This window comes from Dermacentor variabilis, chromosome 7 (assembly GCF_050947875.1).
Source record: "Dermacentor variabilis isolate Ectoservices chromosome 7, ASM5094787v1, whole genome shotgun sequence".
Taxonomy (NCBI): domain Eukaryota; kingdom Metazoa; phylum Arthropoda; class Arachnida; order Ixodida; family Ixodidae; genus Dermacentor; species Dermacentor variabilis.
The window spans coordinates 112,839,497-112,911,585 of record NC_134574.1 but is presented as its reverse complement, the minus strand read 5'-3'; the positions used below and the strand labels follow the sequence as shown (position 1 = coordinate 112,911,585).

General features: G+C 45.1%; 1 long non-coding RNA gene across 2 annotated transcripts; it reads right to left on the bottom strand.

The window, feature by feature from the left end:
* Positions 1-15,069: 15,069 nt before the first annotated feature.
* LOC142587029 (uncharacterized) lies at positions 15,070-40,248 on the bottom strand. Of its 2 annotated transcripts, XR_012829340.1 has the most exons (4): positions 40,009-40,248; positions 25,972-26,108; positions 20,219-20,308; positions 15,070-15,391 (listed from the first exon to the last, which is right to left on the bottom strand). It is a non-coding gene; the product is annotated as an uncharacterized LOC142587029 (long non-coding RNA). The 2 variants fall into 2 exon arrangements; XR_012829339.1 differs by lacking the exons at positions 15,070-15,391; positions 20,219-20,308 and adding an exon at positions 25,811-25,906.
* Between the last annotated feature and the right edge of the window lie 31,841 nt (positions 40,249-72,089).

Genomic DNA, 72,089 nt, shown 5'->3' with positions numbered 1-72,089 from the left:
TCCGCTTTGTATGCTTGTCCCCACGGTCGTGCGGTCACGTGCATAGGTAGCGAAACTATGCCATTTTCTACCGTGTTCCACCACGTGATGATGCTCTGTAATCTGCTTGTTCTTCCTCAGTATTCGTGTAGCTCTGAATTATAACGCTAGTCATGTTTCCTTGTGCACGGCGCGCAAAATGGTGCGCTGCGTGAAACGACAGCAGCTCGCGCGCAACGCCACCAGCAGAAATGCGCATCGCCGAAAAAAACAGCGAGGAGAAAAAAAAGTGAAGGCGGGGTCCTTGACGTATGTGTCACGCGATCCTCGAGGTCCGGCATGGGAGAACGAAGGGAATGAATTTTGCTCCCGATGGCTAGACGGGGCGAGATGAGAGGGAGTCTCGCTATGCCGTGGAGCCCACCGGCTGAAATCAGGGGTTCGCGGTACTGACATATTTCCATTGCGGCTATTAACGAGCCGACATGAAAAAATTTTGCGGCAGAATGCTCCCTAGAGGACACGTAACAATTTCTAGCGTATAACGAAAATTTGCTATGGCGCCTGGTGAGAATGACTGGTGACACCAGTCATTTAGGCCAGAAGTCAAACATTTGCTTGCGCTACCTCCACAATATAGGGCTTTTCTCATCGATATTTGTGCAACAACTGCCACGTCTGCACAAACACTCACATGCCTCTTAAAAGCTGCTCTTCAGTTTATCACCTAGACGAAGCAACTTTCAAGCAAGATAATTGAGGGATTCGGTCATATTGTGAGTATAGGCAGCATTCGTATTGATTTTGACAAGATTCATGCGGCACTTCGCTTTCCTCGTATTATAAAGTCCCAATAGCTGTGCATGATTTTTGGCTCCACTTTACATTTTAGCCAATTTATGCGGGATGTTACCTCCATAGCTATTCCTTTGAAAGAATTACTTGACCATCCGGCTCCCTCTGTGTGGTCTCCAGAATGATGGTCTGCGTTGGACCAATTGAAGGCACATTCACATCTGAACCTGCGTTTCATCGATTTGACAAGGGTGCACATTGGCCGTTGTACACCGATATGAGTGGCCATGGCACTGTTGTTCTCCCCTTACAGCGAGGCGCGGGAAAAAGTCGTTGTATATATAAGCCGTGTTATTAACATCCTTCAAGCAGAACTATATCCCCACAAAGAAAAAAGTTTCTAGCTGAGATTTGGTTTGCACGGAAGTTGCGTCCTTATCTTCGCAGGTGCAACTTTTGCACGATTACACACGATAACGTCTAATGCTGGCTTTCAAAGTTCAACAAATTGTCAGGAAGTCTTGATTGCTCAATTCATTATCTTGAATCTTGTGACGTCGAGACCGTCTAAAGATGTTGTAAAATCACTAAGTCGTAGCCGCTCTTTCTGAGATGCTAACTTCTATATGCCCTCTCATCGGTTTCACAACCATCTACGACGCCTTTTCTACATTGATTTTATAGTCGCTTCTCTCGACCAGCTCACTTCAGAGAAGCGTGAATTTATCTGTCCTGAGCATGTGGCTGATTCTTGCTGTCGACGTAATGTAACCCGCTTTCGTAGAGCTTTGGGGCCACCTAATGCCCAGCTTCTCTAAAGCTAATGGAATTCAAGATGATATAGTTGGTGATGCACTGCCATATCGGCCGTCGTGAAGGTCAACGCTGGGTGGCTGTTCCATCTAGCTCTTAGGAGACTTAAATGGGCTAGTTGGTCGCTGGCTTGACTAAAGATGGTTATAACAGCGTCTTTCAGGACGGGACACATAAATAATACAGAGAGGACGATGACCTGTGCATTCTCTCTACGGCCCGTCCTCAAACGCGCCGTTGTATCCGTGTTCTACCGAGCTTACTTCGCGCTCGTATTCTTCAGGCCTTTCGTAACAATTTACCTGTCGCCTACGTTGGTTTCTAGAATACGTACCGCCGCAACAGAAATCGCTCTACTGTCCAGTCATGTCTGCTAGTGCCACGAGTTACGACATTTCTTGCGCATTTTGTCACCCACACAGCCGCCAAACATCAGCTCCGGTAGGACAGCTGCAAGTACTGCAGTGTCTCACGTAACCACTGGGGACAGCGACATGGATCCGTTTGAGCCGGCTCTCATGGCTCTCATTAGTGAACGGTAGATAGTGACAGCCGTCAACTACATGATGCGCTACACAAAACCAGTGTCTGTTAGTTCTCACTCTGCTTCGCAAGTCGTCTTCATCCTTGAAATGACAATCTTGTCTCAGTGCCACTCAGGTCCTGTTGTGGCACCATGGAAGGGCATTTCACTATAGACGAAATGCTTCCAGAGGAAGGTAAATCAAGCGCTCCGCTGGTAGAAGAAATGCTTTGCGCCTCGGACACCACCCATGAAACAACTTCTAGTTACAGTATCCTGACGATAATAGCGTTTTCTCCAACAATGACAACCTTGTCTGTTCAGGCCACATAGGGCGGAACAAAATTTTAGGCGTGGCCTTTGAATAAATGGCGTACATTTGGACTAACCTTTAGATACGGGGCTCATTAGTTCTCCCTACTCTTTACTGCTTGAAAATATCACGTGTTTTTACGGCTAAAAAAAAGAAAGAAAAATCAAGTGAAGTAGGGCCCCAGCAACGTAGTTCGTCAGAAATAACAACCCCCAGCCGAAACGGTCAGTACTGATGAACGTCATCGCATGATTATTTTTCAACCTGATAGGGCTGATCCGAGACATTTTCAGAGCGCCCGAAGCTTTCCTCATCGCCTGCGAGCCCCCGCCGACAGTGCGATGACTTTTCACTACGAGCCAAGCGGTGCGGGGAGAGGCGTTAACCCTGGCTGCGCTTTCGCCAGTGAACTTGAAAGGTCAGAATAAAAGTGCGCCGTGGAAATCTAGTATGCCAAGTTTTTCCATTCGGCACTTTCGCATAAACTCAGCCATTCAATGCATAACCAGTTATTCCCCATTCTACCTTGTTTGCGGCCGTTCGCCATTATGTTTTTTCAATGCTCTTTTCTGTCTCTGCATCCGCGAGTTCATCTCCAGCCTCCTGCGGAGAATATGTTTCTTGCTTCGTCAAATCTCGCTAGCGTGCCCTTTTCAACACCGAAGACACTTGACACGACCGCTAGAAACATTAGGGTGCTTCACAAAAGGAAGACACTTAGAAGACAACACCGGTGCCGCTTCCAACTGATTTAGCTTGGGCGGTGACCCATGAATATATATACACATACGCGCATCCGCAGGCATGAAAGATGGCGAGGTACATTGGCTAGCGCACTGCAAAGCTTGCAGTGCAAACCACGTTTTTATGAGATTCAGATTCTTGGCAGAAGCACAAATCAAACAGCACGTGACCTAATGAACGCGTATTGCATAAAAAAGAAATGTGCAAGTTGCATGAGCGATACATCTATGTTTCTCGTAAACGAGATTGTTTGACTGCTGGATAACAGAGTTTCGCGAATAGCCTGCGCATGCGTGCATGTGTATGTATATTCACGGGTCACCGTCCAAACTAAATCAATAGGAAGTGCCGTTTGGGCTGTCTTCTATGTGTCTTCCTTTTGTGTGCATATTTGTGTGCATGTCTTTTAGCAAGCAACAACTAGGTCAACAAGCAGTTCTGTTGCAACATGTTTCTCGTCTTAGAGAGTCGTTCTTGTGGTCATGCATGGATAATCACCTCGAAAAACTTATGCGCACATGCGTAACCTGCCAATCATGTGAAAAAATATCACGTACATATGCAATTCCAATGCAACCCGTCACTCTTCCGAAAGCGTGGAAAAGGCCGCTATCGACATTGTGCGACCTTTCACGCAAACCTCAGCCAACTCTCGTTTTGCCATTACAGTTATTGACTGTTACAGCAAGGGTCAGAGGTGGCTTTCGTACGTGATTTGACCACATCTTAGTGAGAAACTTCCTACTCAAATTTTTCGCCAGAGAAAGATATCCACGTGGCATCGTATTCGTTCATGGTCAACAATTTTATGTAGCGGATTTTCAAGAATTCTCACACAGTGCAGTATTTGCAAGCTAATGGTTTGGTCGAAAGATTTAAAAGCGTAGTAAATTCGTGCCTTCAGTTGGCCATGTTAGGAAGCCGTCATATAAGAACAGCGATGCTTGATTACCTGCAAACATATTGCTGTACTCCTGACGCCACTGCTTGTTTTGTGCCTGCTGTTTTTCTTCACCGACGCCAGCCTTGAACCACAATCGACATTGTGGGATTGCCTGATTAATCTTTCAGCAGGGACCCTTCAAAGGTCCTACAGCAGTTACGAGAGCACATGAAGCACAAGCCAATGATTTCGAAGAGTTGCACCGAAGAAAAAGTGCGGTGCCAAGGTACTCAATTTTGTCGTTGGTTATAAAGTGCGGGTTATGTTACCTGCCAGTTCACGGGAAGCTATCTCCCCAGTTTCCTGCGCCGATGAACATTATTGAAAAGCGCCGACCCACCTCTTACCTCTTGGAAGATGGTCGTGTTTGGATTGCTTCCAAATTAGCGGCCGTTCAGCGTGAAGCTATCAGAAAAATAAAGTTCGGTACCTACGTTGTCATAAACTTATCGCCAGCATCCGCTTATTGAATTATTGCAGCTGTAAATCATTCATCGTAGCCTGGCACATAAAACGCGAATAACTATAAAAATGCACCTCTGAACCCTGAACAACATGCGGCAGAGCGCACGCAACAAGCTTCGTTTCATTTGCCAGGAGACGAGGTGCGTGCGAGAAAAAGCATCCGTAACAAAAAGACACCGAATAAGCTGCAGGACTGCGTTAGGCAAAAATGGACAACCATTTATCTTTTTTTTTCATTTTTTTTTTGCAAGAGGCGATATGTTATATAAGCCGTCGCTACTCACTGCCGCGCCATTAAAAGGCGCGTGCTTGGAGCCACCTGAAAAAAAATAAATAAATAAAGATGCAATAAACGGTAAGGGACTGAATAATGCCTCCATTGATATCATATTGAGCATGATGGAGGATACGACAACCATGCGTTTCACATCGTCGTGTGCGTTGGCCGAAGGCGCACCCGCTAGCAAGTCGCCTGTTGCATCGGCGATGTCGGAGGGTACCGCGGCGACGACGTGCAGTCAGTTCGCTGTCAGTGAAATGATGCGCCGAAGTTGAAAACGGGCCTCTACTTGCATAAACCAAACTCTGGGATACTTGGGTGAAAAGCTGTGAAGCTGAACCTCTGCGGCGATGACAGCGGCCATAATGGTGGCGTCGCTTCCGTCGTTAGGAGTATGTGCAGTATTGTCCGTGGCTAGCATGAAAAAAAATGCAAGTGCTCTGGTTTAGCGGGAGCAAGGAATACACGTTTTGACAACTTCAGAACGGAGAGTCGACTGGCTTTATTGAAAAGTAAAAGTAGGTTTGCTCAGTGGCAGTGGTGGCGCTCCAGTCGGGCAGCCGCTTCGGTTCCAAGAAAGAGCAGGGGCAATGACCCCCACTGTGCGGATAACGAAGTGACGGACGGTCCCTCCACATTGTTATTGAGTTGCCCTTTGTAGAGGGAATGCATGAATTTGAGGAAAAAACAAGTAAGCGCAAATAATATGGTCGTCTTCACTGAGGAAAAGTACTCATGTCGCAGTGTGTGAGTTTATAGCCGTCAGAATCACTGAATCGTGCTGCCTTATTTTTACTTATTTACTGGCCCAGCAATTAGGAATAATGAAGAACATATGTCATTCATTTCTCAACGTTTGCTCAGCACAAATGCTGCGACGTGGACAGTCGATTCCTTTATGTTCTACGATGAATACATCAAATTACTACAGACGCGAGAGTTATCAGGGGGTATTATGCTACTGAAGAAACCCTGGCGAGGCTACAGGGCTCGTAATAGTAACTTTTTGAATTACCAACCTTTCAACAGCGCCTTAACATGCGACACCTTAGCATGGGAATTGTGCAATTGGAGGGCCGTGAATATTGTCACGTTGTAATGTGCGTCCAGAAACAGGCAACGCCAAAACTGATTTTAACTGTTAATTGGGCAACCCTGTACTCAGCAAAATAGGTAAAACTTAGTTCAATAATAGCGGCTGGCAGTCTTCGATAATCCAAGTCTAATCTGCCTCTCAGGTGTGACGGCTTTCCTTTACTTGTTGGAAGTTCCAGCAAAATCGCTGGTGCTCGGATTTCTTCCGGAAAGTACAACGCTATGCGCGTTACGCATTCAATCTCATTGCACATGGTTTCACAAGAACATATACAACACGCAGAATGGATGACAACTTTCAACTAAGAGTCAAACCATGCAGGCGTTTGTTGCGCTGAGCGATAAATTGTACACGTGGATTTAATTGGGCATGCACATGCTTATGCATGCTAGGTAACATCTATGCTTAATTCTATATTTTAAGATTGAAAGATTGCAGGTGAACTAAAGACCACAAGGAAGCTTTTTATCGATTGCGCTGCACTGACGAGACTCCAATCACTCCCGTTGTCTCGTCCGTATGCCAACTATGCAGATAATGAAAGGGTGAATAAAAAAACTGTTTAAACGCCATACCCTCATTCGTAGAAACGAGCCCCACCGTGTTCGTCTGGCGGCAGTGACGGACGATAACATACGGGACAATAGGGACTTGAATTGATTCCCCTCTGCCTGCTGTTGCGTACTCCAGGGTAGCGTACCGTACTGCTGCCGAGAAGTAGCGACGCCTGCCTATCGAAGCTCGACCGACATTACTTATTGGGTAGCGTGGCGTTGTCGGCGGGCTGCAGGCATCCGGTAGACCATGGCGACCGAGCAAGGGCCAGACGATTTGCTAATGCGAAACTTGCACGGTTTATTCAAAGGTAGTTGAAAGAAAATAAGAAAAGCATGAAATATGAAGTATGAAGTATAAGGTATATCAAAAGTACATTTCGGAGCCCCTTAAATAGGCTCTCTACAAGTGTGGGCGGGATCTTGCTTCCGTCGATGACACGTGACAGGCACCGAGAGAGCGCCCCTCCTCCTGCAATACCGAGCACGGGCAGGAAAAGTCGATCCTCTTTTCGACGTATCTGGGGAGAAGGTCGGGTAAATGACCTCTCCGGCGCCGTGGGGTCCGGCCAAGAGAGGGTAAGGGGATGACGTAGTACCCACGGTGCCACGACCATGAGAGGGGAAGGGGATGACGCAGCACCCATGGTGCCACGACCATTAGAGGGTAAGGGGATGACGTAGCACCCACGGTGCCACGACCATGAGAGGGGAAGGGGATGACGTAGCACCCACGGTGCCACGACCATGTAGAGGGTAAGGGGATGACGTATCGCCCTTGGCGTCCGGCCATCCCTAACACTGCCGCACAGTCCATTCTACATCGCAGCACCTAGCTGGTTGTGGGCTTGATTCTCAACGCTTACCAGGCCAACGTGCGCGGGGGGTATAACAAGGGACAAACAGGGAGGACAAAGGCTGTGGTGAAACCTGCTCTATTAAGAAACCAATACTTAGGCCAGTACATGGCATGCATAGCGCACTGTTTTACGCGCGAACTAACAATTGACGATGTTGAATACCACATATTAAGGACGGGCAAAATAGAAAGCTTACGTGCAAAACGAAATGGAGAGGTTCGAATCGAAAACCTTCGAATGGAAATAAGTCAGACGAAAGCAAAGCGCGCAAACATCGATCGACAAACACTACACAGGACAAGCGCTAACTTTCATTATAATATGTATTACCAACTAGCCCAAGCCTATACTCTTCTGGAAATAAGTCTGATAGCCAAACTCACCTTTTGCGAAGCGCTACAGTAATATTATTGAAACGCAATGTTATTAACGCTAACGGTTGTGGAACTTGACTTAAACACAATATAAATCTTTCACAAGTGTAGCGCCAGTGACGTAATTGCAATGCAATGTTCATGTAAATGTAGCGCATTGACGGAAATGTTTTCATGCAAATCCAGCGTCCGCTACAATGAAAAACAAATGTGTAATAAATCTGCTGGAAGCAACGCATATGTCCATGGTGTTTTGGGAATACACTGTTCGCAGGGTTAACATCTTCACATTAAGGAAGTTTTTGTTCTTAGCGCGTAGACATCACTACAACCACTTCCTTCATTTAGAAAACCCTTATAATTCACTGACAAAGACAAACAATTATGCAGATCCAACGATTCCGTTGGAATATATGTAACAGCTTTTTAGCAACTGATTGATGCAGACAGTATGAGGATGAAGATATCGAAAACCCCAAAGCCAAATATTTGGGGTTTCCAAATATTAAGTTCAGAATTCACTATATAGTGGGCATTAGAACAAAAGCTGGCATTCATAACAGTAACGAGATGGTGTGGCACTTGTCCTCTGCTAACAAAGCGTTCGCTGTTGCCTTGGACCGACGTTCGCCCAATGTATGCTCTAACTCGGTTACAGCACCGGATTATGTTTAACTTTGCCCTAATCGCTGTGTTGGGACCATGGTGGAACTATTTTTTCTTTGCCAGACATGGACCCATGTATAGTCTAATGCTAGTGATCTGCCCGCCAACAGCCTCTAATAACGCGCGCCGCAATGGCTGGGTAGTGGCCATGGCATTGCGCCGCAAGCGCGTGGTCCCGGGTGTGATTACGGGACAAAGCGGCCACGTTTCGATGGGGGCGAAATGCAAGAAACGGTCATATACTTCGTGTAGAGTGCACATTAAAAGGCCGCTCACTAGTCCGCATAGCGAGTTTTTGTTACACGCTGAAAGTGCTTACGTGCACTCAAGCGAGTGCTATTTCCTTTTTCTCTCGAATTTGCTGAGTAATAATAGCAGATATCGAACCATTGGAAGTGATGGGAGACCATGATTTCGAGAGGCGAAGCCACGGAACCACCTAATAATTGCCACGGTTCATCTTGTCTAGGTGGTCAAATCAAAACGCGCCAAGCGTATCGAGGCACCGGCTTGGCCGCGATAAACTCATAGGGGTCCATAAACTCATATGTAGCCTGTTGCTGCATTCGTCCAATGCGTCACTCGGCCTCTGGACACGGAAACGGACAGGGACGTGTTCGAACGTAAGATGCCGAGCTCTGTAATAGCGGTTTCAGCGGCCGCGTCTGCCCGTTGTAACAGGTATTCTGTCACACCACAGGGTTATGGGTATGTACTACGGAGTTTGTCATTAGGCAAAAAGTATAAAGCAGTGTTATTGCACTGTGACGTTACCGGGCAACCTTACCGGCTCGAAGGTTTCCGTGACCAGCTGCAAGAGCTCGGTGCACTGGAGGACGCGACCAGTATAGGACCCTTCCAAATTACGCATGTGTGGCTGATCAAGCTATGAAAGCCAGAGGTGAAGAAAGTGCTGGTTAACTCGGGTGGCTTGGAAGTAAAAGCGCGTTTCTGCGCCGTCATTCACCCTGTACAGGTAGACATCAGTGCGCCGGGTTTCATTCCACAAGACTGGGAAAGCATTGAAGAAGACCTTCGATCAGCATGGTGAAGTGGAAGAAGTACAACCAGAGGATTGGAAGCGAAAGGGTTTTGAGCAAGCCGAGTCCACCACGCGTATTGTGCGGATGACGCTCCAACAGAACTTAACACCAGACGCACTGCCCCATTTGTTCAAGAACTTTGCAGGCTCAACGCTCAACGTCGTTCCCAGGATAGATATAATTTGCGTTCGATGTCAACGCAAAGAGCACTATAGAAGAGGCTACAGAGTGGGCGTGCTTAGTGTCATGAATTCGGCAATGCAGCACATGCCTACGTGCGTACGTATGCAAAGGTTACCGGCAGCAGGTAACCTGACGACGAGGGTCTGAAATTGGTGGAAGAAGAGGTAACGGAGAATGTGAAAGGTGCCCTGGAAACGCACGTTTAACGCTAGTGATGTGAAAAAGGTGGCCACGCCATCCGCGTCGACACAGGACGACAAAGCAGGAAAGAAGCAGAGACAAAAATGAATGGAGAGGACACCGCCTGCACTCGGAACACGGTGTAGGAATAATTTTTCTTACACCGTGACTCGGAGCAACGGACCATGGGTATGATGCATTGATCGGGGAGATGGACGCAGAGCCACAGACGCGATTAGAGACGCCGGTTGAGACAGCCACTGAGGAGCCGGTCAGACCTTCCAAGTGACACCCAAGTGATTCTCCAGATGAGGAGACGCCAGCGGACAATGTTCAACGTCTGGAACCACAGTAGATGGTGGTCCTGTCAACGGGTGCCAAGAAAGGGAAGTACGCCCCAGCGCAACGGTGAGCGTCGCTCACCCGAAAAGCGCAGGCGACGCAGTGACCAATGCGACTGGCGTCGCCGATGCGCGTTCAAGCTGTCGGGCCTGCAGGGACACTCGGCTTGTGAGGGTTGCTATTTGCTGGGGCCTTACTGTTAATTTACCCTTACTATTTGAAATGATTCATGCTGGCACAACGGCCGGTTGCTGTATGTTCATTAAGGTTGGGGAATAGTTGAAGAAACAGTTCTAAGTTGTCAGAGTGGACGACTCGTGCAGTGGAATTTTGTATATTGCACCGTGCAATTCGGAATATTCTCTGTGTACGCACTAGCAAAAGTGAATGGCTGGCTAAGCTTCTTTCAAGAAATATCGCAGTGTGTGAAAAAAGACATGTTTGATAGTCTTAGGAGATTTGAATTGCGTTTTGAATTCGGACGATCGTTGGAGAGACAGATACTGCGCTGATAAGAACGTTGTCTTCCTGAGAGGGGCCATTGGAAGAGCCTTGTTGGAGGACATTGCACATTTCGCGGATGAAGGCAAAAATTGACATCATACTTTTTTTCAAGGCAATAGCCATTCAGGGTTAGAGAGAGCTTATATTTCACTCACTTCGGAAGCGCCAACCCATTGCCGGCATACCTTCGTCGTTATACTATCTACGTGGTTATATCGACGTCTTTCTGTCGTAATCATTTTATTGCAGTCATGCTGTTACCATTTAGTGGTACCTATGTTGCCCTTTTGAAACTACCGCCATCATTGCGTTGTCGTAAGACAGTGTGTGCCGTGCATGCGCTGTCGATACCGTCGTCAACCGCCGCGGTGGCTTAACTGCTATAGTGAGGCGGTGCTAAGAGCGAGATCGCTGGAGGAGATTACAGTCGCAGTGGCCGCAATACGATGGGGGTGAAATGCCAAAACATCCGTATCCCGGGAACTGGCGGTACGTTAAAGATCCCCTGTTCGTCAGAAATAATGCACTCCCCCACTGCTGCGTACCTCATAATGAAATCGTAATTTTGGCGAGTAAAACACCATAATCCAATTCAACACCGTCGTTAGCGTGCCATCGTTGTCGTTCCAACTTGGTCACTCATTTGCCGTATGGACGTCGTCCCTGCGTGGTCGTCATAGAGTCGTAGTTATGCCGTTGTGGTCATGAGCGACTCTAGGAAGCGAGTGCCATGTAAAGGGGGCCACTGCGAGGGGCAGGGTACGTTTCACATAATCGAAGCAAAGCAAGTATCAGGACAAGGACCTCAGGTGTTAAATAAGCGAGACTGCCGCAATTCAGTTTTTCACTACATTGCTTGAATGGTAATATAATTACGGTCTGCAGTCCTCGCGAAATTTGTTCTGCCATAATGTTTTTCCACAATGACAGGTGTTGACATCGTTTCGTTGCAGAAAAATATACATTTTGCTACTGCACCTTTACAAACCACCTGTAATTTACCTATTGTCAACTAAGCAATTAGGTTACTCACACGATGTAACAAATTGTGTACAAAACTAAAGGCCACATCCTTTTAAAATATAACCAGCAAGTAACCAGTGTTATAGATAAAATAACGATGCATACGTCAGGTGCGGTGCTACTCCTCGTAGTTGTGGCGAAAGCCTATGCAGCTCATGCTAAATAATGAATGCCTATGTTCCCACTAGAGGGCGACAAGATGTTAAGAATCTATCACCCCCGCGAGCGTAGCCTTGGTGCGAATAAGAGACAAGGCCGCTCATTCACTATATTAAACTCTCGATTGGCACAACACTACCACGAAAAAATTTGTGTCATAAGTACAACACAAAGTTACCTAGGATAAAACCACATTCATACCGTGTAATATTGATAGGCAGGGCGCGATCACAATGACACAGTATCGCTACGTGTTTTGTTGATTACGTCCGACAACGAAACGACAAATTAGGCTGTCGTAGTTAATACGGAAGCACAGATTTTCTGGGGCATTTCGACGGCCCCGACGACTTCGCACATCTAGAAGACGCGGCAATGAACGGAATGCAGAGCCCCGTGTTCACACTGTCATCAGCGCGAAGTTGGTGTTCGTGATCAGTGCTGCCGGAGAACGGCTATCTGCTAGGTTCTCCGGGAGAAGTCGATAGCGCTGGGTACGGCACCCTTAGTGACGGCCGGCGTGACACAGATGGTGGCACACGCTCGAGTCGACTTGCCCAACGAGCCATTTGCCTCAACTGACAAGGCAAACCTTCATGGTGATGCATGTACGTCCCATGAACAGTCATATTATGACGTGCGTTCGTTTGGCTAGTTCGCTTTACATAATTACACAGCGTGAAGTAGGACAGTGGGATACGGAAAGAACGAAGACAAGCGCTTACTGCGAACGGAAGTGTTATGTGCAAAAAAAGAACGACAATGTGACAAAATATGAGTACCAACATAGGCTGCAGTTCTTGCCGACGTTGTCACGAAATGCCATGTCCGTTTGCAATAAGGCCAGGGATGTCCTATTTATGCATGCGCATAATTCACGTGTATATACGCTGCTTCGACAATGATACGAGTGCGCTCGTCTATGTATGTAAAAAATTAGTTTGTTCGCTCGACTGGGGGGGGGGAGGGTGGTGAAACAGCACTCTTTGCAATGCAGGGCTAAAAACCTTGCATTCCCTTCCTGACATTGCTGACATGTTTCCGCAGTCAACCCTTTAAACAGCTGCTAGTCTGACCCACCTAGCATACTCACCAGCTTAAGGGAATTCTTTTCACGACCATCTGTATCAAAACAATAAAATTTCAATTGGCAGTAAGCGCTCGTCCTCTCTGTTTCGCTCTCTGTCGGTGCTGCTTGACGCGGCGCCGGGTAACATTCCTATTTCTATGAACACCAGGTGCTCTATAACGCAAAACTATCCCGAACTTTTCTATTCCAATGATGCAATTAGACCAATCCCACATCACCTGTCTCGCACGTTACGTCATGACAACCGCGATAGCTCCCCATCTGATATGACGTATACACACTGATTATGCATGATTTGACCGAACAAAAGAAAAATAGTTATTTCTTATTCGGCGGCGTTTCGCCATTAGCCCTCGTATATTGGTCAAAAGTTTTTGGGCTGCGCCTACTTCAACTGCCTGCCACGCGACGTCACAAACGCGCAAAATGCAAACACGTTAAAGTGACGTGTACGCGTTAAAGATGCGTTAATATGCTAAACAAACCTGAATTTTTTTTTGTGAATAGCCGCAGGCTGCCCCATTCCTAAAGGAATAAAAGATGGCTACCACCCATCAATCAGGCACTGGCTGCTCGCAACTGCCGGGGAGCATGGATTTATTTGCGTATTATAAAACTTTTTGAGTGGCCCTGCAACGTTTTCGAGCACCTTCGGCACGTTTGTGACCTCGTTCTGCCCATCCTTCTTTGCTGAGGATCCGTTTCAGCGTCATTATTAAGCTTCAGTTGCATGCTGCCACTATTTTCGACCAGTCAACGCAAGCTAAGTAAGGAAAAGTGGACCAATCGCAGACGCCAACATCATCCTCTTCATTTGGTTATTGAGTTTCAGTGCGATGACTGGGCCTCACCCAAACCCTCTCTACTTCCGCGTGCTCCTCGCCTCTTGCCAGCCAATTACATAAGACAAGCCGCTCAGTGTAGGCAATGTTATTCGTTTTTTAAGCAAGCAAAAAAGACCTCCTATGAACGAGGAGAACGTTTCATTGGTCGGTTCAGAAAACCCTTCGGGTGACCGCCCGATGCTTGCGGTGGCGATTGCGCAAATTTGACGTCAGGAGAATGAAATTAAATCATATTCGAATAGTTTTACGTTATAGAGCCCCAGGGCTCCTTGCTTGACTTGCCCGGGGACTGCCTCCTCACGTTCCACAAACCGGCGCTGCCACGCTGCGGTCAACCTTGCAGGCTCAGCAGCCTTCGTTTGCCTCCGAGCATGTCTCGCGCTTTCTTCTTCGTTTCTATGCCTTTTCTCACACGCTTACGGCTAGCAATTCGTTGAGGCTGCTGCTTGTCTGTTGTTGTTATTTGTGGCCTGCATCCTTCAACAACGTCCTCCTATACAGGTAAAACATATTGGTTGAATTCAATATGGATAATTACGTGAAGAAGGTATGGCCATAATGTGCGGTGAGAGCTTTCCAACAAAGTATATTTTAGTCGAACTTCTGCTCACCTAGTGATAGGTTTGAACTGCAGAACAGCACTAAACTTAAAAGCAGGAAAGCTCGAAAACTGCCATAGGGCGTTTCAAAAGGTCAAAAACGAAACTAATAAGAGAAGGAGTAACCGAGAATGACTTTCTTTATTTTGAACCCATAAGCAAATACATGTGAAGGCAGTTTTAATTTCGCAAAAAATGCCTAAACATATATTCTTGTCTACTCACAGGCCTAACCGCTGTTATACTATTCGACAGAGATTTCGTAACTTAAACGCCCATAAATAATTGCTGTTTCCACAGGCTAAGTTTTAGAATGGCAAACTGCTGGCCACGTCTGGAAAAAAACTTAGCCACTTTGAAATAATTTTTCAAACGTATAAATGATACATTATGTTCCTAAGCTTGCGTAATTCCTTCTATTTCTGTGTTCACATTTGTGTTAAATTATGTTGAAATTTAATGTGTTATTTTCAGGTACTGATTCTGTAACCCCCTCCCACAGGGGTCTCAATGCGGCCTGCAGTCTATGCTGATCAAATATGTAGATAACACAAAACAGAAGCACTTGCAATGGGACAGAGGTCACTCATGCCAGCAGTAGAATATAGACGTTACAAGGAAAATATAGCTTGCACAGCCATAAAAGTGAAGCATAGGAATGAGGAAGAGAGTATGACTTCACGACTGGTTTGATGAGCTGCCTAAATAATTTATTTTATGTTGCAGATGTTTCCGCGAAGGAGCTCCGAGATTTGGGACTTTAACCCACATCCACTTGGTTGCTTCTCCGGCGTTCAGGCGTCGTGGTAAGTCGAAGTCCAACGTTTTTCTTAAGTATATTTACATGTTATGTGGTTTTACTATGCTTGGGGAAGGAATATGCGCTGGCATTCAGATGTGTAGTTATACGTTAAATTTTGTTGCTGAGAATAGTCTAGGAAATGTTTTAGGCATTCCCCATCTGGTCCCTTTATTACCGATGTGTTTCTTAACCTCAGCTCAAACCAGACAGCAGGATCTGAAATCACAAACGAAGTAAGTACAGGTGAACAAAATGATTATTCAAACATTCTTGCTTATATCTCATGATCACCTCCACGAAGTATTCTTGTGTATGAGAGGATCGAAGTAATTTGTTTTACATCACGACCTCCTTTGGCGAGCTTCAGTATACAGTAGCTGCGGCGTCAGTTCAGGCCACTGATGCAGTGCGTAAAATTAATAATTTGGAGCATTTAAACGAGAAACATGACTGCCGCAAAAATGAACTTAAGGGTCTCATCTATCCAAGAGCCGATAGTTGCGTTCATTCCGCTATGTGCAGTTCATAAAAAAAAGGAAGTGATTTTTAAAAACTTTAAATTAATCATATTCGTCCTTGTGAAACTTAAATGGTCATTATATTGATAGGGTAACCTGGAATTCCACACGCCAAATCATGCCTTCAGATGCCTCTCCAGTTAAAATGTTCCGTACTTCTCAGGAAGTTCAGAACGCTATACTGAATTGACGGAAAAGCAGAAGTCAATCAACAAAGCGTTACTGTTATACAAGTCATAAACCAACCACTGATCAAACAGGCCTTTTCTCTGAGCTTGACGCTAAGAATAGGCAGCGCTTTATATCGACCTGCAGAAAGAAGAGAGAGCTCATATCATCTGTTTACATTGAATAAAGTTTTACTCTCTCTCTCTCTCATATCATCTGCTTCCCCTACCTCCTGCTTGCCACATTCTACGCGCTCATCCTATATTGCCTTCGACTACTTAGGTAACCAAGCAAGTAGCGGTTACGAAAATATGATTGTGCATAATTGAGTGCTCCCCAGAGAATTTCTTACTTTTCTAGTCTCTTTTCTGATGGGCTTTGTCTCATAATTTACTACACAGCTTCGTACTATTTTACTTCGTACTATTAGAGACCAATACCAAAAGCCGAATAAAGAAATACTAATATAATAGTTACGTTGTATACCACTATATTTATTGACTTTCCGAATATTATCTTGTCTACAATGCTACAAAACAGTAGGGATATTCTAATAAGGAACTTCTCGAATCAAATTCAATATAAACAATCGAGAAGATGTACCTGTGAATTTTCAGTTGAATAATAACTATTCCGATTTCAAACACAGTAAGACGTGAACATGATGGGGAGTTCTCCTAATAAAAGAATGCTCATATTGACAATATCAATATGGCTTACATACTGGTATATTCAATGCAAGTTATGTCGTTCCCAAATGAACGTCCGGTTCACTGAGAATCTTCTGAATGAAAAGCAAACTTTTTTAGTTACATCCTACACAAACCAAACGACAAACATTTAAAAAAATAAAAGAAGCACGCCACGATATCAATGCGGAATGAGCAGTGGGTTAGTCCCAAGAAAGCAAGTACGAGACTACAACGCCTCGCAGTGCTTGAATGTCTTGGAAACACCGTTCAAAAGAAGAAATAATAATTCGAGTTTGCTAAATCAAGAAAGCTAATTCGCATATAGATTGCCTACCTCTGAGGCAGTTATTTGGAGTGACTGAAAATTATGTTGATGAAGCGATCAGCCCGGTGCATTCACCGAAGAACTGGCCCAGATCGCACTAACCACTGCTGTGCTGCAGCAGAATCAATCGGTGCTGTGATGACTTGCATCATTATCTATCCATTGAGACAAAAGCAAGTCATAACTTGAAATAAAAAAATTAACACAATTTGAAATAATCCGATGTCAAACTACATACGAATCGAATAGCAACGACTAATCAATTCACTTTCATTGTTTCCTACATGATCAGACCCGTAATAAAATAATAATAATAATAATAATAATAATAAGGAATGGGCTAGCTGGTTATTTAGATGTGACAGTGTTAAAGTAAGCACGACGGAAATAACATAAAATGACAATACGCTGCGCTGACTTATGATTTATGTATTTTTGCGACATGACGAAATTACAATTGCGCTGGAAACCATTCTCAAAATGAAAAATACGACATGCATGAGGCGGTCTCGTTCAGTGATGAATGTGATATCGAAGCTTTTGTGGTCAAAGGGTTACAGACTGCCCCATTTACTTAGCAGTTATGAAACAAAGTCGCGTGCTTATACGCTTTTCTTTCAATTTGCGTATTGCATAGGTTCCAATGGCTTCGGTAATTTACTATGTCTTTTTTGCAACTTTCTCGTACTTGACCCATTAGTGCCTAACCGCGCTCCTTACAAAAGGCTCACAGATTTCTGTTGATTGCTTTCCCCCTTTGTAGTTTGTTTTAAAAGCCCCTCCCCCCTCCTTACATCAGCCTGTTTGTCGCCGTTCACCTTTCGAGACGGTATAGAAAAAATTCAAATGCAACCCCTGGGATTGGCTGATGATCGTTATTTTTTTTATGAACGCCGCTGTATCATGCCTATGAGGGGGAATGAAAGCAAAAGCTTTACATATCAGGCAATCAGAAAGTAACCAAGAAATGACCGGTAAATCGTTACTCGTTCTCTTAAACTGAAAGGTGGAGGCTAGTGTGAACATCTTTTTGTTGGCGCCCCCTCACTAAACCGGTTGTTAGGCCTATGTGTCATGACACATATGTGACACATATGGGACTAGGTGTGCTAACATAAAATGGAAACACGAAATAGCATGCAGTAAGAAACGCCATTCGTAGGTAGTGCCTTTTATCCCCAATGTGGCTCGTTTTATTCCATTGCCGTGTAGGAAAGTATACATAACACAATAGATAAATGTACGGCAAGCAGTTGGTGTACGCGGGAAGAGGGCGGATGCCGGCTCGAATGCTAGAAAATGAATAACAGTGTTCACAATGCTAGAAATGAACAATAATGCTAGAAAAAGAACAACTGCCAAATAATCCGCGATGAATGCAAGCCTATAAATTACCCATGCGAGGTAAACACTTTGTTTAGAAATAGTTTCTCGCACACTTTTGATAGCATATTTGAATAATTTAGGGTGAAGTATTAAGAGAAAGGTAAACGCCTAATGGTTATAATAGGGATGCTATTTAATGCGTGCACTCTGATAAGTAACATATTGTTGAACGAATGGGGGCAAACTGGTTTAAACTATTTCTGAAAGTGCTGTGAATTTCACGCGACCTATTTTAATGATTTGATCAGACTCGGCACAAGTGGAGTCTTTATTTTGAAACGTTGCTGTCCGCGTGCCACTTTATTCATGCTTCACGCCGAGGACGCGATGTCATCATTCAAGACACGTCCGAACCAATTACGAAGCCTCAGAAGAATGGAAAATGAAGTGGATGGTTAGAGAGAGCGGCCTCAGAGACGTGCGGTCATAACGAAACCGAGGCAGGGCACGATAGCTCATTCGAGCAAACTAAGTGGTGCACACTCGTCAAGAGGACAAAGGGAATGATAAAATTGAAGTAATGAAACGTTGTATAGCTAGCCCAGATTGTATCAGTCCTCGCGGTTCGGGCAAAACGCTACGCACGAGCGGAAGTTTCACCGGTTTCAGGGCATCTACCATTCAACAATGTAATGGCATGCCTACGGGAGAGCTATGGTATGGTATGGTATGATGAACTTTATTTAATGTCCTGAAGATCAACCCTTAGGTTGACGCAGGCGGCTCCCACGTCGGGACAGTAAGGTTTAACTTTACCGCCGTATCATGGGCCTTCTGGACGGCCTGTACTTGATCGAAAAGACCTCCACTGTGTAGGACTCGCTGCGCTTTGAGTGATAAACTAGCGAGGGAATCGGTTTCTGGACGGCCGCAACTAGGAATGTGACGCGCACGAATTCCGAATAGCAATTGCACAAGCCTAAGCTCGTGAGTCATCTTAAGCAAACTAGACGAAGCGGGCGGAATACCGAGCTGCTGTGCTGGCAGTCACCACAAAGCGAATCGAAACGTTGGTTGTCGCCGAAAGAAGAGGGGCGGGCTGTGGGTAGGGGGCAGCACAATAATACTTTTCTTAGTGATGATGAAATGTAGCACCTCCACGGGACACACCGGTGGCACGGTGTCGATTGGTTGCTAAAAGGCGCTTTTATCAAACGGTTGGTTCCCGCCAACCATGTACTATGGTGGTAATCAGTTGGCACTCGATTCCGCAGCCGTAAATGGCCGGTGGTGACTTTACAAGGGTTAACAAATACCAAGAAAATTAATGTGTGCGCCATGTTTATTGCACGAAGGTAAGATACTTGTATCTAAACCAGGGATCACGGGCATTATCCGTGCTAATGCATCGTTAGGTGGCGAGCCTGCGCATCTTTTTTGTACCTTTGACAAAACTAGTCGATTTGATGCAGCTTCCGCGATAATTAGCTGCTTATATGTAGCAAAATCAGTCAGAGCAGCGTGTGGTCTCTTTAGGTCACTTGGTCTGCGTGAGAGCACTGCTCCGTCCAAAATTATTCGGGCCTGTTTTGCTTGGCAAAATATCTACATAATATTGTGCCTGCATGTGTACATCATATACAGGTTACCGTATTTTTATTTGCAGAACGCAATATTGAATACTCGGTAAACGAAAATGCTAAGTGAATGCTCGCACCTGTTTCCATTTTGATAATATTGGCTATTGATATTGAGAGATCATCAATAATTTTACTTATGATTCCGCTTAGTGTACTGGACTTTTGAAATTGTTTCACTATACTATTTTTCACACGGCGCAAACAGATATATGCGGCCGTTTTTTATAAGTTGACGAAATATGCTTCCATTCATGTCATGCTTAATAAAGTTAGGAGATAACTTAGGATATATATTATTGGCGTTGATACCCACAGGAAAAATGACTGTGCGGTAGGGTACACCGAAATAACCTCGACAACATCTATAAACCTACCGTTCAAGTCCCGGTGGAAATTCATGAAAAACACTCCACATTCGTCGTTTTCGCTCTGGTATACCAATGTCTCATACGGGGTCAGAACTTCTAAAATTAAAATGAAAAAAGAAACAAGGTTAGCAATTTTTGCTAGAGAAAGAGCGCTTTTTTATCAACACCAACTATATATTTTGCATTAACATTGATGTTGATATCATGTCTACACATCTCCAGGTTTGTAAGCTTAAGCCAGTCAAAATAATACCATATATTATAATATTAACTTGCTCCATTAATACACCTTTTAATTTCAGTTAAGCATAATTACTTTCACTGGTAGTATGAAACACGTTTCACCATAGATATTTAAGCGAGAAAACAGAATAGAACTACTGAGCGATTCTGCAGGATATGCCCATAAGTTATTTAAAGAAAGCGGCCCTTTGTTGTTCGACCGAAGCGCAGGCTGTCATCCTACCGGCTGATTACGGCCAACACGCTTTCATTTCGGCTAAATGTTCTTAAGAGAAAGGTTCAGCTCGGGCCCAACTCCAACGCGGCCTATTCAAATACATGTAAAACGCAAAAATGTTTTTCTGAGATAACTCCTGGACCGATCTTAATGAAATTTGTTGCATTTGAGAGAGAAAGTTAAATTCTAGTGACTGTTTGAAGCGGAATTTTGATTTCGGGCACGAAATTATCTAAAACAATTTTCAAATATCTAACAGTTTGAAAAATATAGAAGCACGAAGTTTACACATTCATAGCTCTGCATCAAGTACAGATAGCGCGGTTCTGTAAACGGCCTCCATTAGATCATTCAGAGCAGACAAATTCTATATGTCATTTTACATCCTTCGTGAGTTTGTTACGCTGGCTAAAAGGGTTCTGCAAAAACTGTATTTTGATATTACTATATTTTTTATATTCATGTGTAACATATCAATTTTGCTCGCTTTAGATGAACTATTAGATCGATTTCACTGAACTGTATTATCGTTTTTCGTTGTTGAGTTACAGAGTTGTAAACTTGATAGTTTAGTCTTTCGAAAATTGTCCATTTTTGCCAATTTTTAATAAAACATTGACGACGTAACTCAACAATTCGAAACAAACAGCCACCAGACCTTAAGTTTTTCTTTTAAATCCAACAAACCTCGTCTAATTTGGTGCAGTGGTGGCCGAGAAAAACAAATTCTCCTTTTACATAAATTTACATAGGAGCCCGCGAGCTAAAGCTTCCTCTTAAGAAACTGTCACTGCTAGGACAACAAGCAGGAAGTTAAACCTAACTTGCGATCGTTTTCACGGGCAGGCGTGAACCTACAATAGTTGGTGGTTGCACTTATCGCAATGGCGACAAGAGGAAAGACAGCAGATGAACGTAGAGAAAATGCAACGGGGAAACTGTTTAAGTTTGAAAAAAATTTACATGTGCTAACTTCACTAATTCAAATTTTCTCCCCATGCGTTTTCTACAGCCGCCCTCTATGGTTGCATGCACATTGTCTCCTGCGCAAATAAGAAAATAACGTCATTCTCTCGATACCCTATTTAACGTTTAAACATGGACATTATTCCCTGATGACCGCCCAATTCAACATTTTCCAGGGTCAGTAGACCAAACTGCGTAACCTGTAGCCATCTGTCAAATTTATCTCGAAGGGAAACAATCGCATCAGCAGTTAATGAGTGTACTTCATTAGGATCTCAGCCCACCAGATAGTAGGCGGTCAACAAGCATGAGTCACACTTGTAAAAGGCTTTCTTGGACCCTATCGAATTTCACAGTGTTGTTATTTAGGATTCTGTACTGCGGAGATTAGTTTTAGGCCGTATTCCCTAGTCTCGGATCAAAGCAATATGAAAAAAGTAAATTTGTTGGACCATGGGGAAATGCAGATATAAGTGCGAAAAACCGTAACTGACCGTCCTGCTCTTCAGCTCGTAAGAACACGAAAGTTCATTGGCACAGTGGTTATAACACTAGCTCGATTACACTGGTGCGGCTCCGCACCATGGCGACTGCATTTAGATTGGGGGAATTCGAAAAAATTCACAGTTTCATACGAAACGTGAAGCGCCGATTGCGATAACATATTAGTAGATAGCTATACAAAGTAATGATAGTATATTTATGAGCTGAATGAACTTGTAAACATTCACCTACTAAACTAAATTACCAAGGATAGAATGTGTAAGCTTGGCTCAACGAGCACATAGAAACAGACACACGGTGTTGTATCTGTATGTCTTTTTCTGCGTCCCCTTCATTCGTGTTTGTGCATTCTATCATAGATTCAAATTAACTAGCCCGCCAACGTGTTCCCCTTTGGCCTAGCTGGTATTTACGGCATATAATATTGACCGCATATTGACCGTCCATGCTGTTTATGTGTTCTCTCCCTCTGTCGCCGACTTTATTTGCGGTCAATACGATATGCGCCAACGTGTTGTACCTTAATTAACAAGGAAGGTGTCAAACGCGCAAAGCTAAAAATGAACACATCTGGCTAGATGAGCACGGAGACTCGCTGTTCAAAGGCTGCAGAGACGAATCGCGGCAGCAGTAACAGTCGAATTGACCTTCGTGCATCTTTCACTTCAGCACAAACAAAACGTCGAAAGTACAGCGCATACCAAGCTACCGGCTCTAGGTGCACTCTACAAACATCGCAAATCGCTCTCAAGATGACGCCCGGCGGGCGCACACTTTGGCGACGTGGCAGATCGCTTTCAAGAAAGGAGGCCTCACTGCCGGACGATATCTACAATATCGACGAGTGGACACACCTCCTTCAAACACACGTGGGGTAAGCGACTATATCAGTAGAGGATGAAGAAGCACCCCGAGCGCTAGACAGCAAACTGCTGAACATGTGGCGCAAAAAGAGTAACCTGGAGAAAAGACTCAAGGTGCAAAGATGGAGCAGAATATCTTGCGCGAACTATACATACTCAAAACAAACAAATCAAAACATGTGCGGTTAAGCCCAACGAGCATAAGTATTAGAGCAAGTGCGATGATATGGAAGCCAATATGAGTATCTCCAAAACGTGGATACTTCTCAGACCTCTCATCGACCCTAGTAAATAAAACATGAAAGCTCGTACAAACCAGGTGAGAGCGAGGCATGGCTTCGTAGGCACAGATGACGAGCTCATTAGCGAGCTTCAAGAAACATATCTTGGAAAAGCAGAGAGCGAGGTGTTTTAGGACTACGAAGGACCTCGCAACCTAGATATCGATGCCCCATCATAACGACAGAGATTAGAGCAGAGCTTAATAACCTGAGGAAGAGATGGGCCCCGGTCTGGACGGGATAACGAGCACAGCTCTCAGGAATCTAGATGATAAGTCCATCATCGCACTAACCAAATACATGAACTAGGTGTGGGAGAAAGGAGAACTCCCAAAGGCATCGAAACAACCGGACGTAGTCTTTATTCCAAAGCCAGGCAAAGTACCCAGCTTAAACAACTTGCTATCAATCTCTCTCACCTCGTGTGTAGCGAAATTGATATGGGGCATGTTGTTCAAACGAGACTGACTAGGTATATGGCGGAGAATGATCTTTAGCAACATGAAATGGTTAGATTCAGGCAAGGGCTGAGTACACAATATGTCATGCTCAGACTTAAGCATGCCATCCTAGACCGATACGACTCAACTGACACCAGGACGATCCTAGGTGTCGACCTCACCAAGGCATTTGACAACGTTAGCCACAAGAATACCACTATCGTTAGCCACTATTTACAACAAAGAAAGGAGAGCTCACAGGGCTAAGGCTCTAGTAAATAAACTTAAAAACACACCGGTGCATAAAGTAGCGCATGTAGACGCGCTTGCTGCAGAGATGGGGCTGCGGTATTGACGGTGGTTTATGGCGATGGATGCGTTAAGATAGCGTGCTCCACGTGCTCGAGGGACTCCTGTACAGCCGAGGAGGTTGCAGGAGCACTCGCTCCTGCGGGTACAAAAGCGGCAGTCATACCACGCGATAGGAAATTACCTCTCCGAAATTTTAGCAAATGGAGAATCTCGGAAGAGGCCCTTCAAATTCTACTCAATCTCTCTCCTAAGGGGGACTTAACTTTTCTTTGGGTTCCTTCAGCGTGACCTTCAACTTGGAGGGAACACTGGATTGGCTGGTACTTTGTTGAAATGGCAGCGTTGGGCCAATGCTGGTAATAATTTCTGCCAGAATTGTGCCATATGTAGTACAATGTAGGTGAGCTGTCTGCAGTGTTTCTCTTTTACTAGGAGCCGCCATGTTGGTTTAGCGGCTATGGCATTGCGCGGGTAAGCAAGATGTCGTAGCTTAAAACAATAACTCAGGCGAAAAACCCAGCTCATTAAACAAACCGAGGTGGTCAAAATTATTCCATAGTCCTATTCTATGACGTGTCTAATAACGATATCTTGGGCTTGGCATGTAAAACCTCAGAATTCAAATTATATTTAATATTGTGGCACGTATTCCTGACTACACAACGAAAATATGCGCTGTTATCACCGTACAGTATCCTGAGCTTCTGCGATTCTGATTAGGTAGATTTTCACTTCATTTATCACAGTTAACTTTCTTTGGGAAGTGTTCTTTTTTTCCTTTTCTTTAATGCACCTGGTTTAGGCCAGCCAAGGCTTCTATTTTTTCAAAAAATCGAGGACGTACCTGCGCACCACAGAAGAGCAGGAATGTTGAAAAATTATACATGTAGACTAATTCCTCTAAGTACTAAATAGTCGACAAATTAACAGGCCTATACGAAATGTATGCGTCAATAGAACTATTAACCTAACAGTGGTGATAAAGATGCAGTCGGAAGCATCAATATCAGACAATAGCATAGACATATTCGCTAAAATGAAGTCCCAGCTACACAACGGCAACAAACAATGAGAGAAGAAAAGCCAATCAGAAATCACTTGCTTTTTTTGTTTTAAATAAACAAATAAGGATCTAAGGAAATTTTAAGTTCATCAAAACACAGCTAACCACAGGTGCCATCCCACCTGCGACCAGTTGTTTCTTTATCTGCTTAATTTTTTTGCCGTTTTATAGCTTTTACACACCACGCAAACAATTACCCTCTTGATTTCAGATTTGCCATTGCCTGTTGGCGTTATGCACTTGCGACTTACAAAAAAGACCCATCGGTTCCTTTTGTTCTAGCTTAACTGAAGTAACTCAAAACATCAAGGATAGTGTAATATTCATATTTTATAAAAGTTTTCTTCTACTCTGAAGGTGGCTATGCAATATAGACAGCTGTCTCTTACATTATTTCCGAAGTCTTTTCCTAAATAAGCTTAATGTGGCAGGGTTATCATAAAAATAATCACTATAGTACGATAATTTTATATAATTGAGGGCATGAAAATATTTGTGATTGGAATATTCAGTGACGTAAACCATCCATGAAACGCTCCTCTATTAGTCTAAAAGAGAAGTGGGTCACTTCGAATTATTATGTTTCGAGTTAGAGCTCTAAATAACAACTATATTCATTTTCAATCAGGATTTAGCTATGATAAGGTAAACATATGGGCCAAAGAGTGCACTAATTATCCAAGGACACCAAAGATCAACACATATTTACTTGCCTTCATTTGGAGCTGTCATTTCATGGTAAGGGAGGCTGGTGTCTTCACCAGCCCAATGATACGAGAACTCGACTGCAGTAGAAGTTTTATTCCTAGTCGCAAAAGAAATTCTTGTTATATATAAGGATAAAGTTTATCTTCTTCGTGAAAAACTTACGTATGTCCTTTAGATATGTGATATCTTGTGATGCAGGCACCGAGCTCGTGTACGTATTCAATCTTGTCCACCTTGCATGTATCGTTAGTTCTTTCAGTGCTTTGATATACCCAAATTTTTTCAGTTGTGTTAAGGAACTGAAAGTAAGTTCACAAGGAGCAAAGAAACAACATGCACTTCATATCATGAACTCTTTAAGGAAAAGTATCTTCAAGATTCTATCCTAAGTTCCTATCCAAATTTCCTTTCCAAAGATCTTATCCTATCCTCTCAAAGAGCTATCCTAAATTATTTGACGCAATTTCATTCCACAATCAAGTAAGAGTGTTCAAGATTGGTATGAAAGTCGAGCAAACAAAAATGACCAATCAATTGTGGAGCTGCATAAGGATATAGTGCGGGGACTAAAACAGGAAGCAAAAGAGCTTTGCACAGCCACGACAACAGTTTGTTGACCAGTTGTAATATTGTATTTCATGGCCTTGGAGGTGTTTCGGCATGTAGTCAAAGTTATGTTTAAAATTTGGTTAGTACGAAAAATCGCATGGTTGCTTCAGGATCATTATATAAACAGTTATGACGGCAATAATTATTTATTTAATTAAACGTTTTTTTTCCTAAAGGCGTTGTTAGGGTAGGAAGCCCTCAGTACAGGGATCTGCTGATCAACTTTCAGATTGTCCAGGTACTTCCGGATGTAGTCTGCCGGGTCGTGCTGGTAGTTCTAGGTTTTAGCGACGTGCCCCAAGCTCCACGAGGTAACCGCAAAATTAAAGCAAGTTACTTGTACGTGCCTTTATATATTGCAGTTGGTCGTCTTTCCCGAAGCAGGAGATTCAGCTGCAATAGGAAAATTCAGCGTTGTGCTTCATCTCCGTGGACGGTGTAGTCATTATAGACCTACATCTTGTTTGCAGATAACAGTAGGCGCTATGGATTTTCTACAGGCAGTAGAGCACCCTCGCCTGAGCTCCACCTAAGCTTGCCGCCGTCCCTTGTGCGCTCGGAAGGCTTCCTTTTTCAATATGAATGTGATGGGCCGAAACCATGATTTGTCTACGATGCACATGTTGGCGATGGACTACAGAATAATTTGCAACACCTAGGCTTCATGAACATGCACACAATGCACGTTAGACTGGGGCTTTCCATTTCGCTAATACTCAAGGAAATTTCAGTTTAACGTACGTGAAATAGAATAAAGGCGGTTTCGACTTTCTTACGGCGCATTCAGCTTTAATCGACTGCTCTGCCCTTTGCCCTTTACCCTTTGCTCGAACTTCCTCTACTCGCGCATATTCGTACCGAACTGCCGAACAACTTTAGTACGACCGTCTTCGTCCGCATGCCGCCTAAAGCCTTAACTGTCATCGATTTGTTATCATCTTTTCCTGTGGCCTATGGCGATTACGTCGCCACACCTGTTCCTGATGTCCTTTTGATGCGCAATATCACTGTGCCCCACTTCGTCGTCACCATCACTGATAACCGGACATGCCTCCCTGTCGTTTATTTTGGCCTGACAAAGGAAGTTCTACCCAAAGGCATATCGGCTGCAACGCTCCATGCTATCGATGATTACCATGTCACGACGTTTCCCGTAGGCGTCTGCTCAAGTTCTTCACCATGCCCAAAGGAGGCTATTTGTCCTGACGTAACATTTCGTCCCATGATTCCTGCGGACTTACTGCCTGAACAAGCAGCAGCTTTGTATCGCCGTTTGGTTTCCTACCTCGATATATTCCGCTACCACGATATATTTCCATTTCGCAACTACCGGAAAAACATTTCACTTTAGAGTACACGAAATAGAATATAGGCGAAAGCCTGCGCGTTCGCAGTGCATTAAGTAAGTTTGTTGGCCTTCTCATTCGAAAGCATTGCTAGTTCCTATTACTTGATTTCTGCCACCAAGGGTTGTTGGTTGGATTTAACTAATACGACAGGTTATAGGTAGGACAATTATTAGTGGCGTATAGCGCATAATGTTTGACAATGCGATTGGCATCGGCGCGAATCAATTGGCCTTCTCATCGTCGTTGGGGTGAATAGGAAACGAGAACTACCACGTACTATCAAGACGAGCCGCCTATCAGAGACGGTGCGTGCACGCTTACTCTATGCGAGACGACACGCCGTCGGCTAGTTTGCTCGCGATTACGCCAGCCGTTTAGCACTGGGCATCCACCGCAGTGGCGTAGTGGCCTTGGCGCCGAACTTCTAAGCCCAAGATTCCTGGATCAAATTCTGTCCGCGCGGCCGCATTCCGATGGGGTCCAAAATCAAATACGTACGTGTACCGAGCACTGGGTGCACGTGAAACGAGCACAGATGGTATAAATTAGGCGCAGTCTCCCACCGCGACTTGCCTGATACTCATGTTGTCAGCTTGTAGAGTTACGGTGAAGAACGACTCACTGTCAAAGCTCTGAGTTATAAATTTGCCTCTGCAATGGGTGATCTTATGCCACCCCCCCCAAAAAAAAACAACAAAAAGAAACAGGTAACACTGAAGCACACCGATAGCGGCGAGCGAAACCAGCCATCGTCGAAAACCTAATAAGCGGGTCAGGCAAGGGGATTTATATATTGATACATGCATATTGCGTGTTTCTTGTGGCAGATGCACGCGGACGCCCCGACGAAGACGACGAACGCTCTTAGGCTCTCGAGCTGTCCGCTGAACTGGCCAGTGCTGCAGTTACTTTTCGTAAATATACTTTGTAAATTGTCTCCAGTCTTAATGCTCCGTTCGCATAACATTTTGTTATAGGGTGCCGTTCCCCGTCCTCGCCACGGAGCTCCGCAACTGCCACACCGTGCTGCTTTCCTCCATGGCTCCCGGTGACGACACCTTGTCGCCTTCTACTCCTGCGACCCCGAAAACAACGTACGTTACGGTTACCAGTCCACGCGATCCTGGCATATTCTCCGGCCAAGATAATGTCGACGTTGAGGACTTGCTCAACCTGTAGGAGCGCGCTAGCTAAAACAACCACTGGGACTTACTATTGTGCTAGCCAATATCCTATTCTACTTGGGCGGAACTCCTCGTGTCTGGTTCCGGACACACGAGGACGAGACCTCGAGCTTGGATTATTTCAAGGAGAAGCTCGTCGACCTCTGGAAATCCCACCGGTCGGCAGCTGGCTGCTAGAAGAGAGCTTGCTGCCCGACTTCTGTCTTCTACTGAATCGCTTGTCTCGTACATACAAGACGTGCTCGCTCTTTGCCGGAAAGTCCACGAAAAAATGGCCGAGGTTGAGAAAGTCGGCCACGTACTCAAAGTGATCGCAGACGACGCCTTGAACTTGTTGGTCCTCAACAATATGGCGTTCACCGTCGACGTCATTGTCAATGAATTCCGCCACTTTGAGGTCGCTAAGAGCCACCTCGTCATTCCACAGTTCTCTCGGCGCCCTAACACGGCTGCGACGTCATCTTGGGTTGACCTCACCGCTTAACCATACTTAAATGAGCACGTCACACGTATTGTTCGTCACGCACACGAGGCTGCAAGTCCTGCGCCGTTCCATTTACGCTCAGTTGAACCCACCATTGATCAACCAGCCCCAACGATCTCTCTCATTCAGGCAGTTGTACGGCAAGAATTTGCAAACGTAGGTTTTCCTGCTGCCTGCTTCGTCTCCCGACCTGACGCCCAACCGGTGCTGACTGCTCCGCTTCACGGCAATCTGCATCCCACTCCCAAATACCGCAACCTTACTGAGTGGAGAACTCTGGACGACAAGCCCATTTGCTTCCGTTGCCTCCGCATTGGCCACGTTGCTCGCCACTGCCGCACCTCCTGGACGTCCCCGCATTCGAGCTTCTTTGCCCCGTCTCCTCGCCCTTATGCCTACACGGGCCGTAACTCGCCTTGCCATATGCCTTCTACCTCTGACGTATCTATGGATGTCAGTCGTCCTGCTCGCTCACCGTCACCTCAGCGCCATCGGGCCCCGTCGCCCCAGCCATGCCGCTACTCGTCGTCGACCAATTATGGACAATCCCGGAGGGAACACTACACCATGGAGCTCCGGGAGGTAGTGCTGCGTTATCTTCGTTGTGTCGAAATCCTCCGTTGACGGTCCCAACGAACCAGAACTCGCTTGATGCTCACGTCGACGATGTCCCGTTGACGGCGTTAACAGATACTGGAGCCCAGGTGAATTGTAACCTCCGTCGTCGACTGAGGAAATTTCTCACGCCTCCTACTACTGGATCCATACGCGTGGCCGACGGCAGCACTGTTGACGTCACTGGAATGTGTAATTCCCGTACACGTATCACCGGCCGCCACATTCCTGCTCTTTTTACAGTGCTGACCAATTGTCCCCATGATCTAATCGTCGGACTCGATTTTCTTACGACGCATTCAGCTTTGATCGAATCTTCTGCCAGTAACCTTTGTCTCGGATTTCCTCTACTCGCGCATATTCGTTCCGAACTGCCGAACCACTTTAGTACGACCGCCTTCGTCCGCCTGCCACCTAAAGCCTTGACTTTCGTCGATTTCCTATCACCTTTTCCTGTGCCCGAGGGTGATTACGTTGTCACACATGTTCCTGATGTCCTTTTGATGCGCCATATCACTGCTCTCCACGCCGTCGTCACACCGTCACCGATAACCGGACATGCCTCCCTGTCGTTAATTTTGGTTGACAAAGGAAGTTCTACCCAAAGGCATATCGATTGCAACGCTCCGTGCTATTGAAGATGATCACGTCACGACGTTTCCCGTATACGTCTGCTCAATTTCTTCACCATGCCCACAGGATGCTATTTGCCCTGATGTAACATTTCGTCCCATGATTGCTTCGGACTTACTGCCTGAACAAGCAACAGCTTTGTGTCGCGTTTTGGTTTCCTACCACGATATATTCGACCTCAGCAATCACCAATTGGGCAAGACTTCAATTGCTGAGCATCGCATAAATACTGGTGATGCCAGTCCTATTAATCACCGGCCATATTCAGTTTCTGTTTTTGAGCGTTAGGTTATTCAAGATGAAGTGAACAAGAGGCTTGCCAAAGGCTTGTTGAACTTTCGTCGAGCCCTTTGGCGTCGCCCGTGGTGCCTGTTGAAGAGAAAAATGGCACATGGCGTTTCTGCGTAGATTATCGTCATCTAAACTGCCTTACCAAGAAAGACGTCTACCCCTTGCCTTGCATTGGCGACGCCCTCGATTGTCTCCATGGTGCCAACTACTTGTCATCAATAGACCTGCGGTCTGGTCATTGACAGATTCCTGTGGATGAAAAAGCCCACGAGATGACCGAGTTCGTCATTCTTGATGGTCTATATCAATTCAAAGTTATGACATTCGGTCTATGCAACGTTCCAGCAACGTTCGAACATAGGATGAACTCTTTGCTTGAAGGGTTCAAATGGTCAACGTGCCTCTGCTGCCTAGACGATATTCTCGTATTTTCGCCTATCTTTGAGACACAGCTTGAGCGCTCATCAGCTGTTCTTCGTCTTCCGCGAGGCTGGGCGCCAACTAAATTCCTCGAAGTGTCACTTAGGTCGTCGGCAGATTGCAGTGATGGGTCACCTGATCAACGCTTCCGGTATTCAACCAGACCCGGAGAAAATTCGTGCTGTCACGTCTTCTCCTGTACCTCAGTCTGTCAAGGACGTCCGAAGTTTTGTAGGACTCTGCTCCTACTACCGACGCTTCGTAAAAAACTTCGCAGCGATTTCCTGACCTCTTGCTAATCTTCTGAAGAAGGACCTGCCGTTTATAGGGGGCCCCGCTTAAATGGCCGCGTTTACCAACCCCACCAACATTCTCACCACGCCACGTATACTGGCCCACTTTGACTCGTCCTCTCCTACAAAGGTGCGTGCCGATGCCAGTGGCCACGGTATCGGAGCCGTCTTAGCCCAGTGCAGACAGGGTCAAGATCGTGATATCGCCTACGCTAGCCGCCTCCTTACAGCAGCGTGGCGCAACTAGTCGATTACAGATCGTGAATTCCAGGCTCTCGTCTGGGCGGTTTCCAAATTCCGCCCGTACTTGTATGGCATACACCTCTCTAATCACGGACCACCACGCGCTCTGCGGGCTTTCCTCACTTAAGGATCCTACCAGCCGGCTTGGTCCTGGGCTCTGCGGCTGCAAGAATATTCCTATGCAGTAGGGTATAAATCGGGCCGATTACATCAAGACGCAGACTGTTTGTCATTCTATCCTGATTCTTCGTCTTCTGATTCGTCCCTTCACCTGTTTGTTCTCCGGGATGGCTTACTACACCAGCACTATGTACGCCCCGACGGTCTTGCCCTACTCCTCGTCATTCCTAAGCACCTCCGGTCAGCTGTTCTCCACGAACATCACGATTTACCAACGTCAGGTCACCTTGGCGTCTCCCGCACGTACGACTGGATCCGCCGACGCTTGTTTTGGCGAGGCCTTGCACGCTCCATTCGGAAATACGTTGCGGCGTGCAAAAAATGCCAGCGCCGAAAAACACAATCGACGCTCCCTGCCGGATGCCTTCAACAGCTCGACATTCCGTTGGCGCCGTTCTTTCACATTGGCTTTGGCTAACTTGGCCCGTTTCCGCTATCCACGTCTGCAAGAAGTGGGTCGCGGTGGCGGCAGATTACGCCACGCGCCACGCCATCACCAGAGTGCTTCTAACAAGCAGCGCCACAGATGTCTATTTTCTTTTACGCGACGCGATTATGCAGCATGGCGCTCCACACCAACTGCTCACGGACCATGGTCGGACATTTCTTTCTCAATTCATCACCGACATCCTGCAGTCCTGCTTCCCAAGCACAAGCTGACTACGTCTTACCATCTACAGACTAATGGTCTCACTGAGCGTCTGAATCGTACCTTAACAGACGTACTTGTAATGTACGTCTCGTCCGACCATACTGATTGGGACCTTGCCCTTCCTTATGTAACTTTTGCATATAACTCTTCGCGTCACGACACTGCCGGTTATTCCCCGTTCTTTCTGCTGTTCGGCCGAGCACCCAAATTGCCACTGGACGCATCCCTTCCATCCGCCGCTGCAGAGAACAGCGAGTATGCACTTGACGCCATCACAAGAGCATCCCAAGCGCGCGAAATTGCCCATGCTCGCGTCCTGACCCCTCAAGACAAGCAACGGCGCTTGTTCGATCACCAACACAGAGACGTCTACTTTTCACTTGAATCTCTGGTACTCCTGTGGTCCCCGACTCGTCATGTTGGCCTGTCAGAGAAACTCTTGCCTCGGTACACAGACCCATATCGAGTCAAGCGGGCCGTGACTCCAGTTACGTACCTATGAAATCGCCCCAGTCAGTACCAGTGCCTCATCTGCCCCAAATTCCACTGACGTTGTGCATGTCGCACGTCTCAAGCCATACTTTTCTTCTGTTATCACCGATACTTAGACGCCTCGGGACGGTGCTTCGGCTGCCGGGGGCAATGATACATGCATATTGCGTGTTTCTTGTGGCCAATGCACGCGGGCGCCCCACCGAAGACGACGAACGCCGTCTGGTTCTCGAGCTGTCGGCGGAACTGGGCAGCGTTGCAGTTACCTTTTGTAAATTTACTTTGTAAATAGTCTCCTGTCTCACTTTTTTGTTTGCGTAATAATATGACTCATAGCAGGTTCCATTGTATTCGATGGTGCCCGCGTGCCTTCTAGAAGGTACTGCACAATTTGCGTCACACATAAAGTCACATTGCAAAAGGTTCGGTGACAAAAGATACGAATAGCGATAATTTTTGAGAGACTTCCAATTCATGCAGGCTTGGCCTGCGCTGCCTGATAAGGTTTAGCATTTGTTAGCTGGTCTAAAACGTTCACCGGAGAAAGGTAAACACATGCACGTGTCAATATCACCGTTTGATCACGAAAGCTACTTGAAACAAATTTTGATTAGTGTTTTATTGGGCACTCATTTACAGAAGAGGCGCACACACTCGAGCTATACTGTTCGATTCATTACTATTTCATGTTAAAAAAACTGTAGTCCACTTATATGCCGCCGTGAGCAGGGATGAAAGTGACCGGCTCGGCTGGGTGATGGCGCCGGCGAGGAACTGGCCCTGCAGTGAAGCCAACTGTATAGGTCTGCGCTTTGTACGTTGATAGCCGCGGTCTTCCTATCCCTCCGGCGATTACGCACCGATGTCCGAAAAATTTGTCATTCGTCCGACGTCCAAGAGGAGGTCGCATTTTGTTATAACTTTCGAAAAGTCGTTCGCATCATTGGTGGGACGGCAGGACGCATAATCATGCCGCCTGTCGCTTGCTCCTGCGTGTGAAGCACGGCTGAAATCTCCCTTTCATTCAGGATTGCGTCAGTGACGAACTATATACAGTTTAGGTTACGTGCGAAAATCTGTGAACAGTTGTGGGCGCGTTTGTGGACATCCACACAGCAATTAACGCGGCTGTGACCGTGCAGACTGTTTATGTTTACCTCCGTTACCCTATTCGTCGACTAATTGGGTACACGTTGAAGTGCATCTGTTCGCTCCCCATACATTCAAGGCTAATCTTAATCAAGCCTTCGCACAGTGGGGAGAGAAATAGTAATGACCAGCTATAAACGATCCTACATACTCATAGCTAATACATGCCACGCAAATTAACATGTTTGGAGTGTGATTGAAGAGCCTGTATCGAAATATAATTTTCGCCTGACATCCCCGCGGCCCATTGCTTGAGACGGTATTTATCAACAGGAAATCTGTGAAAACTTGAACTTCTTACGTTTTTCAGCACAACCAACCTCGATGCAGCTCGTCGGCACACGGCGCTTCTTTCGCTGCACACCTTCGAACCGCACGCTCATCTGCGGAAACCCAGCGGCAACTGAGGCTGGTCCACCGGCAACTGAAGTGACCTCGCGAATATCACTCGCGGCGACAGTGTGGCTGCAACTTAGTGGTGTAGCGCCCTGATGGAGGTCTACACATTGGCCTACGTAATCGTGCGTAGCCGCATCCAAGGCAAATGCTGCTTGGCGAAGGAAAGAACTCCCAGGCGGCTACAGCGTATCTCGCGAGCGTGTTGAAGAGCGGCGCCTCTGGCACTGCAAGCGTTGGCCCTCGATGGCGGATGAGTTGAGAGCTACGGAAAATCATCGGCGTTAGTCAGGGCCAGTGAAACATTACAGAAAGTTAGCTCGGCGTTTCTTCTTTGTTTCCCCCAGAACAGCATATTAACACACTTGCTTAGCCGGAACGCTGTTCTTGCGGACAGCTATCCTTTGCCATTGAAGACAAAACTACGAAGGGAAAGTGCGCACAGCACCCTACGCTCCGAAGTATAATACTAATAGCGCTTGCTGAGACTGGATAATAGAAAAAAGAAAAGCATTTTTCTATTATAAAGTAAGATACATAAGGGCTTTCTCAGCGTTAAACTTGGTAGAATGTTTCATTCTCTCCTCTCTGTGCAGCGAAATGCGAAACCATTTCCTCTAGGAAGTAACGTAGTTAGCATCTGCTCCGAATAGCATTGTTAAAATTTTCCATGCTACTTGACGCATTCACACAGGTGTAACTTCCATTGACCCATGCATTTTTGGCGGCATTGTGACTGAAGATTGTCCACCATTATAGTTGTACGTTAACGAACGCTATAGTGTCTGTTCGCGCAACTTTCATACCAGTAGTGTAAGGATTGGTGGTTGTCTGGCTTCACAGTCATGTCCATATAGCGGAGTACTTATGTGTTGCGCACTTCGCTTTGTCGGTCCGGCCAGCCAAAGTAACTCCGCGCCATTTGGATACCCTCACCATCCGGGCTTAGGCTAACACTCGTCTCCGCTTAGGGTCATGCCTTCGCTCGTTTGTGTGCCCGTGTGGATGGGGAGTTGGTGCAAAACATCGCTGCCCAACTTAGTGTAGGGGCATTGCTTCCAGAGGCTTCCGGTGGCTAGGCGACAGACAACACAAACGAACGCGCATGGTAAAACAATTGAGAAAATGTGAAACGCTATTTGCTGGAGCTGGTGATGTTTTGAACTACATATCTCTTCCTGCTCCTAGATTGCCGAGTTCTGCGCAGCATTACTGAACATACAAACAAAATTTCATCACGTGGGGTATCACTAGTTGCTCAGTGGATACGTTCACATGTAGGAATCGTCAGAAATGATGAGGCTGATCCACTGGCTTCAACTTGCGCTAATAACAAGTCGGTTTCCTGTTAATTTTGTGGAGGCTTGATGACGCTCGTCTGCTGATTCGTCACCAACTACTGAAGCAGCATCCCGACCAGCGCGTCGCAAATTGAACGTTACGGACCCTCGGTCACGGTCAAGGGATGCCTCGTCGCGCTAGCGAGCAAGCACGACTAATCAAGTTGAGGGTTGGCTGTGTGAACCTGTGCGAACGTTTATACAGACAAGGACTTGTGGCCAGTCAATCGTGTGCGTCTTGCGGTTACTGGGAGATACTTCAGCACTTGGTATTGGAGTGTCCCGCCTTCAGTGCGCAGCGCATCGCGCTAGTGAGGGACTATCGTCTCCTTGGTCTGTGGTGTACGACACCCGACAAATATTTGTAGCACAGTGGTTGTGCGTCTCGAAGCTATCAAGCTCAACGCGCCCTACTGAATTTTCTAGATTTAACTAACTTAGGTTCACGTTTGTAGCTCAGGCACGGTTTTTTTTATTTAGCATTCTGTAGTAGAGTGACTTTCAGTGATACCACCCTACTGTGAGTCGCCTGTACTGGTGTTCTATATACTTGATTCTTTTACATTTGCCTTGCGCCCCTTCCTTTCCTCCCCTCTTTCTTGTCTTCCATTTCTGTGTTTCCGCCACCTCCTTTGTAAAAAGCAGGCAGTGGTTGTGCCCCTTCCAGGGGCAGTTGCCAGCCTGCTCCTCACTTTTCCTTTCCTGTCAAATATATACATATGTTTTCCTGCAGCTTTGAATTCGTTATATTTGAGGATGCATTTACATATTCGCTTTCTCTCCGTGACAATATTGCAGGAGATAATGATATCAGACGTATGTGGAGAGCGTTTACGGGTTCATGATTTTTTCTTTATTTCAAGTAAGACGAAAAGGAAAGCATTGAAATGCCTACAGAATGCACTAGTTATGCATACCCTTGCCTTATTTCTCCACCTAAAACAGCAGGACCATACTTGTCAAGCAATGTTCCCACAAGACCATAGATGCAATATATTTGAGTTCCTTCATCTTCATCTGCGAAGCTCCGGCTTATAAAATTTTCATCATCACATCGTCATCACATATTCTTCTTTCTATATAAGCGGCACTTGTGTTTGCTTGAGCACAATGCGCAAGCAACATATGCGCGGAATAATAAGCTTTTACTGAACAATACATAGAATGCGCTTCAGATCGATCTGTGGAAGAGAAGTCGGTATCGTTCAAAAGTAGGATTAACTCACTAATCTATTGCTATGTTGCCGTGTGAACTGTTCGAATGGCGTTCCGCTCTCCGTGGTTTATATCATCACTTTTCGCTCATGTAATGAAAAGAAGCGATTGTACGGCAGTGCTATATCGTCCGAGACCACGGAGAGATGCGCGGCTTATCAGAGCGCAACGTTAGAGTTCAATTAAGCATATGCAATTGCTAAACGTACTTTCTTTGGTGATACACAACCTTCTCTTTTACAGTGCAACCCTCGTAAGTTCTGGAGTACTGTTAGTGGTCCGAAAAATAAAAACAATGAACTCTGTAATAAACATGATTCAGCGATCGCAAGTGACAGGTGCTGTGAAGCCTTGCGGGACGTTTTTACAAATGCATTTTCTTCTGACAAGTGTAATGATTTACCAATACTAGTTCATCCTTGACTTCCTTGTATGGAACCTATCACCATGGATCAATTAGGGATTTTTTACAGTCATCGCAACATGCTTCAATGCCCTGCAATTGGAAGGTGAGGACGCTGGTTGCTGTGCATATGCCAGGTGTCTCATCTAGTCCTTCTAATTATGGACCCATAATTTGGACTAGTATCCCGCGTAGGCTTCTCAAACACGTTTCTATTCTATTCTAATCGTATTTTTCGAAGAAAATAACTTACTTCACAAAAGTCAGCTTGGTTTTAGAAACAACACTCATGCGAAACTCAACTACTTCTGTTTCCCAACAGTTAATTTTCGGCATCTGTCATTGGTTTTATTACCGACTGTATTTTCTATGATTTTTAGAAAGCCTTCGTCACCGTTTCTCACCGTTTGTTGTTAATAAAACTCAGTATGCTAAATATTGACTCGAATTTACTGCAGTGGGCTAAATGCTTCTTCTCCAACAGAACCCATCATGTAACTGCTAACGGCCATAATTGCGCCATTGTTCTGTCGCATCCTGTGTACTGCAAGGCACCGTCCTCGAAACTCTATTGTTTGTTATTTACTTTAAAGACTTCCCACCTGCATTATATCAACATTCAGGTTATTTGCCGATGATTGCGGCATCCATCGCGTAATAACTAACCCTCATGATTCTTCTCAACATCCGCCTGATCTTGACAGGCTTATTTCTTGGTGTTCACTCTGGTGAATGAAATTGAATGTTAATAAATGCACAATAATGAGAAATTCCCGAAGAACTGCTGACTACTATCACCTGTTTCTTCCATTACTAATTTCAGTTGTCATCTGCCAATACTTATATATACCCTGGTGTCCTCGTGGATAAATATTTATTAGGGAATACTAATAATAACTACGTCATTACCAATGTGAATCGCACTCTTGTTTTTTTTTGCCGGATAACTTTGCTTTGGCTCCTGCTTTCTAACAAACTTCTTTATGAAACTTTGGTCAGGTCGAAACTGGCGTACGCTTCTTCAGTATGGGATCTTCACTTCTCTGCACTTGTAAATACACTAGAAGCCATTCAAAATCGTTCAGCTGAGTTCATTGTTCATAATTATTCTCGCACCGCCGCAAGGACTTCAATAAGGGTTTCTATAGACCTTCCTAACCTTTCCATCTGAAGGAAGCAGGCCCGCCTATCTCTCTTTCGTAAACGCACATTGTTGTCGCCACCTTGTTCCTTTTCATGCCGCATCGACCATAAATTCAAAGTTCAGGCGCCGTTCTGCCAGACCTACATCTACTTCTGCTCCTAAATGCCGAAGACGTCATCCGAATGGAATCACCTCCCCACCTTCATCGCCAGCAACACTGAGCATGCATCATTCAAGACTGCCATTTTAAACTTGTGACACCATTCCTCTGTGTACCGCCGCAATGGCTCTGAGAGTACAGAAGTAAATAAATAAATAAATAAATAAATAAATAAATAAATAAATAAATAGGTATTGCAGGTTCGTGGGCTTAGCAAAACCAGCAGTATTTGCATTACTGAATGCACGGTCCTACCCATAATAGAAGTACACTTCTGTAAAATACTGTTTTGTGCTGGAAAGTGTAGGGGAGGTGCACAAAAACAAAAAATATGCAAAAAAGCGTATTGGTGGTACGAAAACAATAATGTAATATTGGACCCTGAATTCCACCTATTTTTTACCCTTTCATCAACTCTGCTACTAGAGGGGCCATACAAATTTTCATCCAGTTTAGCAACAGAACTTCCTCTGACAGAGGTAACGGCAGAGATATCAATTAATGTAATAATTTCTTTAAAGGAAACAATGTCGTAAACGAGAATAATGCCTACATTAACGTTACCGAAATGTTAATATTATGGACGATTACGTAGTCGAAGCTATGATATTTCTAAAGTTGAGAAAGACCTAGCGCAATCAAGCATGTTAATCGGAAGTGCTGCCTCTATCGTAGATGAGTAAGCTCATTCTCGCGACTAAAGGAATATCAGCTTCGAAACAAGCAATTTGCAAAAAATAGGTCAAGATATCGTGAAATTGCAAGAGGCTACACAAATGTCTATCATTATTACGTATTGCAGGTTCTACAATGTCATAGGCGGTTGTTCATTTGGAAGCGCTCGTTAAAATGGTGCTTAGTTGGACTGGCTATTCTATCAATGTGAGGAAAAGCCTGCCTGACACCATGGCACAAGACATACAGAAAAAAACGGAACTAATTTTTACCTTTAATATGTCCTTATATTCGTCCTTTTTCGGTTTCTTTTTAGAAGGCTTCTTTAACGTTGCCGCCGTTGTCTTCGTGTTATGCATACCTACACTATCTGTACTGTCATATTCGTCGTAATCTGTCTTGTAGCCTTCCACACTTGCCTTATCGCCGCCCTCAGTCGTCACTGATAGTGACAAATTAAGTATCGGAAGTAGTACATCGAGACGCATTGCTTCTATGTTGGCTGAGATTGAAGTCCGTTGTATATACCCACACTTCAATATATACTCGCATGTATTTCTTTTATGATAACTTTTTCTATCTTCACTTGCAAATGAAATTCTATAGGCTGTTTCAAAGGTCACTGTTTTGCTGTTTTGGCATTCACACCATTTTGTACATTTTTTTCAAGTTCTCAGTGTGAAACGTTTCCTTGAAGAATGTCACTGAAGTGCATAGCCCGCTACAATTCCCTTGCAATGCTAGGGGAATGCAAAAATAGGTATTTTCAAAGCACTTTTTGTTGCAACAAGAAGCTTTAAATTCCTGCTTCTTTTTGCTTTTACGGCGAGCGCGCATTAAGGTTAAAGAACGTTTGGTCGTCTGAGAGAAGTGTTCGATGCTTGCCGCGTCGTTTCTAAAAGCTTTAAGTCTATCCTACCTCTGTAATCATGCAGAACAACACACTCACATAATGCCCATTTCTGTACATTACAAAAAAGAGGCCTGCATGAAAAATATTTCCGCAAAGTGCAGTTAACATAGAAAGCCACGATATGCGAGGTGGCAGCGTGGTTTCATTTCCTAACTGCATGCTCACTAAAGGGAGACTCTTGATGCTTTAAGGAATTATTCCATTTCCTGTGTCGTATTTCATAAATTTTTGTCCCTGTTGCAAAAAGTATAACCTTGCCGGCGAAAGAAATCTTGAAATGTTGAACTGCAATGTCATGTGCTAAAGCATTGTCAGTGCACACAGAATCAAAAACAAATAGACCTACCTGTAGTGGCAATACTGCAAAAACTAGCAGGAAAGATGTCCTATAATAATTTATACTGTACTCTATGCGCTGTATTTAATTTTATTGGTCGCTCTCGGAAGGTGATTTGGTATTTCGAGGTATGTATATGATAGATATGTGTGATGCAGGTATCTGTGTCCAGTAAGAATATTATTAATCTAATAAAGATTGCAAAGACAAAACTTTCTGATGCTCTTTGAGGATACTAACGCAGCTCGCGAAAATAAAGTTAGAAACGCTTGTAAACATGGGGTGCTTAGTATGTGCTGACATCTCATGTAGGGGAGTGATCTGTTGCAGATCAGTCACGTGTGCTATTGTTAGTTTAGCAAGGCAAAGATATGCGTAGGTATAGCATGTCCTTTACTGAGACGACTGGCCACCACATTGCTTTACATGACGAAGAATTAGGTGTTGCGAAGAGATTCGCAAACTTGGACTCGTACGTCGGAGCCGATTTAAGTAAGGCAGGGGTAACGATATATAGCCAGGAGAAGCCTTTTGTGCTTCCGCTAACAAAAACTGGGAGGAGAACCAACATGACAATGAATTGTCATAGGGTTGCGTAAATGAGCATTCTATATATATTCTAATAATGTGGCAGCACATCACAAATGTTAAACACTTTTTGAGAAACAAGAAACCTATGAAACGACGAGTAGGTCAAACTGAGGTTAGCACTTTTTAGTGAGCAATTTCATTGCTGGTATAAATGGAAAGGGAGAATCATAAGGATATGAATGTACAAGCTGGAGAAAAACAGTGTAAATATAGCCTGTCAGATTCACTTTTCAAAGCCGTCAGTCGTACTAGAATCCTCGCGAGGCTGTAACTTTACTTGCCAGTTCGTCTTTTGACAGTTCGTGTATTACTTAATCTTGCACAACCTAATTTTTGTTTTTGTTATATAAACGTTTTTGCACGTGAAACAAAAGTTTGCCTTTGTGGTTGTTTGTACACATATTTCGAATTATATATCAGAGCACGCAAAAATTCGTATTTATATTTCTTTCTAACGTTATTTCTTTATTTTCTTTGTCTTAGACAGATACGGCTATACTGCGTGCAAAACGTATGGAGACGTGGACTCCTTTATTTTTACCAGGTGACCGCGTTTCACCATCTAACAAATGGTATCGTTGAGCGCAGGACGCGGCTGCATGTATCGGAAGTTTCTCGAATGGTATCGATGGTTCTATCTGCTGTCTGTTGTGATGGAACCTTGTGTAATCTGATTGCATGTGTGCGCGACGCTAATTGTGTAGTACCTTCTCGAAGCGGTTTCAGAAAGCTTCGGTGATTTATATAGAAAGACAACGCGCTTTACCCGCTGATCAAATTTTCGACGATCGCTGATTGTGCTAACCGCGAGCGTTGCTTTTCGAGCGTAGCTCGTTTTTAGAGCCCAGGTTCACTGAATAAATAGTTTTGTCATTTACAATTCAGCTGCTTTCTTCGCCGTCACTGCTACGTGACATCTGTTGCAGGTGTTTACGTTCATACAGCGAACGCCCCCAAAAGATGTGATCGAATTCCGAAACAGGTAGACAGCACCAACGTTGACCCAGACCATAGAGCAAGCCGCATACTACAAAACTTGCACTCGGAGCACGGGCATCTATCTAAGAAGAGTAGAAGGATTAAAACAAAGTAAACAGTAACCATTACAACAACGTCGCCATCAACGGTAGTATTTCAGCAACCCAGGGAGCCACCTGCCTTCTGCAGAGCTTCATTGGAGGATCCGGAGACCTGGCTCGAGACATTCGAGAGGGTGTCAGCCTACAACAAGTGGAACGCTGAAGACAAGCTGCGTCACATCTATTTATCATTGGAAGTCACTGCCAGGACTTGGTTCTAACTAGAGGGTCCTCGTTAAAGACATGGCACCTGTTCTGCAGCCAGTTCGTGAAAACTTTCGCAAGCATTGTCAGAAGTAAAAGGGCCGAACTTCTACTACAAGCACGAACGCAGCTCCCTAACGAGAACTTTACGGTATCCGCGGAAGAGTTTATTAATTTTTTCCGTAACACCCGCCCAGAAAAGTCTCAGAAAAAGAAAGTACGCCTTCTCATGCGTGGTGTAAAACAAGATCTCGTCGCCGAGTTGATGCGCTACCCGCCCAGGACCTTATCAAAATTCGCCAGAAGCAACGATGTTTCAGAAGACGTTACGGCTGCACACCAGGTAATTCAATCGCCCCTCAAAATCAGACTTTACAGAAGTTCAAGCCCTAAGTTCTAACGACTGCCGATAGACAATCATCAATGTTATGCGCGACGAACTATGGAAGATGTTCCCAGTGTAATATGATGATTTCTTACAAGACACTAGGCACAGGCTAGTTGCACCGGCAGTACACGAACGCTGATCGCGCGCACAGTCGTCACGAGAGCTGCCTTCTTCGTCCTCCTCTTCACTAAAATGGCCTCCGGGAGAGAAGAGGAGCCATCCAGGCGACTTTCGGCTTAGGTAGGATGTTGGGGTCATAGTATGGCTTAAGTCGGTTTACATGAACCGTGTCACACCCGCGATGCCTATGGTCGGGTGATGGTGTCGCAGGTACGGTCATTGACGTTACAGTCCCAAGTTAATTCAATTGCTGGCATAGTTGAAGATGGAATCCAGCATTCGCTGAGAGTTCCCGCAGTAGAGCAGGACTCGCCACAGTCTCAGCCTGAAGCGATGGCCTACGCTGCTGTCGCCCACCGTTCCGTTCCCCCTCCACGCCCGCGCCAGGGCCCGGTAACGCCGTACTTGCATCGTTCATGGCGGCCGCCCCCAGCAAGACAGCCCGTACCTTCGCGCAGCGTGCCAAGGAAGACTGATGTTCTGCGCGCCCCTGACCACCACCGCAATGATATCACTGCGGAGAAGCGGGCCACGTCTACTGCCGATGCCTATACCGTGAGATGGGCCTAAGAGGGTTCGCCATCAATGTGGCGCGTCCACAGCTTAGGAACGAGCTCGTGACATCGCCGACTACCTCGCCGCCACTCAGGGGAGCTCTCGACGACTGTCCCGTTCGCCGTCCCCAGGGCGCTTCTTCTCTCCGCAATGCCGACCACACACTAGCCAACCCAGCGATCATCTCAGAGACCATATCAGCAAAACTAAAAGCAGCAACCGATGGAGGTGCGCTTCGTCGACCTGATGAAGATTCTGCACTGCCGACGAAGACGCCAAAAAGACTACCTCGATGACATTTTAACGAAACGCCGCCATCCAGACGAACCCTAGAAGCAAAGAATACGCCCACAAAAGGAAAGTTGGGGACGCGATCTTCCAGGCACATGTCAACACCATGCAGCCTTGATTCGACGCCAAGTCCTAAATGCAACGCAAGCCAAAGAACCGCTGACCTTGACGTGCTTCTCGATAGTGGTAGCTGGGATGGAATGTCCGGAACCACTTATCCAAAGCTCCCTATATTGGTTGCAAGGCCCACCACTGGAGATGCGGACGCTGCAATCGTCGTGACAATTGGTTGGATTAATATGACAACTCACGTAGCTGGCAGCACTTCTTGCTGGCGCAAAAAGCACCGGCAGCCACACACTCCTAGTATCGTGTTTCAATCACTGGGCACTGTTCGTTGGCTGCAAGCCACCAGCATAACATTTGTTTCTTTCGCGGCAGGGTGGAACCAATAGTCGATAAATTCGACGCTTATCTCGCTCGATTGCCGAAAATGCACCTTGTGACTACCGTACAAGATTTGTGTATAAGATAGCAGTCTCAGAGAAGGAAATGGGTCACTCCAACCCATTTCCCTCTGCTTAGCTCTTCTTTTTCTCTCCCGCTAGGACACATAGGTCCTTTTTAGCGAAGTCCGACAAAGACGGCATAGGTACTGCATAAAAAGCTTCGTTGTAAAACCGACGCGCTTGGTGAGCACATCAGATATATCACGCTTGCGCACTGTGTTCACCGCTATCGTTGTGGTTTGAGTGTAACTTGCTTTTGTGGGCCCAGGTTCGTGCTATAAAAAGTTGCTTAACCTATTGACAGTTTTGCTGCTGCGTTTGTTCCCCATCACTATAGCTTGGAAATTTACAAGCTAATGCTGAGATCCAGGGAAGTAGACAAGAGTACAACTAGGATAGGACGTTTATGAAAAAATCGGCATTTTATGCTTTCTTGTGATGTATATGTCAAGTTTATATTGAGAGAATGGGGCACACTAGTCCTTTTGGCCCATTTCATTCGTTTCTGGTGAGTATATATAAGCACAATTTCAGGGTTTCCATTCGTGCTTAGAGCAGCTGCATTTTGACCGGGGGCCAACTGCTAAAATGATCAAGTTCTAAGGTGAACCTATGCACACTATCCTTCAAAATGTATGAAACGTCCCGCCCTATAGCCAGGGTTCTAATCGCGTCGTGGATTTTAGCGGGTAACACGCCGTAATATACCATCATTACATCATGCTGGCTAAGGCTCTGCGTTCTGTGCCTAACGTTGCTTGGTTTTTGAGCGCTTCGATGTTTTTTTCTTCTGTTCAGTGCTTTTCATTGACAATTTCTTTTCGCCAATATTTCGTCGTTTTCATTGACGGCAGTTTAGCGCCTCTTGATGTCACTAGTTTAAACGTGACACTGTAGTACTGCTTTTACGAATAAGTACTTTTGTTCCAAGTCAGCTTCAATTTTGTTCGTTTGCCCAGCCTCCAGGAACGTGTGCATCGGGCAAATTACCGCAATATTGCCGATTTGTCCACGAATCGCTCTCCTAGTCCGACGTACATTACATTAAAAAGTAATTGTAATTTGAACTCCATTACGTGTAAAATATGCCATGAAGCTTAACGTCCTCCACGCGCCCATATTCATTAGAGTGACACTCCGACGAGTAAAGTCTGCTCCCTACTTCTATTGGTGGTTGGGGTTTCAAGACCCCTCTCCATTCCAACTTATGATTGTCACTTTACCTAAGACAGGTATGACGAGGAGTGCTAGAATTCCTATGACAATATTTAAATGGTGCGGTGTTCGGCATAATATAGCCGGCTACTTGGTCCGAACCTTCAGAAAATTCTCCGGAAAGGTGAGAGGCACTTCCGGACAGATAGTTCAGGTCAATGGCTACTCAAATACCACATATAGCCTTGAGGTGTAAACAATTTGCACTTTAATGCTGAAGGCTCTTTCTCTCGGTCTAACATTCGGGGGTAAATGTGCAAACGTCTTCTCCCCAATTTCGATGAATACTGTGGCACTATGCCTCCATGGATGCCTTTTGAATATCACCATAATATCAGTGCACAATGCATCTATTTCAATTAATCTTTCGCTATCCGGAATATGAGGAAGTATAATAAGAGAATGTTTATTAAGTACTAGTGGCTGATAAGTTTCAAGACGATGTCAGGCAAGATCACCTGGCAGGCAGAACAATTTATTCGTTGATTATATTACATTGGGCCCTAGACAGGCGTACATAAATGGTAGAACTTCTCTTTCTGATTAAACGTCATCGGCTCTGTTTAGCTACCGAAGTGTCTTCATGGGACCTGGGAATAACTTGTTGAGGGAGTGTAGCTTTAGGCAAAAATATTTTTTTTGCTCACCTGCGCATTCAAGATGGTAGATTCCGTTAACAAAATTCTCACGTCTTGAACTCACAAAGCAAAATTCCTTCTTTGCGAAAGAGTGCCCCTCTACCGCAGGGTTGTCCTGTTAGAAGTTATGCAAAGTTCTGCAGGAAAGTGCCTTTTCATGCCTCCATACAGTTCAGAACATTCGTGGACATGTATAATGCTATTCTTGCCCAAACTATGTGTTTAATTATCATAGCTGTACCCTTCTTCATCACATGTGGAAGGATACGAGAAAGAAAAAAAAAATGTTTGAAACCCAAGATTTCATTCATGTGTTTATGCCGTGCCTTTTGGTCTCGGCACTCGTCCCGTAACGTTTGAGCGTACGATTGGCACCAGTCATTTCGGCCAGAAGGAGAAGGCTATTTTGTGATACGTACACGATACAGGGCTTTTCTCATTGACATTTGCGCAGCAACTGCCACGCCTGCACAAAGCACTCGCGTGCATCTTGAAAGCTGCTCTTCAGTTTAATACCAAGATGTCGCAATTCGCAAGCAAGACAATGCAGGGATTCGGTCATATGGTGAGCAAAGATAGAAATTGTCTTGATCTCGACAAGATTCATGTGGCATTTCGCTTTCCTCGTACTAAAACCTCCCAAGTGTTGTGCAAGTTTTCGCACAACCTAATACGAAGCCTCACTTCGTTTTTTCGCCAATTTATGCGGGACTTTACCTCCGTAGCTGTTCCTTTGAACTAGTTACTTGATTGTCATGGCTGCTCTGTGCGGTCTCCAGAATGATGGACTGCGCTGGACCAATTGGAGGGCACATTCACATTTGAACCATCCTTTCGTCGTTTTGACGAGCGTGCATCTTCGCCATCGTACACAGACACGAGTGGCCATTGTATTGTTGTTCTCCTCTTGCGGCGAGGCACGGGAAAAAGTCGTTGTATTTATAAGCCGTGTTATTCACATCGCTCGAACAGAACTATATCACCACAAAGAACAAAGTTTCTAGCTGAGATATGGGTCGCACGGAAGTTGCGTCCTTATCTTCGCGGGTACAACTTTTGCACGATTACATACCATCATGCCTAATGCTGGCTTCCTGGCAAGAAATTACCAACAATTATTGATTGCTTGATTCATTATCTCAAATTTTGTAACTTTGAGACCTTCTACAGATCGGGTAAAATCACGAAGTCATAGCTGCTATTTCTTAGATGCGAACTTCCATATGAACTCACAACGGTTTCACAACCATCTCCGATGTCTCTTCTACATTGCTTTTGTTGTCACCGCTCTTGTCCAGCTCCCTTCAGAGAACCGTGAATCTATCTGTCCCCAGGAAGTGACTGGTTCCTACTGTCGGCCTAATGTAACCCGCTTTTGGGGCCACCTAATGCCCAGCTTCTCAGCAGCTTAAGCAATTCAAGGTAGAATATTTGATGATGCACTGACATATCTGTCGTCCTGAAACTCAATGCTGTGTGGCCTTTCCATCTAGCTCTTAGGAGACTTAAATGGGCTAGTTGGCTGCTGGCTTGACTAAACATGGTTATAACGGCGTCTTTCAGGGCGGGACACACAATAAACAGAGGCCGATCAAATGTGCATTCTTTCTGTGGCCCGCGCTCCAACGCGCCGTTGTACCCATGTGATACCAAGCTGCCTTCGGGCCTTTCATGGCAATTTGCCTGTTGGCTACGTGGATTTCTAGATTACGTGCTATCTCATCAGAAGTCGCTTTACTGTCTGGCCGTGTCTACCAGTGCCCCGTGTTATGACACTTCCTGCGCATTTTGTCCCCGTCTCAGGCGGCGAACATCAGCTCTAGCAGGAGAGCGGCCGGCACTCCAGAGTCTCACGTAACCGTTGGGGAAGGTCACATGGATCCGTATGAGCCGGTTCCCATGGCTCTCCTTAGTGAAGCGTAGAAAGTGACAGCCGTCAATCACATGATGCGCTACACGGAACCATTATCTGATCCTTTTGACTTTGCTTTGGAAGCTATCTTCGTCCATGAAACAATAATCTTGTCACAGTGCCACTAGCGTGCTGCTTTGCATCATGGAATGACATATCCTTATAGACGAAATTCATGCAGAAGAATGTTGATGAAGCGCTCCGATGGTGAACGAAATGCTTCGCACCTCCGCCGCCAGCTATGAAACAACTTATTGTTACAGTCCCCTGACCATATTAGCACGTTCCCTAACAATGACAAACATGAATATCCAGGCATATCACATAGAGTGGGACAAAATTTTGAGCGTGGCCTCTGGTTAAATGGCGTACATTTGGACCAGCCTTCTGATAAGGGGCTCATTAATTGTCCCTGCTCTTTACAGCTTGAAAATATTAAGTATTGGCTCAGGTAAACAAAAAACAACAAAATTAATTGATGTAGGGCGCCAGCAAGGTAATTCATCACAAACAACAATCCTCAGCCGAAAAGGTCAGCATTGATCAACGTGACAGCCTGATTATGTTGCAGCCTGATATGACTGATGCGAGACATTTTCTGAGCGCGCGCAGCTTTCCTCATCCCCTCCGAGCCCCCGGTGACAGTGCGATGACTTTTGATTTGGAGCCACACGGTGCTGAGGGAGGCGTTAACCTTGGATGCTCTGTTGCCGGTCAACTTGAAACGGCAGAGCAAAGTGCGCCATGGCAATCTTTTCTATTCGACACTTTCGCTTATAACTCAGCCATTAAACGCATGACCGGCTACTCGCCATTCTACCTTGTTTGAGGCTGTTGGCTTTATCTTTTGTCGATGCTCTTTTCCGTCTCTGCATCGGTGAATTCATCTTCAGCCTCCTGCAAAGAATACCTTTTTCGCGCCAGCAATTCTCGCTAGCGGGCCTTTTTCAACACCGAAGCCAGTTGACACGACCGCAAGAATCATTAGGGTGCTTATGATTGCGTCTTTTTTTTCCCGGCCTCGTGATGAAGTTCTGCTGAGTAACACTCCTGGCTCGAGTGAAAATTTTGGTTCAGGTTTATCGGCCCCTACACGCACCAGGAGAAGACATATCCCGTCAATTATTGTGCGACTGCTGTTATTGCCCCAACTGACCATTTCTCATGTATTACCGAAGTTATCCACGTTGTTCCCATGAAGCATTATCGTTCTAGTGGCGTACCCCGGTCAGTCACTGTGGCTGTGGCCAAAATGACCGCTCTCACGTGCGCGAAATTATTGGGGTCACTCATTATGCACTTCTTCCATACCTGCATATTATCATAAACTTACGTGTGCCCTTCTTCCTTAGCGCCGGCGTATACGCACTCTCAACGGTTACTACCCCTGCGTTTCTTTACTATGTTTCTAAGACTAGGGCTCATTAAAATGTCAGTCGTAACTGCTAGGTCACAAGTCGTACATATTTATTCGTTTATTGTGTAGAGAGACGTGAACTGCACTTGCAGCATTCTTGCATTCCAGTAATCGTAGTTTGCGTTTCAGTAGATATTTTAATGCACCTATAACTGAAATCGCCGGTAAGCTTAACGCTCTAAGAACGGGCTGTTGACAGTAACTTCTTGCAGCAACTAGCAGCACTAATACATGTATTGATAACCGTGACAGTGTGTATGGGTGGTCTTTAGCGAGCAGATGATCGTAACATTACTGGTGAAATTGCGTTTACTCACTGAACCGAGAGGCGATAATTTCAATTTTCATTTCAAATCTTCAAGAAGTATATTATTTTCAATGTACCTAAATTTTCACATTGCGATGAACTTTCGATCAACGTCTGAGAATACCAAACAAGGTTGAGGACCCTTGGGAAGCTCATGTTGTCGGCAGTGTGCCTTAGTGAAAACATTTCGGTGCGTTAAAATACTAATGCCTTCTTGGAGTGCGACCTTTCTACACGTAAAACATATGACAATAGGAGCTTCAAATATACGGTCATACGCAGTTCTGTGAATACCAGTTTGCGGTATGAAACCGGATAGCCGTGAGCTTTTCAATCTCTTTCTTTCTCGCTTTCAGGAAGGTTTATAAACGCCTTTTTCTTGTTTTCCTATTTATGAATAAATTTGAATTGTGGTTCGCTCGACACTATGAATTATCTTACTCGAACATGTAATCTATATAGAACACAAGTTCTCTTGCGACAAGTTGCAAAGGCAAGAGCACACGGAGTATTGTTCATCGTGTCACTTTCGTCGCGAAGCCCCTTCTTCGAGGTGTCTCCCTCTAAGTCACATGGCGTTACCATTCACAGAAGCAGGAAACCGCCCTTAAACATGAGTAATGGGAGCAAATTACATGTTGTGCATAACCTGATGGATCTACACGCCAACCTGACCAAACGAATGAATGGCTTCTCGTTATCTGCGTCGACAGATTGCGAAAAGTGTTTGTTTTTCCACCAACTGCTGAATAGCGTAAGAGGTTGCGTTTTCATCGCACATATTTTCACTATCTTGTTTATATGATATTGCTAAGCTAACTGCCTGACTGACCCATCAGTCTGGCGTAAACCAATTGTCTCAATCGAGGGGCGCAGAACGGGTGCGCGCAGGGGAATAAAAGGTCGTTCATAACAGCTGTGTTTCTCATAGGTATCAGAATTATGCTTAGCACAACAGTCATGAGCTACGTAAATGGGCGTATGAGTCCAAGCTCTAACTTTAAAATTAAGCTGGTAAAGTGAGTTCGGCAACAGCTCTCGCACGTTGATGGCTGGCATAGTTACTGTGAAATATGAATGTCCGCGCAAATTCTAAATGCAAAACCTAAATGCAGCGAGACGTTTGACGCATTCCTCAATTTTTCCTCAAACGTAATGACTCCTAACTATAAAATCAACATTTTATAGTTGATCAACCGAGATACGAATAGTGATAAGATTCGAGAGATTTCCCAAACGTGCAGGCTTATCCTGCGCCGAACATCACGTTTAGCATTTGTTATCTGAAAAGCGGTCACCTCAGAAATACACACATGTATTAACATGAATACGCGTTAATACGGGCGCATTTGGGCGCCTAGTGCTCTCAGATAAAACTTTATTTTGTGTTTTAGTAGTGGGCGCTCATTTATAGAGGAGACGCACATGCGACATATTTTGTTCCATCGCTTACAATTTTGCTTTGAAAACAAACTATAGTGGAGTTCGGCACCAACGTTTGCTGCCATAAAAATGATCACCTGGGCTGGGTGACGGCACTGGCGAGGAACCGCCCCTGCAGTCGCACTGCCTGTGTAGGCCTCGGCAGTCTGTGTTGATGGCTGAGGTGGTCCTACCACTCAGACCATTAGCCATTCGCGTAGTAGAAATTGGTCGTTGATACGACGCCCTATACAAGGTCGCATCTTGTTATAACTTTACAGAAATCGTTCGTATTGTTGTTGGGAAGACAATATGACGCCGAATCATACCACCTTTCTCATGCATCTGTGGGTAGAGCATCGATGAAATCGCGCTTTAATTCATGATAGTTGGAATCATGACCTATGTATAGTTTATTTCACGAGCGAAAATCCAATAGCAGGCATAGCTGCGGCTGTAACATCCACAAAGCAATGAACGCGGCTTCGACCCTGCATACCGATTATGTGAACCTTCACTAGGTTATCTGTTCTACTAGTGTGACATGGTTTAGAGTGCATGTGTTCGCTCCACCTACATTCAAGGCTAATCGCATTTAACTTTCCCGCAGTCGAGTAGGAAAATTAGTAATGGCCAGCTTTAAACGATCCTACTTACACTTGTTGGCTAATGCAGGCCACGCAAAATAACACAGAAACTTGACCGTTTCAAAATCTTGGGAGCATAACTGATGACCTTGCTTCGGAATGTACTTTTTCCCTGACACCTCGGCGGCACATTGAATGAGACAGTTTTCATCAACAAGACATTTGTGGAAACACGAGCTTCCTACGTCGTGCAGCGCAACGAACCGCGATGCAGATCGTCGGCCGTACTGCTCTTGTTTCGCTGTAAACCTGTGAACTGCACGCTCACCTGCGGAAACCCAGCGGCAACTGAGATAGGTGCGCGGGCTGCTGAAATGGCCCTGCGAAAGTAATTCCAGAGGACAGTGTCACCGCATCGTAGTGATGTAGTTCTACGATGGACTTTTATACATCGGTCTATATTTGCATACGTCGCCTCATCCAAGGCGAATGAGCCTTGGTGAAAGAAAGAGCATCCGGGCGGCTACCACGCATCTCACAAAGCTCGCATGATGCCTGCATCTCACAATGCCTGCACCGCTTGTCGCACTGCAGCCATTGCCGCTGGGTAGCGCATCAGGTGAAAGCAACGGGAAGGCACCAGCGTTATTCAGCGTCAGTATACAACTCCGTAGGTCAAATACCAAATGATCGGAAAGTTTGCAAGATCGTTCCTGTCTACAAATCTGATAAAAAAGATTATGCACTACATTATCGACCCATACCATTTACAAGTAACCTGTGCAAAATTATGGAACGTGTCCTTTATTCTTATGTCATCGCATTTCTCGAAAGAAATTATTTCCTTTTCATTCATCCCACCATGATATTCAAAAGAACTTCTCGTGCTACAATAACTGGCGATTTTCCTTCTTGAGTTGCATGCTACCCAAGACGGCAACACACAAACGGACGCCATTTTCCCAGATTACACAAAAGCGTTTAATGAAGTCGCACATCAACGAATGCTAATAAACTTAACCCTGTGGAACCTGGACCACAACGTTCTGGTATCGATCGAGCAATCCTGGTTTAAGCGATGTCAATGTGGTTTTGTTAGTAATCGTGCCTCTGACCTTATTCCTGAACCATCTGGTGTACTCAAGGGTTCTGTGCTCAGCCTTCTCCTATTTCTAAAATATATGAACGGCTTGCCTCATCATATATCATGCCAAACCTGAACGTTCGCTTATGATTGCGCAATTTATCGATGAGCCTGTAATAAATGCGAAGCAGTAAACCTTCAGCATTGTCTGGACCTTGTCCGGGACTGGTGCAGCCGGAGGATTACGACCTTTAACTCGAGTACATGTAAACCGCTTTGCTTTACCCGCTAAATGTGTCATGTTACGTTCTCGAATGCAGTTGCTTACTAAGGTACACAACCTGTAACATAATTCCAAAACTTAGGCGCTACTTTGTCCAAGGATACATCATGGCATGCGGTGATTGTTACAATCATCCTGTAATCAGCAAATTGAATTCTCGGATTTCTGAAACGTCCCTTTCGTCGTGCGCCAAAACATGTTAGCTTACTAGCCTATACATGAATAACCCTCTCGAAACTAGAGTATGCGCCGGTCATATGGTCTCCGCATCAAGCATGTCTGGTAGATGAGCTTGAAGCGCTACAAAATCATGCTTCCAGATTCATTCATTCATCTCATTCTCCCGAAGTCAGTGTTACCAGCTTCAAAGCGCAGTCGGGGTTGCGAACATTATCTTTCTTCTGTCGCATAGCAACACATAGCAACATAGCCACAAGCTTTTCTATTCATAACCTAATCATCCGTCTGCATACATATCTCATAGCAGTCGTCATCGACTGCAAGTTTCTCGCAAACGTGTAAGAACCGTAAATTTTTCAGCATGCTTCTTTTCTTCTCCTGCAGCCGAAGACTGGACCGGCATTCCTCACAATAGCGTCGCTATCATTTGCCTATGATATATTTCTCCAAATGCAGCTGAGTGCATGTTGGTACAATTTGCAGTGTTTAATCGTTTTTTTTATGTATACCCACCCCTTATGGAATTTCTCCTGGTGGGGTCTTTAAGGTTACTAAATGAAATCAAGTGGGCCCAGTGGCCTGTCTATGCACACGAATTCCATCCTGATACATCAGTAAAAATAACGTAAGGCACGCGCCGTGTAAATAGAGACAATACTATTGCCTAGTTTGTATGTTCAGCATAACTTGTAGCGCAAAAATAACAGAATGACAAACTCAAGCTAAAGAATGTTGCCACCATCTACGCTGCCACCATCTACGGTGTTAACACCTGCTCGGAGGACACCGAGGGAGAGCTACGGAATCGTAGAAACGTCAACTTTAAATTGTAGAGCTATTAGGAGGTTATTTAAATAGGTTTAAATTATTCAGACGGCATTAGATGTTGGATGAATTGTTGGCGGAATGTTGGCGGATTAGTTGGCGTCGTTGCTTTTGTGTTACGCATAACTACACTCTCTGTAGTGTCGTATTCGTCGTAGTCTATGTTGTAGCCGCCAGCCGTGGTCACTGATACAGAGAAATGAAGCATCGAAAACAATAGATAAAAACGCATTGCTTCTTTGCTGACTGAAATTGAAGCCGTCGCAGCCCTGAGCACATCCATACATACTGGCATGGATTCTTTTTGATCATTTATTCCATATACACAATGAGGCGAACTTTCAGATGATGTTTCGCACATCAGTATTTTAATGTTTCTATATTGACGTCTTTTCCTTCGAAGTTCTCTTATTGTTTCTTAATGTCAAACATCTCTTTGCAGAATGTCACTGAAACGCATACCCCGCTACAATGTCATTGCAATGCAAGTAGTATGCACAAAAAAAGGGAATAAATGTTTTAAGTAACTTTTTTCTGCGCCAAGAATTTTTTTCCCAATAATTTTTTTTCTGCTTTAAAGAGAGCAGGTATTTTGCGCAATGTTTTCTCGTCTGCGAGAAGTGTTCAATACTGGCCGTGCGGCTTTTGAATGCTTTACATCCCTCCTAGCGCTGTAACCGCGCATAATAACAGACTCACGCAATGCCCATTTCTGTGTACTTCTTACTATTTATGAGCTTTAAAACATAGAAACAAATATTGGCTGTGGCTTAGCTCTGCTATGCCAGGATATGCGTAGCGAAAGCTAAGGCATAGAATGGTTAGCCTTGATTAACCTTGATTGCAAGTCCAGGTTAGATGGTTGTCGAGCTATGTTACGTCGTTTAGCCAGTCGTTCGGCGAGCTGTTCATCTGTTTCCTGGCCGATTCGTTTCCTCTTCATCTCGTTCCGATATCGATGCCAGGCTTCCTGCACTTATCAGGATAGTCGCCATGCATACTGCCTCCTCAACTGTGGTTGCGGCGCACGCGAGCTCTCCTTTTCAATCCTCGGACATGTTATCAGGCATGCGACGCAGCTGGCTAAGCGAGCGGAGGCGAGCACAATGGCGAGGAACGTGATGTTACGTCATGCCAAACGGCGTGTGCGGAAAGGCGCGGCGCTGCGCAGGTGGCGGAAGACCTCTGACTCGGTGCTACTAGTGGCGCATGCGTAGTAGTGACTAGGGAGCGAGAGAGAGAGAAATATTCGCGGCAAGGCGCACGTTATGACGTCGTGTGCCACCTCGGAGAACCGCCACGGCGAAATCGCAAGTTCCCGGTCAGTAGAGTTTTCGCTTTAAAAGAGGGCTAAATCGAAAGCATGTCAGCAAATTGCAGCTAACAAATGAAGCCGCGATCTGAGAGCGGGCTGTGTGGCCTAGTTTGCTGACTGCCTGGTCAATACAGGGAGAATCTTGATTGTTGAAGGGAGTGTTGCATCTCCTCGGTCGCATTTCGCAAGCTCTTGCCCCTGCTACAAAAAAACTCAACCTTTCAAATACAACCTCTGACAAAAATACAGCCTTGCACTGGAATGTCATGCGAAGACGCGTTGAGATTACCCACCGATACAACAACGAATTGATCTACATATTGGCAAAACCAAAAACCGCACCAAGATGCCCTGCAATAATTTATACTGTTTTCTGGGCGGTGTATTGGTTACCCCCCTTCTGAAGTTTATTTGGTATTTGAAGGAACCCAGTTAAAGAATACACCAGACTTGTTTGGTGTGTTCTGGTGTTTCTTAGTGTAAACACCAGCACGGTTTGGTGTTACCTGATGTGCCCACCAGATTGGCCTGGTGTGTTCTGGTGAGCACACGAAAGTGTCTTGGTGTGTTTCGGGTGCACACCACAGCGGCTTTGTGTGTTCTGGTGTGCACATGAGAGTGGTCTGGTGTGCACAACACACTACAGTGTAGCGTTTCTAGTTGCGCACATCGCTGTAGGGTGCATGCTGTCCGGCGTACATGCTAGTATGTTGTGACCAAAACTTAGCTTTTGCACATACAGGTGCCTTGGCTTATAGTTTCTTCTGGTTTGTGTACGATAAAGGTTGTCCAAATGTTAAATTGGCTGCTTTCAAGTAAGCACAGCCATAACATTGAAATTTACTTCATTTAATTGTTTCAACAAACTCTAGCGCGGAATGGAATTGCAAGAACAGGGGGAACAGGATACAAATTAAGCGAAAATAAAGATCGAAAACAGGAAGAAAGGAAGATGCAATGCAAGTTCAGTGCATAACGCATGCAAGATCAAAGAATTCAGCATGGTTACATTTAACGAAGCAACATTACCGGGTAAAGTATTCCACACTTCTGTAGTTTGGACAAAAACACCATTTAAATGCCTTGGAGTGGTGATGAGGAGACAGAGTTCTTCAAGATAGTGTAAAGCGGATGTTAGTGCACCAGTTGTGATGAAGCTGCTAGGTAAAGTAAAGTATAGAGAGGTAGTCATAGCATGGAAAAACTTGCATGAGTCCATGTGGTATTAGAAATAGTGATAAGCTGAAGATTTCAAATATGGGCACCGTTACAATGGGAACCATTGCAGGAGAGCTCGGCGTTTCCCTTTTGACAGAAAACATTATCTGAATTATGACATTGTATATACGAACCCAAAAGTTTCAATGACCCCTAAGTTAGGGACTTGCTTGCAGCACTTCAGGATACATAAGAAAATTGCTTTAAAAATTATATATATATATATGTATATATATATATATATATATATCGCCCTGGCCGCAATCACTGCTGTAGAAGTTAGTTGCGTTGGGAGTTTTGCCGTCGGCGCTTCCTGTGAGCCTTTCCGCCGGTCTGCTAAATGTACTGACGACGACATTAGGGCACTGATCACCCTGAATCTCACTCCTGCCGACACTGAAAAGCTGTGCATCCTGCTACTTTCCTACAAGCATATATTCGACCTGAAGAATCGTCCATTAGGGCAGACGTCACTTGTCAGACATCGTATACATACAGGCGATAATCCATCCATCCTTCAGAGACCCTACCGTGTGTCAGCTTCGGAGCGTCACGCCATCAAAACGGAAGTGAACAAGATGCTAGCGAAAGACATCATAGAGCTATATTCAAGTCTCTGGTCGCCCCTGTTGTGCTGGTCAAAGAAAAGGACGGCTCATGGAGATTCTGCGTCGACTGCCGTCACCTCAACCGCATCCGGAAGAAGGACGTCTACCCACTACCTCGTATCGATGACGCGCTCGATTGCCTATATAGTACACAGTATTTTTCGTCTATCGATCTGCGGTCCGGATATTGGTAAATCGCTGTCGATGATCTAGATCGTGAAAAGACCGCCTTTATAACGTCTGATGGTCTTTAGCACTTCAAAGTTATGCCTTTTGGGCTATGCAACGCTCCGGCGACCTTTGAGTGTATGATTGACTCATTATTCCAAGGATTCAAGCGGTCGACTGGTCTCTGCTACCTAGATGATGTTATTGCGTTCTCGTCCTCATTAAGCACACGGACGGACGGAAAAAAACTTAAATAGGAACAGTTCCTGCGAGGTTGCCAGCCCGGGCCCAGGCCACCCGGGCATCATGTGCGGTGAGGCATGGCCTTTACACTGCTACCCGGGCCCGCTGGATAGCCCATAATTGGTCGTGTTGTTCCGAGCTCGTCACAGCGCTTAGCCATCGCTCCTCGAGAAGGTCCGGTTCTATCTTATCCTCTGCATATTGACACGTGTACTTATCTTTATCGGGCAACCACGTTTCGCCGCTTAACAACTGTAATCCCACAGCGAAGGACGCGCCTGCATGTATCCGACGTTTCTGGAAAGTTATTGACGCTTCTATCCGCGTGTCCGTTGTCGCTGAACCTTGTGTTATCAGATTTCATCGCGTTACACGAATGGTGTAGAACTTTATGGAAGACACGCGGGTCCCATCAGTTATTCTGGAACATTCGACGACTGATCTATAAAAGCCGACGCGCTTGACCCGCTGATCAGTTTTCCGACGATCGCCGACCGTGTTCGCCGTTATCGTTGTGCTATAAATGTAGCCTGTTTTTGTGGGCACAGGTTCGCCCAATAAAAGCTAGTTTTGTATTCCACCGTATTGCTTCTTTCTTCACCGTCACTACCACGTGACAATATATTGATCTGATCTGTGTGCAGTTCCACAAGATGTGTGCCCTGTCTTCATGCTCGTGTTTGCAGAGCTTGCAGCTCGCGTCTGGGTATTGTGTTGAATTTATTCTGTTTAAGTGTACTGGGTTTCCGAACGTTCCGTTTTGTAACCTTCTCCAATCGGTTTCTTGTGACCTGTCGAGTTGTTTGTGGGGTTATGGGTATGCTTCTCTTTGTTTCGTTTAGTGTGTCAGTATGTCACGGTATGTGACCAGTCTGCCCTTGTCGTCCTTTATGCCAAGTACAGCTGAAAGGCGCGAAATTCAGCACAGACATTGAGCGCCTTTCAGCTGTACTTGCCATTTTTCGCAAGGCTGCTCTACAGCTCAACTCCAAGAAGTGTAATTTTGGCCATCGTGAGATTACTATTGTTGGACATGTCGTCACTGCAGCTGGCATCCGAGCAGACCCAGAAAAAATTCGCGCCGTGAATGAGTTCTCTGTTCCACGGTCCGCAAGATATGTCCAAAGTTTCGTGGGCCTTCGCTCTTACTTCCGCCGTTTTTTTAAACATTTTGCCACTATAGCACGCCCTCTCACAGATCTTCTGAAGAAAAGTGTGCCGTTTTCATGGGGATCCTCTTGGGCCACCGCCTTTTCTCGCCTTACCACCATGCTCATCACCTTACCGATTCTAGGACACTTCGCTACTTCAGCCCCTACAGAGGCGCGCACCGATGCCAGCGGCCACGGAATCGGTGCGGTCTTGGCACAAGTTCAACACGGCCACGGACGTGTCGTCGCGTACGCTAGCCGTCTTTTGTCACCTGCGGAGCGGAACTAATCTATTACCGAGCGCGAATGTTTGGCCGTTGTGTGAGCAGTGGCGAAAATTCGCCCCTATTTTTACGGCAGGCCATTTTATATTGTGACGGACCACCACGCCCTCTCGTGACTTTCGTCCTTAAAAGATCCCACAGGGAGGCTTGGACGATGGGCTTTGTGGCTACAAGAGTATTCCTATTCGGTGGTGTATAGGTCTGGTTGCCTCCACAAGGACGCAGACTGCTTGTCCCGTTACCCTGCACACACGCCCGCCAACGCCGACATGAACGCTTCCACAAGTATTCTTTCCGTTTGCCAGCTTTTGGACATGGCGAACGAGCAACGACATGAAACTGCTTTGAGGACCCTCATTGATCGAATGGACTCGGCTCCTACTGATTCATCGTTCCAGTGGTTCGCTCTCAGCGACGGGATATCGTAACGACGCAGTTTTCATCTTGATGGCCCTTCCCTTCTCCTTGTCGTTCTTCAACACTTCCGCTCAACCGTGCTTTAGGAGCTTCAGTATCATCATCATCATCATCAGCCTGGTTACGCCCACTGCAGGGCAAACGCCTCTCCCATACTTCTCCAACAACCCCGGTCATGTACTAATTGTGGCCATGCCGTGCCTGGAAACTTCTTAATCTCATCCGCCCACCTAACTTTCTGCCGCCCCCTGCTACGCTTCCCTTCCCTTGGGATCCAGTCCGTAACCCTTAATGACCATCGGTTATCTTCCCTCCTCATTACATGTCCTGCCCATGCCCATTTCTTTTTCTTGATTTAAACTAAGATGTCATTAACTCGCGTTTGTTCCCTCACCCAATCTGCTCTTGTCTTATCTCTTAACGTTACACCTGTCAATCTTCTTTCCATAGCTCGTTGCGCCGTCCTCAATTTGAGTAGAACCCTTTTCGTAAGCCTCCAGGTTTCTGCCCCGTGGGTGAGTACTGGTAAGACACTGCTATTATATACTTTTCTCTTGAGGGATAATGGCAACCTGCTGTTCATTATCTGAGAATGCCTGCCAAACGCACCCCAGCCCATCTTATTCTTCTGATTATTTCCGTCTCATGATCCGGATCCGCCTTCACTACCTGCCCTAAGCAGATCTATTGCCTTATGACTTCACATTAGGCCTCACTGCCTAATGTAAGTTCCTGTTCTCTTCCGAGACTGTTAAGCGTTACTTTAGTTTAGACCCACTCGTCTGCTTTGCCTCTCCAGGTCAGTGAGCATGCATTGCAATTGGTCCCGTGAGTTACTAAGCAAGGCAATATCATCCGCGAATCGCAAGTTACTAAGTTACCTCCTCTACGCTGTGAATAGCATTGGAGATATCGTATCTCCCTACCTAACGCCTTTCTTTATTGGGATTTTGTCGCTTGCTTTATGGAGGACTACGCTGGCTGTGGAGCCGCTATAGATATCTTTCAGTATTTTTACATACGGCTCGTCTACACCCTGATTGCGTAATGCCTCCATGACTGCTGAGGTTTCGACAGAATTAAACGCTTTCTCGTAATCAATGAAAGCTATATATAAGAGTTGGTTATATTCCGCACATTTCTCTATCACCTGATTGATAGTGTGAATATGATCTATTGTTGAGTAGCCTTTACGGAATCCTGCCTGGTCCTTTGCTTGACAGAAGTCTAAGGTGTTCCTTAGACTTAGAACACCTTAGAATCAGGAACGAGCTTCATGACGCCCCAACTTCCGGACACCTTGCCTTTACTCGCACTTACGACCGCGTGCGCAGCCGCTTCTAATGACCCGGCCTCGCACGCTACGTACGGCGCTATGTAACTGTTTGCAAGCCCTGCCAACATCGCAAAACGCCAGCAACGCTTCCTGCTGGGTACTTGCAGCCGATCGACATTCCACCTGAGTCGTTCTTTCGCGTGGGTTCGGATCTCCTTGGCCCTTTGCCCGAGTCCAGTTCCGGCAACAGTTGGATCGCTGTCGCTACTGATTACACGACGCGCTATGCCATCACTCGAGAACTTCCCACGAGCTTCGCTACCGACGTCGCAGATTTCCTACTCCGGGATATCATTTAGTACATGGCGCCCCGCAATGGTTCCTTACTGACTGCGGCCGCACTTTCCTCTTCCAAGTTATGTCCTATGTACTATGCTCATGTTCTACCAAACATAAACTGGCCACTTCCAATGATCCCCAGCCCAACGGCCTTACTGAGCGACTTAATCGGACTATTACTGATATGTTACCGAAATACGTTTCACTCGACCACAAGGACTGGGATGTGGCGCTGCCCTACGTTCGCCTACAATTCATTACGCCACGATTCTGCTGGGCATTCCTCCTTTTACTTACTCTTCGGTCGTGACCCAGTATTACCATTGGACTCTTCCCTCCCCTTGATACAAGATTCGAGGACCGAATAAGCCCGCAACGCCATCGCCCACGCTGACCATGCGCGCCAGCTTGCCTGTAGTCTTCTGTTGGCATCGCAGGAATCTCAACGACGCGCTTACAATCGCCGACATCGTGACACATATTTTTCACCAAGCTTTCTCGTGCTATTTTGGTCCCCTTACCGCCGAGTGGGGCTCTTCGACAATTTCCGTCCCTGCTACAACGGCCCTTACCGTGTTCTACAGCAAGTGACCAATGTTACTTACGAGATAATCCCCGAGACCCCAGTAACGCCACCCGGTTACACATCACCTGACGTCGTACACGTCTCTCGGCTTAAGCCGTACTATGCCCTTACCGACGGCCCCGTCTGAAGCACCAGGACGGCGCTTTTTCTGCCGGGGGTCGTGTTACGGTGAGAGAGGGGACAAGGTGGTCGATGGGAAAAGACCCCGAAGTGACAACAGCCTCTCGGGATTCTCGGCTACTGTTTATATATGCCGTGTAAGTACATCTTGTAAGTAGTTCTATACCCGTGACATTAACTATATATATATATATATATATATATATATATATATATATATATATATATATATATATATATATATATATATATATATATATATGACGTATGTATTTCTAGGGTGTGTCAATTTGTAATTAAATTTTATTACTTAGATCCCCTACATTATAACCTTTGCGCCAAGAACGGGAACTACTTAGGTCAGTGTTTTCTTTGGCACAAGCAGTAGCTCCACGGGAAATAATTAAATAATGGCAGACAAACAGCGCTATGCATATTATGCTTGCTTTATCCGAGTGTCCCGCTTCCACGTGGTTGGCTAATATGAAGCTTTGGAAAACAAGTAGCTTCAAAATATATTAGTGTAATGACTAATCAGTGCGTACCAAACCTACACTTCATAGGAAGGCACAAAACAAAGTGGTTATGATGAATAGAATTTTCTGCCTGTAGCTTTCGTAATATAACTTTCAAGTGATGTGCTGAAAGCGGGTGCTCATACCTAACATTCATGCTTCATAATGCTTGTTTTTACTTACGTTATCTTACATAAAACATTAGGCGCGGAGCAGATCAGAATTCTCCAAAGTGAACGGGAGAATGGGCTGATATTTATAAAACACAAATACTGTGCTTACAGATGACTTGGCAAGTGTGTAACTTATAAAACCACACATGTAAGCACAGTAAATCTGTCATTTTAGCAGTGGTGTGACAAAGGAGGTTATTTCCTAGTGCACAGATTGATCATGCCACGTTCTGTACCAATGTCCAGACAAATGTATACAAACATCCCACATACACAATAATTTAGTGGCAAAGCCAACTGCCAAACTAACAAGATTGTGTGCAATCATATTCTTTCATCACAGTCTTAAACAATATTTTGCTTCATAGCTTACAAACTACATACAATAGAAGAATAAGATTTTCTGTATTCATATTGATACTTGTGTGAAGTGACTATACGTGGTACAATATATAATACTCCTTGTTTCATGTCAAAACATTGCGACGCATACTGTTCAATAGTATCGCAAAGTGTATTTTAACTCGAAAAGCCTGCAGTGCACCCGTGAAAATATTGTACTTGGGACAAATGACATGGAGAAATGACATACACCACTTTAGATGAGTAGACAAGTACATCTTCCTTCAACATACTGCAACGCCCTGTGCATTCAGGACATGCTGAGATACCGACACATCATAATAAGTCACCTACTGGAACAAGTTTACATATTTTGCTTTATAGATCCATGTGCAGAGCTCGATTGCTAAGATCTTGTAAAATGACATTCACTGCAATTCTCAAGGAATAAAGAGCCGGATTAATTTAACCACATTACAGACATTTTAACTTCAAGCAAGAACACCTTCAAAAACACACTCATTGAAGAGGCAAACAAGACACAATATTAAACATTCACAAAGCAACGTCATGGAAACGCATTGTGGTTTGTATCGCAGATGCAGGTAAGTCACAAAGATAATGAATAAACAAAGAACGCTGCATGGCCCCGGCTGCGTCGATCCACTGGAATACGCTGCAGTAGTCGGCTGCAAACACATCGTACACCGCCGCACATTTGTGGCACGCAACACATGTGATACATGCAGACGGCAGAGAAAAGATTCGTGGGGCGCGCGCACTCTAAACACACAAGGCGCGCACGAGAGGACCGCAACCGAGAGGACCGTATTGCATTTTTTATGCAATACTCTTATGCTTTTGTACTTTTGTATTGCAACTTGTGCTCGCTTTCTGGAGGAACTGTGCAGTACAGGTGCACATGCAGTGTAAATATTTTAATTATTCGTTCCAGCAAAATAAATGCGGAATTGATAGCCTTTTCTCCTGTGGGCTCCCTTCTGTCCCATGTCTCGCACTCGAAAGTTAAACACGAAAACACACCAACTTTCTCAGTTACTTGTCAGTCAATGCTGATAAATTCGAAATATTGTGTTGAGCTAGGACATTCTGACCATTTGTGTCACTTCCAGTAACTATTTGGTACTACTGTTCTGACTCCTTATAGATCATTATAACATGTATGTACTTCTGCATTTATTGTTTATGTAATGATAGCATCAAAGCACAAGCCAAGAGTTGTTGAGTTACAAGCTGCATTTTGCCTTTCAGCAATGGTTTAGAGGGTGATGAGATGCGGGTAGAGGGAGAGCTCTTACGGTTGGCTCGCACAAACATTACTTTTTTCTGCACTTACCAAAGCTGAAATCGTCTACTTGGCTTCACTGAAACTTCTTATGTGTTCCTTGTTTTCGATTTAATTGTTTTCACACAAAGGTCAGCCATATAATTTTCTGTGTAACGCCTTCACTTATGCCACTGGACGTACCTGCTCTTTCCGGTTACATTTGTCGCAAAGTTAGACTTCGTTTTGTTACTAGTACTTAATGACATAAAACTTATAATGGACCAACTTTATTACATGGAAACAAATTTTTATTGCGAAAAATTTGTAGTGATGCGTAGAATTACTTGTCTTACTGAGGTTGTGCTGTATCTCTGACAAGCATTTTAAGGGTGCGACTGGCTGTTAACTGGCGGTGGCTTCTACAAGACTTCCAACTTTCATTGCCACACGACAACGGGAGGCCGCACTGTCCAGCTCCGGCTCGACAGACCAGCTCAACCTGGTCAACCGAGTGAAAAGGACAGCTAAGGCGGCTGGATTAAGGGGAGCACCCACTGCAGAGTGGACGAGCATTCCACGCTCGCGTTCTCGTTTGTGTAAAGTTTATTCTCCTTGACTCAAGTCAAGGAGAATCTACAGAAAAAATGTAAACTAATTTCTTACTTTAGTAAATCTGCATTCTGCAGCATGAAAATCAAGATATATCTATAAATCATGAAACTATTCATAATATATAAATACCTGATGCATGCTGAAATTTTTGAAAGACACCATAAAGTACCAGCATGATCCCAATGAGACCACACCAGGGTACAGAATGCACCAGGCGAGCACACAACACAGATGTCGAACAAGCCAAGAGCATCGGGTCAGGTACAGCAAGCGCCCCAGACCGGGCTTACTATACACGCCAGGAAGGGTACACCTGACGCACCAGACCGGGCTTACCGTACACACAAGTATGGCCACACCAGACGCACCAGACCGGGCTCACCGTATACAACAGCACGGCCACACCAGACACACCAGGCCCGTGTCTGAAAACCCGCTCTGGCGTAAACGATAAAAAACACCAGAACCAGTCTGATGTATTTTTCGACTGGGCATGTATGTGAACTTATCGTATCGTTTGAACCACTCATCTGATTCCTAATTATATTGTTCACCTCTTAAGGATCGCAAAGACAAAAATGTCTGAGGCACTTTGAACATACCGACGCCGCTCAAAACAAGAACGTTGCAAACGTTTGTAAATATCGGATATTTACTGTGTGCTGACGTCCTCACGTAGGGCATTGATTTGTTGCAGAAGCGACAGTCTTGCTATAGTTTGTCTCGCAAGGCGAAGAGATGCATAGGTGTGGCGTGTCTTATGCCGAGGCGACTGGAAACCACATTGCTTTACGTGGCGGAAGATTAGGAGCCATGATGATATTGGGACACTTACACTCGTAGGCCAGAGCAGATTGAAACAAGGCAAGGGTACCTATCTATACCTACGAGAAGCCTTTCGTGTTTCTGTCAGCATAAAGTGGGAGGAAAACCAAGACGGCAATGACTTCTCATACTGTAGCATGAATGAACAGTCTCTTTGTGTTATAATAGTGCGTCAGTACATAACGAACGCTATAAACACATTTTAGGAAACAAGAAATTTATGAAATGGCCAGCTGGTCCAACAGGGGTTAACACACTTTGCTTAGGTTTTCATTGCTGAAATAAAGGGAATGGGAGCAAAAAAAAGGTACTCTATGTGCAGGATGTAGCAAAACAGGGCGTAAAAAAGCCTGTCAGATACAAGTATTAGCGCTTTCCGTACCGCGTCCATTGTACATCTTTAACCCTTTAACGAGAGTATTAGAGGCCACTTGAGAGACCTTCCGCCCCACTTACGGACACACTGTGCTGTCGGACATGATGGAGGAGAACTGTATTTATGTTCTAAACAGTTGGCGCTTTACCCGCAAGGCGGTGATTTTTCAACACGCTCCGAAGTTTTGCGATCTTCATAGTAGGAAGCAAGGGTGGCTGCCACTATCACTGGAGGCATAACTACAGATTTGTACTGGCCAGTAGAAGGTAGGTGGTCATTGCAGGGGACAGAAGAATTTTGCACAAATGCGTCAATATGGGTGGCAGCGCACTTTTCCGTAGTTATAAGGATGCCCAGTGGGTCTTTCAGAGTTAGGTGTTCCTCAAGCAAGGGGTTGATTACACATCAAAACTTTTTCACTTTGGGCGTTAACATTAATGGAAGTACGTCAGATATAAGGCGAGATTTAGCGTTATTTAGCGCAGGTATGTTTGTGTCCCATGCGGACTTATAAGCAGACCAGCATGTGTCAGTTGACGAGTGATTTGCGCAGCGATATAGCCGTTTGTTGCAATTACATAGGCATTTAAGATGGGTATTGTAACAAGGAGCTCCAGAATTGGAAGCAATGATGCGGAATGGAATGTACATTTCAGATAATTCCTGAACCTGAACAATGTCCCAATTATCCTGAGGCTAACGACTTTCAAAATTTGGTAGAAATTTGTCGAAGAATGCAGTTAATTCGTTATTTATGTCGGTAATGTTAGCATTTTTGTAAATATGTATAGTCTTTCCGATTTTATTTTTTTGAGGTAACGTGTCAATTGAAAATGCTACTAGACAGGGATCGCTTATACCAGCTAAGTGTGCAAACTGCGAGATTCTAACAAGGTGGGATGTCAAAACCAAGTCAAGGGTGTTTGCGACATTAGGTTGTGTTACTCGTTGTAGGTTGGGTTTCTAGTTGTGACAATGAAAAAAATACTGAGCACAAGTCTAAAAACTCTTAAGCTTGTGCCTAAAAGGGACAGCGTGAAGAAGGTTGATTGCTCCAGGTTATATTTGGAAAATTAATATCGCCAGGAAATAGAATATAAAATGAAGGAGATCGCCTGCGAACAAGGTTTATACTCTCGTGTAGGTCATGTAAAAACGTAGGTTGTGCAGAGGGTGAGCGATAACACGCGCCTATGATGTACTTATTGTGGCCAAGAGTTACGCAAACCCAGACAGCCTCTAGATTATGGCTCGTACAGACAAGAGAAAATAGAATATGATTTGAAATTGCCAAAAGGACGCCACCTCCACTCCGCGCAGTACGACCGCGGCGATCAACACGAAATTGCACAGCACCGTGAAACACTTCTGCGTTAGCGACATTTCACAAAGCACAATCATTTCTGCAGAACATGTGTCAGCTGCCGAAGATAAACAATCGCATTTGTTGGAGGCGCTTCTGACGTTAGAATATAAAGCTGAAAGTTGAGTAAATGAAGAAAATAAACCGCTGCCCCTCGCACTTTCCTAGATCAGAGAACGTTGCGGAACAGGACATGCATGCGCTGCATTATGACTGCGTTGTTGAGCTCTTCAATTTTGTCTGAATTGACGTTGCAAATGAAATGTTTTTCGTCCTTGATAACCTTTTCATACTGCAATTTGAAAAGATCAGAAGAGGCTTGGCTCTTACCAAATGCCATCAGTTTTATTCGTGTGGTTCGTGTAGCAACGGAAAAATCCTGAATTAGATTGATATTCTTAACCTTGAAGGTGCTGCGCAGAGAGAATAGTTTCTTTTTGGCGTTGACGTTTGAAAACTTCACAATGACAGGACGGAATTTATTAGGCGTATCGGAACATAGGCGGTGCGCACGTAGGATTCCGTATGCAGGAACTGGGTCGTTAACACTACTGTATGCCGTGGTTATATTCGATTGTGTTTGCTGCAATGTCTCATTATTATAACGGAGACCATAGAAAATTATATGGCCCTGGCGAGACCGATCTTCCAACGCATTTAAACGAGAATCAGAAAGATTAATCGGAATGATAACTTCTTCAATTGTTCCCGTTGTGCGAGAAACTTTCAGGCTGACATTATCACTTTTTTGCGACTTTTCGTCTATGGAATCTAGTCTTTTCACAATGTCAGAAACTTTTGATCGAATTGATTTTTGCCCACTTCTTATGACATCAACATCAGCAGCAATCTCGGACTGAAACTTTGATGTTTGTAAGGAACGCGTATGCATGCCCTTTATGAGCTTGAAGATTGTGCCCATCTGCTCAGAGGGGACATCTGGCGAGGACTTAATGTCAAGCGGAGATTGAGAGTGGATGTTAGGGCGAAGGTTCAGTTCAACGTCCAACGTGCGCAACAAAACAAACGCCCTAAAACACTCACAAGCGCTTTCACTAAACACTCTTGGGCACGGGAGTTGAAGTAAACATGGGTCATCGCTTTTCTCAGCGTACAAATGAAAGGAAGCACAAACCTGCGAAGTGAAAAGCTAGTGGTTGAGGGCAATGCCAACGCTACTCGTACCGTGTCCATTGAAGGTGGGCGAAATAGACGGGCATTTCACATAGCTGACAGCAAGCGATGTCACCGATGAGCGCAAGGGGGAGACAGGGGTGATTTGCTCAGATACAGTCATGTCGATGAAGGGCGCAGCATCCAAGGTGCAAACGAGCAAGACCGGGTGGAAATGCGGAACATTGGAGAAAATGAAGCAGTGCGTTAAGGTTTACAACCGAGCAAGCCAGGAGACAAGTGGCGCCTGCGAAGTGACAGCACAGTGGTTGAGAGCCATTCCAACGGACCTGCTCCCATGCCCACTATATGTTTGCATATATTTGCAAACGTTTCGTAAATAGTCACAGCGTTATTCACAAACAGCAATGAATGAATCGCTTGAGCCTATTCTCACAGCACGCGAGATCCGCATGTTTCTGACACAAGTAAAATAATGACTTCGGAGTCCCTATCTTCATAATATTGAGCTTTAGTAATACCGGTAATTGTGGAAAGTAACGGTTACAAGATTATTTATATTGACACGTTTACTTGCTTTTCATGTCCTCTGGGACTGCATTTCACTCACTAAGAAGTCAGCTCAAGACGCACCTCCGTGATTCGAACTTACCGGAATGTTCTCATGGTTCTATGCGTTATCTGTTTTCGCCGAAGCTTGACGTCACCTGACCGTATGCAGGACGCGAGTTGCGCAGTACTTTCCGAAAGAAACATGTGCACCAGTGATTTCACGGGGAACTTCGATGACTCACGTATAAAAACCGAAGCACTTGACCGGCACATCAGATATATGACTACCGCCGACTGCGTTCGCCGCTATCGTTGTGCTTTGAGTGTAACTTGCTCTTTTATGAACGAGTTCCCCAATAAAAAGTTAAGGTATTCACAACTTTGCTGCTGCGTTTTTTTCTTCACCGAAGCTTATCCTGAGATCCAGGCCGGTAGACAAGCAGGAGAGGGCGTTTCTAAAAAAAATCTGCATTTCATGGTTTCTTGTAATCTGTATGCCACGTTCATTTTGAGGTAGCATGACGTACTGGTGCATTTCGGCCGATTTCGTTCGTTGCTTGTAAAGCGCCGCTGAGGACTGGCTGATCAAGGAGTAACGTAGGCGGAGTGCCGCACGCGCTTCTCACACTGCCAGGAAAGGAATTGCAGTATAGCCATTATAATAGCCGCTACAGTAGCGTAACGCCACATCGTTACACTTATAAGCACAATTCTAGGGTTTCGATTCCTGCTTGGAGCAGCCGTATTTTTGCAGGGGCCGAACTGATAAAGCGAACATGTTCTTAGGTGCACGTAAACACCCAATGTTGACAAAATATATGAAGCGTCCCTTAAAGCCTGCTTCCTAATTATATAGTGGATCTTGACAGGGAACACACCATAATTTACAATCATTACAACAGGTTCTGCTTTCTGTGCCTAACTTTGCTTGGTTATTCAGCGATTTGTTTTTGTTTTCTGTTGAGTGCTTTTCGCATGACAGTTGTTAAGTGAGGTGCTCTTCGTTGTTACTTTTGTTTAGCCAATCATTCGTACTTCTCACTGACGGCAGTTTAGCACCTCTAGGCGGCGCGAGTTCAAACGTCGTACTGAGCAGCAGTATTGCTTTTTGGGAATAGGACCTTTTGTTTAAAGTAAGCGTTGCTTTTGTGCATTTGCCCAGCTTCAAGGCATGCATCCATCCAGCGTGTTTGTGCAATGTTGCTGATTTGTTCATGCATTCGTCCCCTTGTCCAATCTGCATTTCTTAAAAAAAAGTAATTCTAGTTTTATTTCTATTACCTCGAAAATATCCGGGAAGCTTAGCCTCCTCCACGCACATATATTCGTTATAGCGACGCTCTATCTTAGTAATTCTGCTTCTTTTTGGAATTCGGGTTTTAAATAACCTCTGTGTTCTAAATTATATTTATCATTTGCTTAATACACGCATGGTGAGTACTGCTAGGATTGGTATGACAATATTTAAATGGTGTGGTATCCGTCATAAAATAAGACTGCTTGCGTCTGAAATCTTGAGAACATCCCGAGGATAGGTGACAAGCACTTCCGAACGGGTAGTTAAGGCCAATGACAACTCAAATAGCGCCGCTAGCCTTGAGGCATACGTTATTTGCACTTTAATAATGAAGTCTGTTTCTCTCGTTCTTATATTTGGATCCAACGTTCAAACGTCTTGTACCTAATTTCGACAACGAATATGGCGCTGTGCCTCCATGAGTGCCTCTTAAATATAACCATAATATCAGCGTACAATGCATTACCTACTTTGATTAATGTTTTACCATCCGAGAGGCATGAAATAATAATACGGCAATGTTAATTAACTACTAGTAAATCAAATATTTGAAGCCGGTGTTAGGCAAGACTGCCAAGCAGACAGAACCATTTATTCGTCGATGATATTACATCCAACGATGGATACGTACACATAAATTGTAGAACTTCCTGATTAGGCGTCGTCGGCTCTTTTTCGCTATCAAAGTGTCTTGTTGGAACCTTGGAGTAGCTTGTTGTGAGTGTAGCATTACGCAAAATATTTTTTTGCACACCTACGCATTGAAAATAGTAAACATTTCCCTCAGCAGAATTGTTACACCTTGAAAACACAATCCCCAATTCTGCGCACAGTTTCGTAACGTATATGGCTCATTACGCCCAATAACGACACGGCAAATTAGACTGTGATAGTTATTGGGAAAGGGCAGATTTTTCGGGGCGTTCCGACGTCCGCGAGAATGTGACAGGGTTCGAATACGCGTCAGTGAACGCAACGGAGTGACCCGTGTTGACGCTGTCATCAGCGCCAAGTTTGGTGGTTGTGGTGATGAGTTCTGTCGACGAACGGGTGTTTCCTAGGTTTTTCAGGAAAAGTCAGCAGAAGCGGATATGGGGTTTAGCAGATATTGTGGATCACGCTCGGGTTCAGTAACCCAACGGGCTACTCTTCTCCACTCAACTGACTCAGCTCCGTGATAGTGCATCCTTTGCTAATGGACAGCCCTATTTCGACGTCTATTCGCTTTGATTATTTGGTTTTCCATAATGTTAAGTGGTGCAGTGAAAAGCAGGACAGAGGGACACGCAGAGAA